This window comes from Canis lupus, chromosome 33, assembly GCF_003254725.2.
Source record: "Canis lupus dingo isolate Sandy chromosome 33, ASM325472v2, whole genome shotgun sequence".
NCBI lineage: Eukaryota > Metazoa > Chordata > Mammalia > Carnivora > Canidae > Canis > Canis lupus.
Window position 1 is genome coordinate 14,126,007 of NC_064275.1, and position 72,089 is coordinate 14,198,095.

The 72,089-nt window shown below is 39.8% G+C and overlaps 1 protein-coding gene, 1 long non-coding RNA gene and 1 pseudogene across 3 annotated transcripts; 1 reads left to right on the plus strand and 2 right to left on the minus strand.

The window, feature by feature from the left end:
• Positions 1-917, plus strand: part of LOC112641601 (proteasome subunit beta type-3-like) — a 3,791-nt pseudogene extending 2,874 nt beyond the window's left edge.
• A 34,573-nt stretch (positions 918-35,490) lies between these two features.
• Positions 35,491-39,581, minus strand: LOC118353209 (uncharacterized). Its single transcript, XR_004811694.2, has 3 exons — positions 39,021-39,581; positions 37,313-37,411; positions 35,491-35,693 (listed from the first exon to the last, which is right to left on the minus strand). It is a non-coding gene; the product is annotated as an uncharacterized LOC118353209 (long non-coding RNA).
• A 2,992-nt stretch (positions 39,582-42,573) lies between these two features.
• On the minus strand, positions 42,574-44,668 carry RETNLB (resistin like beta). 2 transcript variants are annotated; one of them, XM_049105499.1, is made up of 4 exons: positions 44,415-44,668; positions 44,006-44,151; positions 43,428-43,505; positions 42,574-42,826 (listed from the first exon to the last, which is right to left on the minus strand). In XM_049105499.1, exons 1-4 carry the CDS (start codon positions 44,651-44,653, stop codon positions 42,699-42,701), a joined length of 591 nt encoding a protein of 196 aa, XP_048961456.1. In that variant the 5' UTR covers positions 44,654-44,668; the 3' UTR covers positions 42,574-42,698. The 2 variants fall into 2 exon arrangements, with proteins under 2 accessions (XP_048961456.1, XP_025334007.3); XM_025478222.3 differs by having other exon boundaries at positions 44,339-44,474.
• Positions 44,669-72,089: the final 27,421 nt, after the last annotated feature.

Consider the following 72,089-nt stretch of genomic DNA (forward strand, 5'->3'; position numbering starts at 1 on the left):
GAAAACAAAGGCAGTAAGCTTCTTGACATTGATTTCAATGAATTTTTTTAATCTGACAGTAAAAGCAAAGGCAACAAAGTAAAAACAAGTGGGACCACATCAAAGTAAAACCTGTACAAAGCAAGGGAAACTATCAGTGAAATGAAAAGACAACAAATTAAATGAGAGAAGATATTTGCAAACCTCATATCTGAAAATAAACTACTATCCAAAACATATAAAGAACTTGTACATATAAAGAACTTCTACAACTCAACAACAAAATGCAAACAATTAAAAAATGGGCAGAGGATCTGAATAGACATTTTTCCAAAGAAAACATACAAATGGCCAAACAGGTACGTGAAGATATACAGTAAACATCACTAATCATCAGAGAAATGCCAATCAAAAATCACAGATATTTCACACATGTAGAAATGATTAGTATCAGAAAGACAAGAAATAAGTGCTGGCATTCTTGTAGAGAAAAGAGAAGTCTTGGGCACTGTTGGTAGGAATGTAAATTGGTGCAAACACTATGTAAAACAGTGTGGAAGTTCTTGAAAAAATTGAAAGTAGAAACTACTATATGATCCAGCAATTGCACTCTGGGCATTTATCCTAAGAAAATGAAAACACTGATCTGAAAAGATATATACATCCCATGTTCATTGAAGTGTTATTTACAATAGCCAAGACACAGAAACAACCTAAGTGTCCACCAACAGATGAATTAATAAAGAAGAGGTAATACACACATAAACAATGAAATATAACTCAGCTATTAAGAAGAATGAAATCTTGGCACTTGTGACAAAATAAATGGACCTTGAAGGCATTATGCTACATGAAATTAGAGAAAGATGAGTACTGTATGATCTCTCTTATGTGGAATCTTAAACAAGAAAACAATCTCATAGGTACAGAGAACAGACTGGTAGTCCCATGTGTGTATGGCATGGAAGCAGCGGGGGGGGGGGGGGGGGGGGGAAGGGGTGTCAGAATGCATAAAGGTGGTCAAAAGGTATAAATTTCATTACAAAATAAGTCATGAAGATATAATGTACAGCCTGATAGCTATAGTTAAACTACATTACATATTAGTAAGTTGCTAAGAGAGAACTTGAAAGTTCTCATGAGAAAAAATTGTAACTATTAATGGTGACAGATGTTAACTAGACTTACTGTGATGACCATTTCACAAAATATACAAATATCAAATCATCACATTGTATGCCTGAAAACTAATATGTCAATTATATTTCAATAGAAAAATGTTAAAATTTTCTTTTAAAAGAGGAAGGGAGAAGGGAATATAACCATTACTTATACTTCCAGTTTTGCATAACAGTAGAATGTTAAGAAGTAATTTTATTACATGAAATATTATAACCCATTCAATTAATCCATTTGAACTATATGAACTTTATTACTTTTTAATACTTCCTAGCAAGGTTGAAAAACTGACAATAAGCTAGGAAACTAAAAATTTTGAAGGCTGTAGGAAAGATGCTGTTTCCACTTAGGAGATCAGAATGCTGAGAAAGTGGTTTACTCAAGGTTGTACAACTATTCAACAGTAGGGCATGACTCTAATCTAGATTCCTGACATCAAAGTTTGCCCCCTCCTTTTCAAAGTGGGCTCCACACTCAGCATGGAGCCCAATTCAGAGCTTGAACTCAGGACACTAAGATCAGGACCTGAGCTGAAATCAAGAGTTGGATGCTTAACCGACTGATCCACCCAGCCAAATTCCTTTTTGAAAAACAAATAGCCAGAATAAATCACATATTAGGTCACAAAAACAACTCTCGATAAATTTAATATTAAAATCTTATTTTTTTTCTGACCACAACAGTATAAAACTAGGAATCAGCTATAAGAGGAAAGCTGAGAAAAAAGAAAAAACCACAAGCAGAAACTAGACAACATGCTACTAAACAATCGATTCTATAAAGAAATCAAAGAGAAAATAAAAACATACCATGAGACAAAAGTGAAAACAATACTCCAAAATCTTTTGGACATACCAAAAGCAATTATAAGAGGGAAATTTATAGCAATACGGGTCCACCATAAATAACAAAAATCTCAAACAATCTAATATTACATCTAAAGGAACTAGAGAAAGATCAAAGACCAAAGTTAGTAGAAGGAAGAGAATAATAAAGATCAAAATGGAAATGAATGAAATAAATATTTAAAAAGTAGAAAGATTAATGAAATGGAGAGTTGGTTTTTCAAAAAGATGAAATTGATAAACCTTCAGCTAGACGAGAGAGAGAGGAGAGAGAGAGAGATGGCCCAAATACAGTTAGAAATGGAAGGGAAGTTACAATTGATATCACAGAAATACAAAAGATAATTTAAAAACTAAACAATTACATGTTAACAAATTGGAAAACCTAGAAGAAATGGATAGATTCTTAAAAACATAAAATCTCCCAAGGCTAAATCAGGAGGAAATAGAAATTTTGAACAGACCGATTACTAGTAATGAAATTGAATCAGTAATCAAAAAACTCCCAAATTGGAGTCCAGGACCAGATAGCTACACAGGTGAATACTACCAAACATTTAAAGAAGAGTTAATACCTATCCTCTCAAACTATCTCAAAAAAGTTGAAGAGGAAGGAATGCTTCCAAGCTCATTTTACAAGGCTAAAATGATACCTAAACCAGAGAAAGACCATACAAAAACAACTAAACTAAACATTGTAGGTCATTATCCCTGATTAACAAAAATGCAAAAATTGGACACAAAATATTAGCAAATGGAATTCAACAATACATTAAATGGATCATACTCCATGACCAAGTGGTATTTATTCCAGGGATGCAAAGGTGGTTCAATATCTGCAAGTCAATGAATGTGGTACACCATTTTAACAAAATGAAGAACGACAGTCATATGATCATCTAAATAAAAGCAGAAAAAGTATTTGACAAAGTACAACATCCATTCATGATAAAAATCTCAACAAAGTGGATATAGAAGGAGTGTACCTCAACATAATAAAGACTATATATGACAAACCCACAGCTAACATAATCAATGAAGAGTTGAAAGCTTTTCCTGTAAGATCAGGAATAAGATAAAGATGTCCACTCTCACCTGTTTATTCACAGCTGTTAGCTAGAAAAAAATAAATAAATAAAAAGCATCCAAATTGGAAAGGAAAAAGTAGAACTCTCATTATTAGCAGATGAGAGGATACTATATATACATATATGTATATGTATATATATCCCTATATATATGGATTCTACCAAAAAACTGTTAGGACTATTAAATGAATTCATCAAAGGTACAGGATACAAAAATCAACATATTGGAAACTTGTTGCATTTCTACACACTAATAGTAAACTATCAGAAAATGAAATAAAGGAAACAGACCGTTAACAATCATATCAAAGGGAATACCTAGGAATAAATTTAACCAAGAAGGTAAAAGATCTGTATTCTGAAACTAAAAATACTGATAAAAGAAATTGAAGATAACATAAATGAATTGTAAGATATACTGTATTTGAGACACCTAGGTGGCTCAGTGGTTGGGTGTCTTGCCTTTGGGGTCCTGGGATTGAGTCTTGCATCAGACTCCCCATGAGGAACCTGCTTCTCCCTCTGCCTGCGTCTCTGCCTCTCTCTCCCTGTCTCTCATGAATAAACAAAATCTTAAAAGATACAGTGTGTTCATGGATTAAAAGAATATTGTTAAAATGTCCATACTACCTAAAGCAATCTACAGATTCAGCGTAATCTCTATCAAAATATCAATGGCGTTTTTCCCTAGAAGTAAGGCAAATAATCCTAAAATTTGTATGGAACAACAAAAGACCTCAAATACCCAAAAAATGTTGAGAAAAAACAAAGCTGGGACGCTTGGGTGGCTCAGCAGTTTAGCACCTGCCAGGGTGTGATCCTGGAGTCCCAGGATTGAGTCCCACATCAGGCTCCCTGCATGGAGCCTGCTTCTCCCTCTGCCTATATCTCTGCCTCTCTCTGTCTCTCTCATGAATAAATAAATAAAATCTAAAAAAAAAAAAAAGAAAAAAGAAAAAAGCCAAAGCCTAAAGTGTTTGCTCCTGGATTTAAAACTTATTAAAAAGCTATAGTAATGATACTGGCACAAAAACAGATACATAGATTAATGGAATAGATAGAAAGCCCAGAAATAAATTCATGCTTATATAGTCAATAAATCTATAATACTGGAGGCAAGAATATACAATAAGGTAAAGACAATCTCTTAATGGCACTGGGAAAACTGGACAGCTACATTCAAAAGAACAAAACTGGACCATTTTCTTATACCATATACAAAAAGAAATCAAAATGGATTAAAGACTAAAATATAAGATCTGAAAACACAAAACCCCTAGAAGAAAACTTAGGCAGGGGCATCTGGGTGGTCAGTTAAGTATCCAACCCTTGATTTTGGCTCAGGCCATTATCTCAGGGTCATGAGATTGAGCCTTGTTTCAGGCTCCATGCTGGCTCCATAGAGCTAGCTTGAGATTCTCTGTGTGCCCCCTCACTCTCTCTTTTTCTCTCTCAAATAAAACTCAAAAAAAGAAAAAGAAAAACCTACAGAGTAAGCTCTTTGACATTTGTCTTCGTGGTATTTTTAGATCGGCCTCTATAGGCAAGGACAATAAAAGCAAAAATAAACAACTACATTGACCTAAAAATAAAAATGCTTTGCACAGTGAGGGAAACCTTCTCCCAAAATGAATGCGAGAAAATATTTGCATAGGATATCTCTTATAAGGGGTTCACATCCCAAAAAATCTAAAAACTCATAAAGGGGTACGTTGGTAGCTAAGTTGGTTAAGCGTCAGACTCTTGGCTTCAGCTTCGGTCATGATCTCATGATCATGGAATCGAGCTCTCTCAGGCCCTATACTCAACATGGAATCTGCTTCAGATTCTTATTCCCTCCCCCTCTGGTCCTCCCTCTGTTCATCCATGCTCTCTCTCTAAATAAAATCTTTTTTAAAAACTGCATAAAACTCAATATAAAAATTTTAATTAAAAAATGGGCAGAGGACCTGAATAGACATTTTTGCAAAGACCTGTAGATGGCCAACTGGCACATGAAAAGCTCCTCAACATCACTAATCATCAGGAAAATGCATATCAAAAATCACAATGATGTGTGGCTGGGTGACTCAGTGGTTGAGCGTCTCTGGCTTGGGTTGTGATCCTGGGGTCCCAGGATTGAGTCCTGCAATGGGTTCTCTCTTTGTCTATGTCTCTGCCTCTCTCTCTGGGTCTCTCATGAAAAAAAATACATAATTTTTTTTTTTAATCAGAATGAGATATCACCTTATACCTGTCAAAATGGTCACTATCAAAAAGACAAGAAATAACAAATGTTGGTGAGGATGTGAAAATGAATGATAACTACACATATGTGGTGACCATTTCTTAATGTACATAAATATGTCATTATGTTGTACACCTGAAACAAATATAAAATTGTATATTAATATATACATACACATACATAAGTACTGACTACTCAAAAATCCCAGGTTGTTTCTTTGGGTAAGCACAGAAGTAAGACAACTTTAGAACATTATTATCAGAGGGAGTCATTATTCTAACTCAGAATAAAGCCACAATTACAGTATTCTTACTTCAAAGTTGGTGGTGTTTTATCAGCCCTTTTGAAAGGCAATGTACAAATGTTTCACCTTTTAATTTCAAACATCATGTTGCTATTTATTTACATGTCTCCATGGAGTTGTACTATTTTCTTAAACCATGAAATTTTACAACCACTATTAGGATTCCAATATTACAATAACACACTTCTGCAGTGTGAATAATCTCTCTGTCAATGTACTTTCTCAGCTTAGAGAAAATAGCAATGGTGTAAGAAACTAGCATCATAAGCCTTGATTTTGGTCTTGAAACACAAAAATATGACAAAGGGGAAGGCTGATTTTAAGCTGTAGTTATGAAGTTTACATTATTTCAGTCCCCCAAAAAAACCTTTGTTTTCATGCTAAAAACATATGACAAAGGCCATTTTTCTGCAACTAAAGGTGATTCACTTTAATTGTAGTTTCAATGGAGAGTATATTGTTTTAATAAATTATGAACACATTTACAAAATTATCAGATCATTACAAAATCAGATCATTACAAAATAAACCTAAACAGAAGTTCAAAACCAACATATATTTTTGGATATATTTTTTTAGATAGCCAGTGCCTCAGTCTGTTCTCAGTCTAGAGTTGACAAGGTCCTTTAGGGCATGACAACAGTGAAGGTCGTTACATTGGATCATGGTCAGCATTAGTGTTTACTGCATGTTAGATGAGAGTACTGTTTTTGGCTTTGAGTATATCAAGAGGCATAGGACAAGGTCTGGCTGGAAGTAATTGAGTCTTAAGTAGAGAGCAAGCGTCTCAACTTCTCAAAGGTGGCTAGTGTAATGCAACATATATTTGGTGCTAAATGAATGACACAGACAAGTGCTATTATAAGAGTCTGATCATTGTGAGCTGGGGGAATTAAGAGTTTCTCACTGAAAATGGAGAAATTAATTCTTTCTTGCTGATTTTCAATCCTATTAGGACCTTACCCTAAAGGAGTACCCTAGGTACTCTCTACATGGAACATTCTTTCCTTAGGCTACATGTTTCACCCTTGGGCTTTTTCAGTTCCCTGCTCAAATGTGACTCAGAGTAGCTTTTCTTGACTACCATGATGAAAACAGACCTCTACCACAGATACCTTTTCCCCCTTTTTATCTGAAATTCATTTGTTTAGTTGTCTTTTTCACAATGTAAGATTCATAAGAACAGAAATCTTGTTTATTATTATTTGTTCATTGCCTAAAACATTATCTACCATAATGTAGGTATTCAGTTAATATTCATTGAGTAAATGGGCCTTGTGAAATCAAATGGAATTTATATAAGAGGACAGAGTAGCCATTCTAGGCAAGGACAATGGCTTGAAAAATAAGTGCAACCCAGAGAGGTCTTTCAGTCATGGTCTATAGATCTGCCTGGAAATGTCAGTAAAACCTGAAATACTTAAAATATCACTGATAGTGCAAATGATTGGGCTTGTGACTATTGTAATAATCCCTAGTTTGTAGCCAGTGAGCCTTTTCCTGGGTCTTCCAGTTATCCTAGAGCATACAGAATAAAACACGTCAAAGAGGACTTGGTTAGATCCATAGAAATAAAATTTTACAAAGGATAAAACAGAAACGGCAGCCCGGGTGGCTCAGTGGTTTAGTGCCACCTTCAGCTCAGGGCATGATCCTAGAGTCCCAGGATTGAGTCCCACATTAGGCTTCCTGCAGGGAGCCTGCTTCTCCCTCTGCCTGTGTCTCTGCCTCTCTCTCTCTCTCTCTCTCTCTCTCTCTCTCTCCCTCTCTCTCTCTCATGAATAAATTTTTTTTAAAAAAGATAAGACAAAAATGTTGATGAGATGTTCAAAACGATCAGCTTATTTTTTAGAATTTCCATGAACAAAACATAAAGACTAAAAATTATGATGAAGATGAACATGAAACCAAGGTATAAATAATGTATTAAGGTTGATTAAAACCTTTTTTTCCAAAACCATATTTTGACAGTTTACTCAGATTTCTCCCCAACTACTGCTTGACAAGTAAGCATCTGCCAATATTCTCTTCCCCACCAGGCCTGAGTAGACAAAAATCCCACAAAATTCCTGAAAAGCCACTGAAGAAATTACAAACTCAACTGCTCTTCATTAATTGTCAGCATCAGTGCTGCATAATCAATGCCAGGAGACCATCCCTGGTCTAGTCTATTTGGGTTAACCAGAGTGCATTTTTTCCTTTGGGACAGGAAGCACACAGGATTTTCTTCATTTCCTGAATGGTTACAGATCATCAAAGTCTGATTTATGATAGTAAGGGGCAGCCACCACAGAGTGAAGCTACACACCAACTTATAACAGTTTTCACAGATTTTTTACTCAATACTAAACTATTTTAATATTATTTTTTATTAAGAAAGTAATGCATGCTGAATGCAGCAAATTTCAAACTATAGAAACATAGAAGAAAAAAAAATATCACTCATAGTTCCAGCCCCTGGAGTATTTTCTATTCCAACTTTTATGTATATATAATCTTGCTTTAAATCTATATTCAATGTAAAATATCAGTAAACAAAACAGCAATAAAAATTTTAATGACTACTCATTTCCTTGCTCCAGTAAATCTGTTATTGAACTAATTTTTTCTAGTTCTGATCTATATGCAAATGGCTACTGAGGTACAACTGCAGCATCAGTACAGCCTTTTAATGTTGTTTTCATAGTAAGAAAAATCTGATGCTGTATAAACACAGGGATGAAACCAATACATCCAGAATTATGATTCTTGTGCCCTGGAGAGTCATTCTCATACCTGCAATTTTTAGTTTTTGATTTGGGAAAAATGTTTTTTTAGTTTTTAAGTTTTCTTGTTGGTTACAGGAACTTGATTTCCCAGATCGAAATTTATTCAGTCTAAAGGTAAATCTAATAATTGGGTTTGGTCTTTGTCTTATGCAGTTTCTTACCTCATCTTCATTTCCTTAATATCTTTTGGACATAATCAAGATTTCTTTTTCCTTCTGGAATTGATTTTAAGTGAATTACATCGGATATGAGCAAGGTTTGGATTTTTCTTTATGTTTAATAAATTTTATTTATTCATCTTGCAAAATTCTTTTAGTTACTTATTTCAGAAAAAGAAATTGGCTCCTTAAACTGTTGCCTCATTTCTGAGGCATTACCATATTCCCATATTTTGACTGAATATAAATTCAAAGTATTTTCCCTTAGAAATAATTATTTTAAAATGTTATTACTGCATACTAGTTAATAATGGAGTTTAGAACTAAGAAACAACCACAACTTAAAGTACTCAATGTACCAAACAAAAGATCCTTAGAAAAGCAGGACTGATAATCTCTATACATTTAGAATTTAGGGTTTATAAAATTAAAGATTTCTTTAAAAGTAAATAAAAGTGTATTTTAAATCTTCTACATTTGGTTTTGCTGAAGTTGGTATCACAGTTTAGTTGAGAAAAACTATAAAAACTGGATAAAAAATGATTTAAAGACAGCTAATTGAAACCATTAGAGAATAGTGAGGCTAGCCAGGCATTGAGGAGCCATGATTCCAAAGAGAAAGCAAAGCTGTATTTTCTCCTGGAGGCATTTGTATATTCAAGGGCATAGGTACTGAGAAGTAACTACATATTACTCAAGAAAGTATCAGATTAGAGAGAAAAAATAAAGTGGAGCTCATGGCTAATGACAAGCAGAACCTGATACCAATGTCCTAGAGACAGAACCATAGAGAGGTGAGACTGACTTTCTCATTGCATTTCCACCCTTAAAGCACTTGCCAATTCCTCAGTTGCACATGCGCCAGACAAGAATCCAGAAATCAAGAAGAAATGGGTTGCTAAAAGGCTATAAAGCTAAGTTGAGATTTAGGCATTGTCAATGATTCTAGAGAGAAAAATGTATAAGGCAAAACACCTCTTGGATGTGAGGGCAATCTGGCTGTGATATTGTCACCCTATCAATTGTCAGGATTGATTCAGCTGATCTGGCTGGGTAGGTGGATGTTCCTTTCCTTCCTCACTGCTCCATGTGTGTCCCTCCAGAAGCTGTGTGCTCAAAGGAGGAACTGCTGTGACAGAGGAGGACCATATGTCAGTCAAACGTATTCAAGTAGCTACACTCCCCCTACTACAATCAGCAAACAAGCTCTTATGGTCCATTTATAGGAGAATATAGGCTAGTCAAGTTTCCAAGACTCCAGACACATCTAAATGAGGTGCTGCATATGGCAGTCTGCCTTTCTTTAAAAGGAGAAAAAAACCCACCTCTTGTCTACTCACAGAATACTCTGGCTGTGCAAATTTGTGGGACTTGTTCCTGTCCCATACACAAACACACCAAAAAGTGTTCCCATTTTCTGGTGGATACATATTTGGTGTCCTACAAATTTTATTCCCCCACGTGGTTGGTTTCCCTGGCAATCAGCCCCATTCCTATCCTTAGGGGCTTACCAAAGGTTATCTCATTAACATAAAGCAAGGTGTGGTTGAAAGAGGCTTGTTATGAATAAAAAGACACCTTTATCACTCTTATCCCTTAAGAAATTCCAAGGGTTTTAAGGGCTCTGTGCTAGGAATCGGATGAAGACCAAATATATACTTCTTATGCTATATCACAATATCTCAAAATTGAAGTTCAGGGCTCACAAACAATATAGGCATTCCCCCGAGAACCTTAAGAATCTCAGGAGCAAGGACAGACAAGAAATAGGTCAGACTTGATGAATCAAAGTGATCTGGTCATGCCCTATCTGCCTGTTAGAAGATAACAGGTCTCTAGAAGAAGATAACCATAATTTGGAGTCTCCTCAATTTTTCATACATAACTGGCATTCCATACGCACACAAAATTTACCAAGCATGCCAAGAAACAGGACTAAATGACTGAAAACTATGAGAAAACAGACAACAGGAACAGACCCACAGGTATTCCATATTCCTTCATTATAAGACAAAACTCCAAAACAATTATGACTAATATATTTGAGAAGAAAAATGAAAAAGTGGTAAATTAGAATTTTTTTATAATATTTTTTAAAATATTTATTTATGATAGTCTCACACACACACACACAGAGAGAGAGAGAGAGAGAGAGAGAGAGAGAGAGAGAGAGGCAGAGACACAGGCAGAGACACAGGCAGAGGGAGAAGCAGGCTCCATGCACCGGGAGCCCGACGTGGGACTCGATCCCGGGTCTCCAGGATCGCGCCCTGGGCCAAAGGCAGGCGCTAAACCGCTGCGCCACCCAGGGATCCCGGTAAATTAGAATTTAAGTAAAATTTCAAAACTGAAAAAAATTAGTTGTACTCTAGTAGTAATAGATAGGTTTAATAGAATATTAGACACAGCAGAGCAAAGGATTGGTGAAATAGGAAGATATAACAGTAGAAAATATCTAGGCTGATGCTTAGAGAGCAAAAATATAGAAAATACAAGAAAGTATAAAAGTAAAAGCATTTAGCATACATATAATTGGATTCCCAAGAGGAAAAGAGAATGGGTCATAAATCTTTAAGATTTTATTTATTTGAGAAAGAGGGAATATGAGCATGAGCAGGGGTGGGAGAGGAACAAGCAGATTCTGAGCTGAGTGTGGACCCCAAATCAGGGCTCGATCCCAGAATCCTGAGATCATGACCAGAGCCCAAACCAACAGTTGGACACTTAACTAACTGAGCTGGAACCAGCAAATCACTTACAGGGCAAATGGCTAATTGTTAAAGATTGAGTGTGAACTAGTTTGAGAAATGAACATTACTGGGGCCCCAGCATAAGGAACCCCCCCCTCCCGTGAATTTTGTGGGGTTTATTTCCAGGAGTCTCACCAGGTTTTCAGGGTAAAGAAAAGAGGAAAATCCTCTTGTACTTCCTAAGACACAACAAGGTTTAGCCATGAAGGAATGGATTAATAAACTATATGTCATTACAATTAAGATTTTATGTTTATTATAAAACCATTGACTCGTGGGACATTTGGCTACAATGATGAATCCTCTTTGTGGAATGAACCCTCCCTACAAAACCAAAGTGTAGAATATGGTAAATTTTACTCCTACAATTTTTGGTTCTGGATATTAAATAAATCTAAAACTAGGTTATAGTGGTGGTTATCTGAATAAATTCACTAAATATCTTCAAACCATACACTTAAAATGGATGATGAATTTAATGGCATGAAAATTATACTTTCAGAAAACTTTTTTTTTAAAGACATATTAAGAGAACAAAAAGGGAAGCCACAATCTGGGATAAATTATTTGTAATGTGTGAATAAGATAAGGGACTTCTGGGGTGTCTGGATGGTTCAGTGAGTGAAGTCTGACATCAGCTCAGGTCATGATCTCAGGGTCCTAGGATAGAACCCCACATAAGGCTCCCCACTCAGCAAAGAATCTGCTTGTCCCTCTCCCTTCCTTCCTCTCCTTGCTCATGCTCTGTTTCTCTGAAATAAGTAAATAAAATCTTAAAAAAAAAGAAAAGACAAGGGATACCTATTCATATTTTATAAACAGCTTTAATAAGAAAAAGTAAACAATATAAGCAAAAGAGAAAAACACACCCCTCATAAATGAAGATATTCAAATAACCAAAATCACATGAAAAATAATTATTAATTTTCATAATGTTAAAAAACAGAACCATCAAGAGATATCACTACACATAGAAAAGAATGGCTAAACTGAAAATTAACAAGCGAAAACCTAAATTACCAGATTTTGGCAAGAATGTGAAACAAATGAACCTCTCATTCAGTTTGCTTGTAAGAATGTAAATGGACATAACCCTTTTAGAAAACTGATTTGCAAGATCTACCAAAGCTAAGAATAGACCTGCTCTCCAATCCATCAAATCTGTTCTAATAATACATACAATATAAGTGTGTACATATGTACACCAAAATACATGTGCAGGAATGTTCAACAGTATTATTCATAAATAGTCTGAATGGAAATAACCTTATCAATAAAAGAATGGGCAAATCGTTGTATATTTTTTACAATAGAGTACTATAAAGCAGGGGAAAAAAGGACTCTTTTTCCTCACAACGATATGGATAAATCATGAAGAAATAACTTTTAAGGAATTAATTCAGATAAAAATGAGTACATACTGTAGGATTCCCTTTATAGAAAACTCAAAAAAGATAAGATAAACTAATATTTGATGGAAAGGGCAAATGCAGGGATTGACATGAGAAAGGAATCTAGAATGTATGCAATGTTCTATGTATCTTGAACTTATATTTAAGATGTATATACTCTCCCAGACTCATGTCATATTTTAATAACAACAGGCAGTGGTTGAGATGGCCACCCAGGAAGACCTTGAGCTCACCCTCTCCACAGACACACCAAATTTACACCTATTTATAGTGCAGTTCCCCCTGAGAAAGAGTGGGGGTTGACTGAACAGCTTCTGCACAGCGAAAGCTAGACCACAGAGAGAACTTCAAGAGAGATGGAGACACGGTAGCAAAGGGAACTCCCATTCCTGATGTTGCAAACTATAGTAGGGAGGAATGGTGAGAAGATTCTTCTGGGGCACGGAAAAAAAGCCACACTTTATAAGAGCAATGAGAATATAAAAGATTCAGCCCTAGAACTCTGTCAAACAGCAGGGGAGCTGCTGGAATTTTCTCTAGTCGAAGGAGGCTGGTGAGCACCATGGTTTATGCTCCTTCTCCACCTTGGTAGTGCAAACAAGGGCATGGTTTAGATGCCATAGCTGGTGGGGCACCTGGGTGGCTCAGCGGTTGACCGTCTGCCTTTGGCTCAGGTCATAATCCTGGGTCCTGGGACCAAGTCCCACACTGGGCTCCCCACAGGGAGTCTGCTTCTCCCTCTGCCTTGTCTCTGCCTCGCTTGGTGAATCTTTCCTGAATAAATAAATAAAATCTTTAAAAAAAAATTTTAAAAAATAGGTGCGATAGCTGACCTACCACCTCAGTAAGCTCCAGGTCCCTAGTCCACTCAAGCTCCAGATGTCCTGGGGCACAGGAAAGAGAAAGCTCCAATTTAAAAGAGCAACTAGAATATTGCCCTAGAATTCTACCAAATGGCGGGTGGAGCTCCCAGAATGTTCTGTGTTGGAGTGGCTGGTAAGGACCATGGTTTACATTTCCCTCTCCACCTTAAGAGTGTGGATGGAAGCACAGATCGAGTGCCTAGCTGGCCTACTGCCACAGTGATCCCTGTCCCCCTGCCCCCACATTAGCCCAAGCCGTCTTGCTGAGCAGCCCCAGTGTGGTACATAGTAGCATGCTCCCGGTCAGCATTTCCTACCGTTCCAGTCATCTTGCCAAGGTGACAAAGATGCAAAGCACTCCACAATTCTCCAAGCTCATACCACTTGAGCTCCAGACAAGATACTAGGACAGCCCTACTGCAGAGTGCTCAAGGGACATGCCCACTTCAGCTCTAGCTGCTCTTACAGGACACCCTGTACATGAAGCACACCAGGAATCCCCTGCCTAAGCCTGCCTCAGCTCCAGCTGCTCCATCAGGACCTCCAGCCTGTACCCTACCTGGGATCTATTAGCTGCACCAGTGTGCCCCATGCTTGAAGAGTCCCAGAACATCCTAGCTTGAACCCACTTTAGCTTTAACTGTCCTGCCAGGGCCTGTGCTGAGAGCACTGAAACTACATTGGCCTGTGTCCACTTGAGTTTTAGCTCTCCTGCCAAGGTGCTCTCTGTCAGCCCCAGGGCTGCCCTGGCTCACACCCACTTCAGCTTTGGTCATCCCACCAGAGCAGCCCCAGGACAGAGTTCCCCAAGATCCCCAGCCCATCCCAGTCACAGCTCCAGCCAGCCAAAGGTACCAGGCACACGCAGTCTACACAGGGGATGACCATATAGAAGATCATTCCTTTAAGCTTAAGGAAAGTAGCTGCTCTACCTGATTCATAGAAACAGTCACTGAAAATTAAGCAAAATGAGGAGATGGAAGTATGCTCCAGATGAAAGAACAAGACAAAACCTAGGAACAAGAACTAAATGAAATGGAGATAACCAGTCTGATAGAGAGTTCAAAGTAATGGTTATAAACATGCTCAGTGGACTGAAGAGTGGATGAACTTTGTGAGAACTTCAACAAAAGAGAAATTTTAGAAAGAACCAATTTGAGTTGAGAATACAATAAATGAAAAATAAAGTAGAGGAAATCAACAGTAGTTAGAGGATGCAGAAAAATGGATCGGCAATCTGGAAGACAGGGTAATGGAAAACATCAAAACTGAACAGCAAAATGAAAAAAGAATAAAATGAAATGAGGATAGGTTAAGGGTTCTCTTGGACAAAATCAAGCAAACAGACATTTTTCATCATAGGGGCTCCACAAGGAGAAGTAAAAGAAAGGAGCAAAAAATTTTGAAGAAATAATAGCTAAAAACTTTCCTAACCTGGGGAAGAAAATAAACATCCAGGTTCAAGAAACACACAGTTCCAAACAAGATGAACCCAAGGAGGTCCACACCAAGACATGTAATAATTAAAATTTCAAAGATTCAAGATAAAGAGAAAATTCTAAAAGCAGCAAGAGATAAGCAATTAGGTCATAAGAAGGAAACCCCCATTGGGCTTTCCACTGATTTTTCAGAAGAAACTTTGAAGGCTAGAAGAGAGTGGCATGATATGTTCAAAGTGCTTAAAGAAAAACACCCTATAATCAGGAATACTATACCTGACATTATCGGTGTCTGCTCAGTTTGCTGAAGACTCTCTTTCCCTCTCCCCTTGCCTCCCCCCCTACTCCCCATGCATACTTGCTCTCTAAAATAAGTAAATAAAATCTTCTTTTTTTTAAAAGGCAAGTCATAGATTGAAAGAAAACATTTTTAAAATCACATAACTTACATTTACCCAGTATGTATAGCAAGCCCTCAAAATGCAATAATAGGAAAAGAACCCTATGAAAAAGGGCAAAAAATTAGAATGGATCACACACGCATTCCAATAAATATATAAAAGATGCTCATTAGTCATCTGGAAAGTGCTAACTAAAACCACAAGGAGATGTTATTAGAATGTCTGAAGTTTAAAAGATTGAACATATCAAGTGTAGGTAAGTAGATAGAGCATATGAAACTTTCACATACTGCTTTTGGGGATATAAAATGCCGCTTTGGAAAATAGTTTGGAATTTTCTTACAAAAAACATACATCTTCTATATGACCTAACCATTCCACTCCTAGATATTTATCCAAGGGAAATGAAAACATAGGACCATGCAAAGCCTCATACATAATGTTCATAGAAACTTTGTTGGAGTTTTCCAGTTTAGGGGTTATACAACCATACCTGTCTTAGCTGTTTTTACTCACAATATTTCTGACACCAAATGCATGGGGTCTTTTCCACACCAACAATGAATTTTCCAACTCTCTGGACACCAAATGGATGTCCTACAACGCGGTTCAATTCTGAAGTTAACTACCCGGAGTTAGCACAGACCTCACAGGTTAGAGCTTAGAACCACGAGACGTCCCCAACTTCAGATTCCACTCACAAGTCCCTGGAGGTATTTCTGAGTGACTGGACTAAAGGGGTTCTCATGACCCTTGCCTCAGGATTGGTAATTAGCTAAAATTGCTCACAGAACTCAGAAAAGCACTCTACTATTATCAGTTTATCACAAACAATACAACCCGAAAACAGCTAGATGGAAGAGATGAATAGGGCAAGGTATGGGGGAAGGGACATGAAGCTTCCAGGCCTTCTCTAGATATATAACCCTTCCAGGACCTTGATGTGCTCTCCAGCTTGGAAGCTTTTCTGAACCTCGTTTATGAGGTTTTATGAAGGTTCCCTTACACAGGTGTGGCTGATTAAATCATTGGCGACTGGTAATTAATTCAATCTCTAGTTCCTCTCCCCTCACTGGAAATGTGGGGGTGGGGCTGAATGTTCCAAAATGACTTGGTCTCTCTGGTGACCAGCTTCCATCCTGAAGCTAAGGGCCTTTCAGCCAAGAGTCATCTCATTAGCATCCTAAAAATACGCCTTCCTCGGAGAATTCCAAGGGTTTCAGGATGAATGTGTAAGGAACTAGGGACAAAAACCAAAAATATATTTTTTTACTGTTTCACAAACCCTCACCAGGTAAATAGGTAAATGATAAAACAAACACTTGATACGTGCAACAACTTAGATGGATCTCACATTAAATAATTATTGAAAGAAGCCAGACTAATAAAGGAGTAAACATTGTATAATTCCATTTGTACAAAATTCTAGAAAAGGCAAACCTATTTCTGACAGCAGATCAGTGGTAGCCTGGGAGTGGGGAGGGACAGGAAAGAGTTATTGCAAAGAAGCACAAAGAAAAATGTAGTGGGGCACCTGGGTGGCTCAGTCTGTTAAGTGGCCAACTCTGGATTTCTGCTCAGGTCATGATCTCAGGGTTGTAGTATCGAGCCCACCTTGGGCTCCATGCTCCGTATGGAGTCTGCTTGTCTCTCTCCCTCTGCTTCTCTCCCTGTTCTCTCTCTCTCAAATAAATGAAATATTTTAATGAAAGAAAAATCTCAGGGAGTGGCAGATGTGTTTGTTACCTTGATTGTGGTGATAGTCTCACAAATGTGTGTATATATATATAAACACTTACCAAGTTGTAGGCTTTAAATATGCACAGCTTATGTCAATTATATCTCAAGTTGTGTTTTTTTTTTTTTTTAAGTGAGCACTAAATTTCACATAGTATGGTCATTACGTACTAAGGAGATTGCATTAGTTAACTGGAATAAAGACACAAAGATAAGGCCCCACCTGGCTCCACCACCCAGCGGGGCAAATCTGGGCTCCTCCAGGTTTCTACTGATCCTAACCCAGAAAGTTTTGAGTTTGGATATTTCTCTACATTCCATGCTGATGACACTTGCAGAATGGTTCTGGGAAAAACAATCATCCTATTTCTACCTATCACTTCTGGAATTGTGCTCTCACTAAAAAAAAAAAAAAAATCTAATATATCCTGGGAGGTACAGAGGGAGAAGAACCTTCTGAGGGTTCTAAGAGGGGAGGGTAGTATAGCAGAGAGCAAGACTTCTGGTGCGGGATACACAGTGTTCACTAGCTTTACAACTCTGGGCAAATCACTTTACCTCTTTGAGCCACAATTTTCTAATTTAAAAAATATTTAACAATTCCTACCTGGTAGCATTGTCTTGAAGCTATAGATAAAAGAGTGAAACAATACCTGAGTGAAGGAGGAACTCAGCAAAGAATACCTCTCCTCTTTTCTGCTGTTACTTCAAGCTGCCTCCTTAAACCACTGATTCTGCGTGTTCCCATCAGTGTTCTGTGTTCAGGACCAGCTGAAGCCTCGGGTATACACTGTAAACGAGGTTCTAAGCTAGTAGTTCTCAAGCGTGTCTACACATTAGAATCACCTGGGGAGATAAAACTCTGATGCCTGGGCTCCACTCCCAGAGATTTTTATTAGAGTCTGTGACACAGCTGGGCATTGGGATGTTAAAAGCTCCCCAAGGGATATTAATTAACATGAGGCCAAGGCTGTGAGATACTTCTCTAATGCTGCTCCAATTTTACTAGGCATTGAGTTGATGGCAATTTGTTAGAATTCAGATTCCAACTTTGTAGGTCTGAGATTCCGCATTTCTAACAAAGTGCCAGCAGATCCTGATGCTGCTAGTGCTGTAATGACACTGAGTAAAAAGGCTAAACCCGGGGGTGCCTGGGTGGCTCAGTCAATTAAGAGTCTCACTCTTGATTTCGGCTCAGGTAATGATCCCAGGGCCCTGGGGTGGAGCCCTGCATCCAGCTCCATGCTCATCAGGGAGCCTGCTTGAGGATCCCCCACCCCCTGCCCTTGTGGTCTCTCTCTCTCTCTCTAATAAATAAATAGATCTTAAAAAAAAAGAAAAAAGAAAAAAGAAAAAAGAAAAGCTAAACCCAGGGTGAGCATTGGAACCATCATGAGATCTTTTTAAAGCGGGATACCCAGGTCCTGCCCCCAGGATGGGGCCCTAGCCCCTGCGCCTTTATAGGCTAGCCAGATGAGCCCAATGCAATTCTCTTACCAAGAACCATGGATCTTGTCTCACCCTTTACCTGTGAAGACACTATCCCCAAGAAGCTGTGGGACCTCTGTCCTGTTACAACTTTCTCCCAGAAAAGTTCACTAGTGAACAAACCATATTTTCAGTGGGAACACTTTCTGGTGTGTAGGCCCCCAGTGCTGACCGGGGCCTGCAATCTGCAGCTTGAGCAGAGCGTGACGGTTTCATTAACACACAGCTCAGAACCTAGCCAACGAACAGCCTATGTGATGAATGGGGTCCCGGGTTCTACTTGAAGCATTATCACATAATATATCAGTTTTATGTCAAATGAACTGATGGTTTTATGGCCTTTCCATTCAATTTGATAGGTCCCTTGTCATGGGCTCTTTTTAATATGGCTAGAGGGCATTTTTTGGTGGTGATGACATAGTGATTTATAAAACGCACTTCATGCATCAGGCACATATATGTAAATTAGAAACATTTCTTTCTGCGAAAAATTGTCATTGCTATCCTGTGATAAATAGGCGCATATTCAATGAGAAGGCATTCATCAAGACAAAGATCTGAATTCACTTATATTCCATATGACCAACCAATTAGCACCCTACCTAGGAAATAGTCTTGTACAGCAGAATCCTTCCAACTGGAGGATATGCAGCAACTGAGCTCCATGTTAACTCGACCCTCCCTTTGCTCAAGCTAAACGGCTGGGGACTCAGCCGGAGATACCAGAGCATCAGTTTGGAGGTGGAAGAAGAAGAAAGGAGACATTTTTTTTTTTTAATCTCTAAATCCCAGGTGTGTTACTTAATACTCCTCACTTTAGTCCTCAAACACGCTGCAAGGTAGGACTTAGTATCTCAGCTTAAACAAAATAATTAAAATGAAAAAACTTAAAATTTTTATTTATTTATTTATTTTTTAAATTTTAAATGCAGAAGGAAAATAACTAAAGTGAAAAGACCCAGCTAAAACTTGAAGCCAGGTCAGTCTGACTCAAAAGCCATGCTGGTTCTGCTTCTCAGAAGGTAGTCACAGAGCAGGCGAGGAGGCACCTGTTGGTCAATGGAAGCAAATTATGTCACTGCAATACCAGCTTTCCTGAGACCAGACATCAACTCTCAGCAATTATATCTGCCATCTGCTTCCTGTGCCCAGCCTTAAATCAGAGGTGCTAATGCTATAGCATGAAAGGTTAAAAATGTGAAACACACAAAAAATCTTTTGATGATGAGATCAAGTCTGTTAAATATTCTTAGCTGTTTTGTGAAATATCATAACCAAATTTAAAACTACTAGTAATACTTAGCAACAGAAATACATGAAATGAATTTGAAAGTACTATATTTTATTTCTTAAATAATTGAAATTTGTTGAAGGGTAACTAACATCGCCTCCATGGACTTCTAAGAAATTATACCTAAGAAAGAGTCAGCTCGTTTATAATGACAATAATTACATTTTACAAAATTCAACATTTGAAAGTCACTTTCACAAATACGGTGTGAGCTTCATGACATTCTGTGATGTTGGCAGGTATTATTCACTCCATTTTAAGATGAGGATAGTAAGGCTCTGAGACCCATAAGGTAAGATGCTATCCTCAAAAGCAGTCACAAAGCAGTAAACTACTCCTCTGCTTTCCCAAGTCTCCTAATCAAAGCTGGACAACATTTACTCCAATGATGATAGTTATAAATATATTCTTTCCCTCTTAGAGAAGAAATATGTTGACCTAAATATTTGACTGAAGACTTCCTGCATAAGTTGATGGCCTGAATTGCATATTGCAAGTATGTTCCCCTCAGTCCATCTTTTCTCTCTAAATATAAAATTAAAGGTGGATATTTACTAGGCAGAAGAAAAGCAGGGGCACCTGACCTCCAAATTTAGTCAGAGAAAATATATAATGTAAAAGATGCCCCACAAAACACAGCAGAAATGGAGAAGAGAGATCATGGGTCTGAATTCTGCTGGGAAGCATCATCAAATAGGGCATATGACTGAGAGGACTGGTTTGGGGAAGGGATCCTGGGGCTTCCTTGATGTCAAGAATATTTGGTGATTTTTATCCCAGGAGGTCCTACTCAGAGTATTTCTTAAAGGGAGTAAGTTCCCCTTGTACAGAGAGTTGGGGCAATAATTTGAAGAAATGATGCAGAATAAACAAGAAAGAAGGAAAATCCTTCAGGCAATGAAGTTGTCTGGAGCATGGCAGGAAGGTGACTCTGTGGCCTCTCTAAGTGGTCTTGGTGAGGTACCTCATTCCAGAAGTGCTCGGAGCAATCTAGAGACCACTAGTCATTTGGGAATATGCGGTTGTATGAGACATCAGGCTTCCATCCCTCTTTCTTCCTATCATTGTCAGCCAAATGGATGAATGAATACTGCTACGACTACCAATATCAATAATAATAATCCTAACTTTACACCAGATAATCACAATTTTCTAACTTGATCCCCATGACATGTTTATGAAGTGGGATAATGGCTGGCATTTTACAGATGAGGAAAGAAGTCAAGACGGGGAGATAAACGTTCCCCTCTCTTGTCTCTTGTCTGGAATTTGAGCCCAGGCAATGTACCTGCAGTGCATTCAGCAGGCATCTCTGAGGTTGGGGCCAGACTGGAGATAAAGAGTTGCCGTTTCCCCTGTGTAAACATTATTAAATCACAGGCCTAGGAGACACCTGTTGGATAGCAAATACCCTCTTGATTGACAAAGGTAAAGAAACAAGCCTATTTACACACAGATGTCTAACAGGAGTTATGAAGCATAATATTAAAATATAAAGGAACACCTGGTAGACCCAACTAGGTGAGGAAGCCTCAGCTAGGAGCAGATAACGTCTCCAGGTGCATCTATACACCGGAATACCTGCATTCTCATTACACAGTACAGCCATTCCCTTAGGAACTCTTTTTTAGTTCTGGTCAAGATTTAATCTCCTGGGTATTTGCTTTCACAACACCTTGTCCACCCACTTTCTAACACCTGACTTGTATTTGTTTTGCATCTGCAAATAGAACTGTGTTTGTCTGGTCCTCTTCTGGTTTGTATAAGATAATAGAGTTGTATAACAGTTGTTCTAAAGAAATGTCTGTTACATTGAAATGGCAAAGAATGTTAGAGAATTTTGGATGACGTGGAAAAATTTGTATAATGTTTAAGTGGAAAGGTAATAGGTTAGAAAACCATATGAGATTATGATCTAGTTTTCGTTAAAAATGTTTTATATGCATAGCAACACACTGGAAATATACGTTCTAAATAGAACAGTGGTTTTCTGGATGGTAGATTACAGATGCTTTGATATTCCTTTTTTGGCTTGACTGTAGCTCTTTTTTTAGTGATTACCAGGTTTTACTTATGCAGAAAGAAAACATCAACTAGACTATTTTTAGACTCTACAGAGAAGGACCAAGACTTCTTCACGTGTGAAGAGTGACTGACACATAACTGATACAGCATTGCTGATTTGACCCCAGTTCACTGTGACTCTCAGAGAAGGAAGCAGGCTCAGGCACAGGGCAGGTGAGGAGGTTGGCAAGAAAGGGAAAGAAGTGAGGATGTAACAGAATGAAAGGAGGGAAAGAGAGTCAGTGAGGGAGGGAGGAACCCAACTCTTTGGGAACACAAAAAAATCAAGGCAGAGTCAAGCTTTCTTAGTAATTCTTAAGGACGACTAAGATGATATTCCTGTTTAATTTGTCTTTAGAATATTAAATACAGTCATCCCAAGGCAGGGAGATGGTGTCCTGTGACCTACTGGCCTTGTTAAGCATCAATGGAGTCAATTTTTTATCAAAAGATCTTCTACTTCTAGAATGTGACTCACACATCATATAGAAACTTGTGGTTTCTCAGTTTTCTTAATCAAAATTCTGAAACTGGGAGAAATAATTTTCAAATGCCATGCTTTTCCCCAGTGTTCAGGTGTTTGCTATTTAACCCTGTCATTGACTATAGAGAATGTTTTGATTCTGAGCAGAGATATGAGAAAAAACACAACGAAAAATGGTGAGTTCTGGGTCACTAAGGCAAATGGTGGTTCTTCTCATCTGCTTGCCTATCCCCACTGCAAGAAAAAAAAAAAAAGTCCAAGAGGCAAAGGCACTCATTTCCTTTGAAACAAGAGTCATACAGGCCATTTAGATTTTCATTAATAAATGGAAAATCTTTTACAAATGTTTTGAAAAATGTTTTTTAAAAGTAATAGAGGCACTGAAAATAGAAGCCTGAATCCCACCTTTACTCATCATGTGAGGCCTGGGCCCATGTGCCCATATGTCCACCTAACTGCTGAGAGAACAGTAAGAGCTCCTGCTAATTGAGAACTTACTGTGTGAGAGGCTTTACTAGTCACCTCACCTCAGTTTCTCATTCTTTCAGCATCTTTTGGGTGGAGGAGTCACTGTAGAAAATTTCAAAACTGCATAAAGGAAAAAATAAATCTAGAGTCACTGCAAATGTTATCACCCACAGACCCAGGTCGAAGTTGCAAAAAATGGCCACTCCACCTTCCCCTTGAAGCCCTCAAGCTTCTGCAGTCACCACGGATGCCCGTGATGCCTCACGAAGATCCCTCCTCAGCCACGGCTGCAGTATTCCAATGTGGCATGATTACAGAGGCTGACTATATCCAGAAACTTCTGTTGCTGAGCTGGAGAACCAGAAGAGCCAATGATGTAGTTCCAGTTGGAATTTCAGGTCTTGCCAATCCGCTAGAAGACTGAACGTGGAGCTGAAAACGACTCACCCAATGGGAGACTCACCCAGGATGGAAGGCAGGCACATCTATTTCTATCTTAAATAGTGTTACAGGAGCAAACAATCTTATATGTATTGTGGGACTCTTGGTTCCTCAAGAGAAAGTTCTAGAAATGAGAATGCTGGCTTTAAAATATGCTCTTTTTAATCTACGTCTTGAAAATGGTATTGTCCGGTTGTCATTCTGGAAAGAATAGAATCAGTTCCACTCCCAACAGCAGCATGTGAAAGTGTCCATTTCCTTACACATTCACACAAACACTGGGTAATACTATTCTTTTAATCTCTGCCAGTCTGATAAATGAAAATGTTATCTTACTTTAATTTGCATTTAATTACCAGGAAGGCTGAAAGCTATTGTCAAGGCAGGTATTTTTCCATTTTACAGGAAATAAATGCAACATCCTGTATGTCCCTCAATGATAAGGAATCGTGGTGAATGAACTAGCACGAATGACAACAAACTGTTCACGTCGACATTTATTATGTGCCTTTTATATGCATGAGTGTTAAAAGTTTTTCTTCTCCACAAGTCAGTGAAAACCTAGACAGGAGAGATTTTACTTTGTTCATCCCTTCCAGAAAGTCCAATTTTCTTTGGATTCTAAGACAGATATAGTCACCTAGGGATGTCTTGCAATGCATCAAAAGAGGGTTGCCTGGCACCCAGCCGGACAACTAAATTTGCTTTCCTATGGTGAGCTCATGCTTCATTCCCACCTTTTACCTCTCGACGACAGGGACCAGAAGTCCAGGGAGTTTCAGGAACTTGTTCAAAGTCAAAAACGAATTAGTGGCAGAGCCAGGACGAGCTCTTCCTCCTACCTGTCTTCTTTCTTCTTGTCACTGTATCATTATCTCCTGTGACTTTTGTCTCCCGAGAGCTGGACCAAAATGATGCCTTTTGTTTCTGAACTTGCTCTTGATTTTCTACTTTAATTACTGCCCTTGGGTTGATTACAGCTCTCCAAGTTGATTTTCAGCACTGCCAGAAAAGAAATCACGCTATACGCTGTCATCATTGTGCCTAACATGGTGCTGCCAGGACTAGTAACCATACTTGCGTGTGGTTCTGCTACAGCTCTTATCTTTTCCCAAATACGAAGCCCTTCCCAAATCTCCTAGCAGGTTGCTTTTTAGAATATCAAAAATCAAGGCACATTTCCAATTATCTCATCTCAGAAATGGTGTGCCTTTGTTGACTGTATAAAACACTTTTTAAGCAGAACATTAGGAAATTGTTATGTGCTGTTAGTTTTTCTTGAGTTCAAAAGAAATGGGTTTTTCTCCTTCTGCTGGGGCATTTCTTTAATAGTTACTAGGTGATTTGGAGTGTGCTCAATTTGATCTGAGCTTCATTTAGTGATTTAAAAAAATTTTTTTAAACATCATTAAAGTCTATAGTAATTGTCCTTAGAGAACAAGCAATTTTTAAAAATCTTTGTTCTTTTCCAGTCACTAACTAGACAGTTTAATCTAAAATGAAGGGAAAAAAACCAACACTAATGAGCAATTCCAATTTTCTTCTAAAACGTAAACCCTGCATTTAAACCACCATGGAATGTTAAATTCTTGAAGAAGGAGGAAAGAGAAGGCTAAAACCACCAGTGAGGAGTTGTTTTTTTTTTAAATCTTGCTAATTACAATTGCAGAATAAAAAGAAATACTACTCCTTTCAAAACTACCCAAAGCCAGCAAAACAAACTCTAGCCAGAGAATTTCCTGTTGATGGCCCTCTGGTTTCCTGAGAATTATACGACAATTAGAATTGTCTGAATCATACGACAGAGACTGTTGCCAGATGAAATACGTGGGCTGATTTAGAGTGGTCGGCCCTTCTTCAGCGGTCTTGATTATCAGTGTTAATTCCGGGACCTCTGCTCTCCACGAGGCCCCGGCAGATAAATAACACCATTATTCTTCAGCTCTCAGCTCAGGTATAAGTCCCATTCGGGGGGAGCTTAGATTTATAGGTGATGTAATTTAGAATTCTAGGCTCATAAGTTAATGCTTCAGAAGTGTCTTCTTTATCTTTTCTGGAATGATAAATGGATGGATCCCTGGCACAGTTCACCGTCTCCTTGCTTGATCTCCTTGCTGTTGATGAAGGCCTTATTCTGCTAGATTCACTGCTGTTTGCAGTAGAAAAAGCGATGATTTGGCGTAGACGAGAAAGAGTTTAATGTCAATGGCAGATAGTAATATTTTTGAAGCAGTACCATTGGCAAGATAAATAATACTCCAGAGCACTTACTATGTACTAGGCTCTGAATTGGTGCTTTGGAGAAGTCATATTAAAGATATTTTAATTGCATAAACAATTAAAGCTAATATTTATGTGATGTTTTATATATGTTACCTAGTCAGTCTTTCCACATCCTTATGAGGTGTGCATTATTGCTATCCCCATTTTATACATGAGGAGATAGAGGCACACAGCGATTATACAACTATCTCAAGTTCATGCTTTTTCTTAACATTTAGATGTTTGCTTTGTAACCCTCACACTGGCGATAGAGAACTTTTTGGTAGTGATTCTGAGCAGAGAAACATGAGAAAAAACATAAAGGAGAATGCTTAGTTCCAGATCACTAAGGCAAACAGTGGTTCTTCTCATCTGCTTGCCTGTATATAGCTCCATTGCAAAAACAAAACAAAACAAAACAAAACCCAAAATGTCCAAGAGGTGAAAGCATTCATTTCCTTTGAAATGGGAGATATACAGAGCATTTTGATTTTCATTAATAAATGGAAAACCTTTTACAAATATTTTGGAAAATTGTTTTAAAAGAGTAATAGAGCCACTGAAAGTAGAAGTCTGAATCCCACCTTTACTCACCATGTGAGACCTGGGCCCTGTGCCCAGTCTACTTAACTGATGACAAAACAGTAAGAGCTCCTGCTAATTCTGAGCCTACTATGTGGGAGGCTTTACTAGTCACCTCACCTCAGCTCTCTCTCATCCTCTCAGCATCTTTCAGGTGGTTAAATTGGTGCTGCTTTTGTATCTGAGGTACCCTTTCCACATAGCACTTACTTCATGATTTTGAAATTATATATTTTTTAAAGATTTTATTTATTTATTTGAAAGAGAGAGAGAGCAAGAGCACAAGCACGGTGAGGGGCAGAGGGAGAAGCAAGCTCCTTGCTCATGTGGGGCTCAGGGCTTGATCCCAGGACTCCTGAATCATGACCTCAACCTAAGGCAGAAGTTTAACCAACTGAGCCACCCAGGCATCCCTTGAAATTATATTTTTATTGCCCTGACTACTCAATGAGTACTCAAGAGCAGCGGCCATATATCCTCACCATTGCTGTATACGTAATACTTGCCAAAATTCATAGTACACCATAGACACTAAATACGTGTTAGTTAAAAAATATTTGGTGGGTTTTTTTTTAAAGAATTTATTTATTTATTTTTGAGAGAGAGAGAGAGAGAGAGAGAAAGAGAGAGAGAGAGAGAGGGAGAGAGTGCCAGCCGGGAGAGGAGCAGAGGGGGAGTGAGAAGGAGAGGAAAGAACGTGAAGCCAACTCTGCAGTGAGTACACAGCCTGGTGCAGGGCTTAATCTCACAACTCTGAGATCATGACCTGAGCTGAAACCAAGAGTCAGATGCTTAGTCACCCAGGCACCCCTAAAAAATATTTGTTTTTAATAAGGAAATATTTTAAAAATTCATGATAGCTTTTTGATTTGAACCTTCAATTATTCCCCACAAAGGAAAAAGCGAAGTTGAGGAAATAATCTCTATCTTGGCTCTCCCTTTTCCTTGCCTAGGATATAAAAATCATACCAACCCCCTTCCTGGTATCCCTTCATTGCTTTTGTTCCTCCTTCGGTTAGAATGGACTCCAATTCCAGGGGCTGAGAGCTGATTTCCTGCAGTTTGCTCAGCTGTGTGTTGTTTGCACTTTCAGATCCTCATAATGTGAGGTGGGCCTTGCAAAGGTGTGCCTGAATCTGGTGACAGATTAATAATTTACCAGAAAAATGTGAGCCAGGCTGTGTCCAGTCACTGTTTGAAAAGGAGAAATGCCCTATTTGCCTCAGGCGATAGTGAGGTTTCAGGTGTGATCAGTGACAAACAAAAAACAAGGATGTGAGCTAAGATAAAACCACCTTTGGTTACCTGAGCCTCACTGGCCTCATGGACACTGCTAGTTCATATTCCCCTTTGCACCCCTGGAGTGCTCAGAAGAAGCTCAATAAAGGCTTTTCTAACAATGAGGGCACTGGTCTTAATGGGATTTCTGTCTTGGTTCCCAGAGTGCAACACTCCTGAGATGAGTCGAAAACACTTAGGATCTAAGAGACGTGGTGGGGGCATCCTCCATGATCACACATGGGATTATGCGAGAAGTTCCATATTTCTTTTAAGTTCTCTAAGTCAGTTTTAGTTTACAGCCCTCATTCTTCCAGACTTGTAGGAAATTCAAACTCACTCTGTATCAGGGCTACCCACTTTATAGTGGAGTAGACATCTTATATAAAGCCAAGAAATGGGGAAATCTCTTTTGATCATCAGTCATTTACCAGAGACCAGAGTTGTTCCTACTCTATGGCCCCTGGGGACAATAATTCCACTGGGTCCTCACCATGTTCACGGTACAAAGCTCCCTGGATACTAGTCTCCTTGATAAATATGGGATCCTCCCCTTTTTTGAGGTGTTTTCACTTCACTCAGGTGGACTTAGGAAGGAGAAGTAAGAACATTCTTATAGTTAGGGAGATCTTAGGCTTCTTTCCAATCGCTAGCCCAGGGAAGTATATTCTCCTTGTCCTTAGTATGACAAAATGTTCCTCTCTTCCTGCCCACACAATAACACCTTGACTGGTTCTCACTGGAAGAGCCATGGGTTCTTTAGTGGGTACTGGAAGAGTCATGTACTTGGCACTACGTACTTCAGTCTAGCCAAAGGCCTTGAAGCAAGGATTAACAAAACCTGGCCACCAGCTTGAAATGAGGGAGAAGGAGAAAATAAACAGAAGTAATTATTTTAGTTCTTAATTCCTACTTTCTAGAGCGAGGGTAGACATAGAGGCAGAAAATGCAGAGACCACACGTATTACTGGGGCCCAGATGTTACAGGCAGAGGGAATTGGAGTTGAGAAGCCATAACTCAGGTTACTTAGTGAGGGTTTCCTGATGGGAGTTGAGATTTATTTAAAGATCACAAGAGCAATGGCTTAGCTGCTTTCTTCTAGAGTAGGTGGCAGCAACAAGCTGTGGTCCAGTCTAATGGCACACCGGTTTTCCATAGGACATTCAAGGAGAAATAGCCATAGTGACAAGTACAACCAATGATGGGATATCCTGCATGGAGTGTGGGGCAGACACAATGAAATCTTTAAAGTTGACAAGAGAAGAATTCTTAACTCAGCCTACCCTACTTCCATCCCGCTAACCCTTCTTCACCCCGTGGCTATCCTTTCTCTACCTTTGGGAGTTCAGTAAGTATCATGGAAGAAGGAGGCAAGAAGCCAGAGGACAGAGGACATAGACTTTCAGATAAACAAGTGGCAAAATGTCTTTGAAAGAAGGGACAACACAGACCTTAATAGACAGAAGGAGAGGAAAAGGACAGAAACCAGAGATCTATCAGCATCACCCTCCAAGGAAACAAGGATGGGAGAAGGGGATTCGGGGATAGTGAGTCAGACCCGCTGGCCTGGTGCAATGAGATGGCAGGGAGGCGAAACAGGTGCTTGGGGTTGGGGTAGTAGACAGAGCTGGGTGCAGGGGAGTCTTTCAAGCAATATATTCAGAGATCCTGACCTCGTTGAGTCCCTGCAAGAAGTCACTGTGTCTAGGCTGAGATTATTCTAGACAGGTGAGTCATCAGTTCTATGAAGAGTGAAAACAATCTGTGCTAAACCTGTTGATGTCTGGAATCTGGGTGTGGATATGTGGTGGAGTGTAGGGAGCTGAACATGGGTGAGGATCCCAGGTCACTTACTCTGGGAATCATTTGTTGTCTCTATTCTCTTACCCACAGTCAATTCTGAGATGTTCTGGGCCCCTTCTGGAGCCACCAGCTCAAGAAATATAAAAATGAGTACCAGAAGAAAGAGCTTTATCTTTTATTCCTGGGACAGGACAAGAAAAGAAGAGAAAACTACAAAGATGCCTGGGGATTGGGGACATGGATAGTTCTGGAAAAATAGGGACTGAAGAGCCCTGCAGCTAGGTTATAGAAGGTTGAGGTCTCAGGAGACAGCTGGAAGAATAAAATATAATGGGAAGAAAGTACAATGTCACTGACCAGGTCTTGATAAAGCAATTCTAGATAGGGGTCCCTGGGTGACTCAGTTGGTTAAATGTGACTTCAGCTCAGGTCATGATCCCAGGGTTCTGGGACTGAGCTCCCCATTGGGCTCCCTGCTCAGTAGGGAGTCTGCTTCTCCCTCTGTCCTTCCTCCCACTTGTGCTCTCTTTTCTCAAATAAATAAATAAAATCTTAAAAAAAAAAGATGCAGGATTTGGGTTGGCATAAACTTTTTTTTTTTAAGATTTTATTTATTTATTCATGAGAGAGAGAGACAGACAGACAGAGAGAGAGAGAGGCAGAGACACAGGCAGAGGGAGAAGCAGGCTCCATGCAGGGAGCCCCATGTGGGACTCGATCCCGGGACTCCAGGCTCACGCCCTGGGCTGAAGGTGGCGCTAAACCGCTGAGCCCCCTGGGCTGCCCAGGCATAGACTTTATATATGGCCTCAGCCCACATCATGAAGACTTTTCCCCTTTTTAAAACTTCCTGCCAGTGCAATAATCTCCGCAATCTCCAATCTCCAGAGGGGGCTGCCACAGAAAATGCAGGAAGCTTTGCAAACTGGCCTTTTGGAGGAAGCCTCATTCTCCTCCAAAATGTGATAGTGTGAAGCCCCCTCTTCTGAATACCCAAAAGATGACCATTGTCTCTAAAGCTACCCTTCAGAGAAGAAATGGGTAGGAAATATCAGAAGGGGAGACAGAACATGGAAGACTCCTAACTCTGGGAAACGAACTAGGGGTGGTGGAAGGGGAGGAGGGCGGGGGGTGGAGGTGACTGGGTGGCGGGCACTGAGGGGGGCACTTGACGGGATGAGCACTGGGTGTTATTCTGTCTGTTGGCAAATTGAACACCAATAAAAAAATAAATTTATTATTAAAAAAAAAAAACGACAAAAAAAAAAAATAAAGCTACCCTTCAGGTAGAGTAGTTCCCTTTTCTTCTGAGCTCATTCCTAATGTTTGCAGAAATTCCTACCCAAGCCAGGTCCATCTTGCCACACGGCTTGCACAAACCCTTCAAGACTCTTCTATAATTCAAGGCAAAAATAACTTGTCCTTTAATGTCCTTGTGGTCTAGGACATCAAGCTAACACTCCACGTTGAGTAAGGTCATCTTTTAGGATCACTACTTCGGATATCATTTGACTTGCATGTATACCATGGGCAGCTCACTATCCTCTGCCTTGACTTGGTCCTCTTGCCTGACATAAATGTGAAGCTACGTGGGGCCTAAATTGCTAAATTGCTAGGCAGATTCTATCATTTAGCCTCTTCAAATTGTACTTACAGAAACTGTGAAGCACAGAGCATCCCCTGTCTCGAGCATTAAGTATATGATTACAGTTTATTTTGGTGTCTTTCATATCTTTTCTTCAAGTCTGTAAAACTCCAAGTATCTCTGGCTTATAATTTTGCTTATATTTTATTTCAGAGTAGTCAATGGAAAATGATCCCTTGGTCATTCTGAAGCAAAATATGATATAGCAGTAGAATTATTTCAGCAAGGCTTGAAGCCAAAGACCTGTAGCACCACAAATAATTAAATCGTATGATAAAGCATTTACAACAAAACATGAAGCAAAACACATCAATCTAGGCCAGTGCACTGGAGGACCCTTTATTAAGGCTTCCCTCAAGCTCAGTGTTTTTTGTTCATTGACATTCTTTGTAATTGCCAGATGGTTCTAATTATATCCTATGGTCATTCTGGTTGCTCTGATCTAAAACATGGTCTGGTCACTGAACTGAGAAACTGAGAATTACCCAAGGGATGGAGGTTTAATGTTCATTTTCACAGTGGTAATGTTTTTATTGGTCACAGCCCTTTTTAGGTATGAATTGTATCCCAAACTGAGAAATTTTTGCACCGGAGCCCATTTTCATCTGAAGAGCTAGACATGGTTATGATTTACAACCAGGTGCTATTTCAGCTGCCCAAGTACTAGGAATATTGCAGAACTTATCACTGCTCAATTACCTCGTATCCAACCATTATTCTGAAGTAATTAGGCTGGAATCCAGCCAAAAATTTACCTGTCACAAACAAGTTCATAACAGTGATCAGAGAGATCTAAACACTGTTATTTTACCTAAATACCCTTATTGTTGGGGTTGGTACTGTTTTATGCTGTGTGGCACTTATTACTCCCAGGCACAAAGGAACATCCTATTGATATTTTGTACTCTTAAAGGTAAGCATTCAGGCAATTATATAGGAGGTACTTTCTTAAGTTTTAATTTTTTATCATGGCAATCCAGAGAGTCAAACTCCTAATTGGTCAGGGCACTTAAGACATTAGGTCAAGACCCAATACGTATAAACATTTCCAAACTCAAGAATATGGTTTAAACATATTTGAGCCCAGGTGGCCTTTCAAGCTCACTTGTTCAGGGGCACTTTCCTTTGCTGTGTCCTGAAGATGGTACCATCCCAGCTCTTTACGTCAATCAGCCCTCCTCTGAGCTGGAAGGGCTGTGGATATGGTGAACGGTGGTGTAGGTCGTGAAGAAGTCTGTCAGTGGATATGCTAGGTGCAATATACACTGGGCCCTGGTAAATCTATCACTTTTAGGTCTGGGTAATGGTTCATGCTTATTCCAATCAGGTTCAAGCCACTGTACATTCTGACAGTCTGCATTTCTCTCAGCCAAGATTACTTGGCATTTGTTGGGACCCAAATCATAAATTTATTTAGAAGGCCCTCATAAGCCTAGCTCAGCCCTTGATGTTCCTCAGTCTACTTTGGGGGGTTTGGTGAAGATCGCTGTAATGAGGGAGGATGAGATTTTCCAACTCTGCTGTTCCAGACAGTGATGTCATCACAGGGCTATCTTACAGTTGTACCCTTTAAACATAAGTTGATGAGGTTTAAAATGATCACAAAGATCTACTCTACCAAAGAACCAGCCTCATTTGAGAGCAAGGTACAGGAGGTCCCTCCAAGTTCCTGTGAAGGTAAGGGCAACATCCTTCCAAAGAGATCTCATCCACCTTAGATGTGCTCTCATGCCTTTGGTGTTTTAGGTTATAAAGAGAGAAAGGTTTCTAGTCAGATATTTGCTCCACCTCCACATATTACCTAGTTCATGGCCGAAAAGCTCTGCTATATGACAGCAGGCTTCCCCACCCCATCCCTACCCCCTGCCCCATGAAGTCCCTATTCAATTCATTATCTTTTAAAATTCAGCTTATTTCTTCCTCCATCCTGAGAATCAGAGTGAGTATCTGTCTTGCCTTCATCAGGAACAACTCTACAGGAGATACTTGGCAGAAATATCCAGGAATGGCCTGAGTCACAGTTCATGCATTATTCCTAACGATGGGGAAAGCTAAAGCCTTCACTCACTGAGATTCTTTAAGATGATTATTTTGAATTCTTTGTCAGGCTATTCCTGGATCTCCATTTATTTAGGATTATTTACTGCAGATTTATTTGTAGTTCCTTTGATGTCCTGTTTCACAGTCTTCATTTTCTTTGTAGCTTTGTGTTGGTGCCTATGCTTTGGAAGAAATAGCCACCTCTCCCAATCTTTATGGACTGGCTTTCACACTTCAGAAGACTTTCACCAATCTGCCTTGATAGAGATGCTGAGAGCCTCTCAAACCTTTTCTATGGATATGTCCTCTCTGGACTTATGCATGTAAATTCCTAATTTCAGGGATTTCTTGGTTTCTTTTCAGGAACCCCAGATCTCTTGCTTCTGGTGTCTGACTGCTGTATCAAGAGTTGGGACATTGGAGCCACTCTACTCCACTCCTTCTTTTTTTTCCCTATGGAGAAAACTCAAGTTCTTGTGGAATTTTTTCCTCCCCAAACTTGTAGAGCTGTGCTGGGTACAGCAAGCCGTCCCCCTCTTTTCCTTTGTGCTTAGCTGCTGGTTTCATCAGTGCTCTGGGTGAGTTGAGACAGAAACCAGCCCTTTCGGCAGTGTGCTGAAAATTGGATGCACACTTCCCTCCCTGCCCTGCGGGGAGAAACTGCAGGCTGAGGCCATCTCTCTTGGTGCTGAGGCTGTCCTGACTTGGGAGTGAGGCTGATGCGAGTAAATTGAAATTGTTCTTCTTACACATTTCAGTGCAGCTCTTAAAGGTCCTGTGCTCATCTGGAGTGTTGCAACTTCTTAACTGGATTTTTAGACTTCTCATAAAGGCATTGGGGTATGTACATCATTGTCAAATTGGTTTCTGTGGAGAAATGAGGACTAAGACTTCCTATTCCACCATCCTCCTGACAACTAGTTACATTTTAAATCTTACAGGGCCTATAGTCCTACCTTACAAAGTCTCTCTCTCTCTCTCTCTCTTTTTCTCTTTCTTCCTCTCACTGGGGATGAAAAAGCAAGACAATCAACACTTTATATAGTTTTCTTTAACTACATAGATAAGCTTTGATGGAATGTCCAGGGCCAAGACCAATGTTTGTATAAACATCTTGAAAATTTGGCATTTTATTCTTTAGTTTATCTAACTAGGACATTAACAGATTTGAATATGTTGGCACTCTGTCCAAAATAGAATAGCCCATTTATAAGTGATGTGGTTTCCTTCCCAGCAAGAGAAAGAAAGAAAGAAAGAAAGAAAGAAAGAAAGAAAGAAAGAAAGATGGCCCCCTGACTTCAGGGTCCATTCTGGGCTTCTCACTTTTATCCACCTAAAATGAAATTCTGAAGCCTGATATTTCACAGACACTTTGCTTCTGCTTGAAGCAGACAGACTGAATTCAGACTGCTTATAGATGCTAAGGAGATGTAGATGCCCAAATCAGAAATATGTAAGTTTAGGTGGAAAGTAAAATAAATGACACTGAACTATTGCTTTCAGTTTTGAGAATCTATGACTGTCATGACTTACATGTTTAAGAAACTTTTTATTTTGAAAAAGCTTGGACTTACAGAAAAGCTGAAAAAAATAATAAAGTTCTCCTATACTCTTCACTTGGGTTCCTCAAAGGTTAAAATCTTGTATAATAATAATTATGAAAACTAAGAAATAGATATTGATGTAATACTATTAAACTGCAAACTACTTTTTTTCAGATTTCTCCACTTTTTGTCATCGTCGTTGTTGTTGCTAAAATCCAGGATCTAGTCTTGAATCTCATAATACATTCATCTGCAATGTCATCTTAGTATCCTTCAATTTGTGTTAATTCCTCAGCCTTTTTTTTTTCTTTTTTTCTTTTTTCTTTTTTTTTTTTTACTTTGATGCTACTAAGACTATTGGCCAATTCTTTAGAAGACTGTCCTTTAGTTTGGGCTTGACTGATGCTTTCTCATGATTAGGTTGAGGTTATGCATTTTTCACAAGAATACCACAGAAGAGATATACACCCTCAGTGTATCAGATCAGGGTATACTTGTGATGTTCACTTTGATAATGGAGTTAAGGTGATATCTTCCGTGTTTATCACTATTTTCCCTCTGTAATTAATAAGTATTTGAGGGAAATACCTTAACACTATGGAAATGGCACAACTTCTTCTCACTGGTTGTACCTGCCCCAGGTGAAAAACAGTTTATTATCCCATTTCTCCCTCAGAAGCTGTTGCTCCTCAGATTTGGGTTAATTTTTTTTTCTCTGCCCTCCAGTGGGTTCCAAAAAAGTCATGAACTCACCATTTATCCACTCTTTTACTTATTATAGGTATAAGAGTGATGTTCATTCCACCTTCCTATATCCTAAGTCAAAACCACAATGCTAAAAAACAAAAAACAAAAAAACAAAAAACCCCACAATGCTATATTCCTTCTTGTTTTAAAGATTAGCCTCTAGGGTATATTTTCCAACTAATACAAAAGCTTAGAAATAAAATTTTCAGGAGAACCAATGTTTATTTAGAAAAAATTAAATGAGATTTAAATGCTTATTAAATACTACATGCTTTTGTCATGAGAAACAGGGTATAAAATAGAAAGAGCCCAGAACTGGGAAATCAAACCTCTGACTTCCAATGTTGGCTGTCCCACTAGTGATTTCTTTGACCTTGATCAAGCTCCTCACCCTCCAATTATCACCTGGAAAAGAGTAGAGGACAGATTGGACAGTGGCTGGGATGCATCCTGGGTACACAGTTTTCTGATCCCATGATAATAGCTCACCTGCTTCTGATGGCTCCAGAGTAATATAGTATTAATAATATAATATAGGAATAATAGTATTGAGTGTTTTCTATGTGCCAGTCACTGTGCTAGGCATTTAGCACAGGAACCTCATTTAATCATTAAGACAACTCCATGAGTTGGAAATAAATAAAATGGTCATATCCCCATTTTACAGAAAGGGGAACTGAGATTCCTAGAGATTGAGAGAATCAATGAAATTTATGCAGGTTGTGAAAGAAATGAAAGGTGAAGATCCATCTGTCTAACTAAAGCCAATGTTCTGTACACAGCATGTACTTCCTATCTCTGAAATGGAACACTAGAGTAATCAGTCTAGGATCCAGTTTGTACTTCATTTAATTCCAGAGCATGCTATGATATACAAGAAACAGATCTTAAGCTCCTACACTATGTAAGATTCTGTCCTAAGCACTCTGGAGGATGGATATGACATAGTCCTTGCTGCACAGAAAACTTAGTATAGTAGGAGAAATGAGACATAACACATAAAGAGATCATCAACAACACAGGAAGCAATCCGTGAATGTAAAATGAAGATGTAGACAGTGGAAGCAAGAGGAAGTCGTGGTCACTGTGGGCTGGGGTTGGTCAGAGCCAGCTTCAGTGGGAATGAGGTCTGCTCCTGGCCTCAGGACAGGCAGGCTTTCTCTAGAGTGGGGTTGGGGATGGGGGAATGGGGAAGTGGGCTGTGGCACCGGGGTGGCAGTTAGGGTAGAAGAAATGGATTGTCCAAAGGCATGGAGGAAAAAGAAGTGTGGGGGAGTGGATTAGGGCTACCAGGAGTAGACACATTTGAATAGAGTGAACATCTTCTGGGGAGGAGCAGCAAATAAAGCTGGAAGAGTGGACTGGAAGTGCTTGTGGAGGACACTGGAGCAAAGCTGAGGACAGCAAGCTTGGCACACCAGGCAATGGCAGAGGTAGGGGGACAGTGAACTTTTTTGAGTGATTTGAAAAGAGATGATTCCAGGAGAGAAACTTATACAGATGGGCACAGTGGGTGGCAGCAGGTGGGACAGGCTCAGGAAGGGCCTCCGGAGGCTAATGTGGAGGTCCACACTGGGGCGCCGCCTGGTCTAGGGGAAAGGTGGCTTCAGAATCACACAGGCCAGGATTAGTATCTCCCAGCTCTGACTTCTCGGCTGTGTCACTTCAGGCAAGTTTCTCAGTGGCCTTGGGCCTCAGTTGCCACCGCAAAATGTAGATAACACCTTTGCCACAGAGGTGTTTATGGACTCCTTCAAAACATTGGTTGAGTCCCCCCATGCATCAGGTTGGGAAAGGAGAGGCTTCAGGGAGGACTCCAACATATTAGGCCTGAGCAATGAGTAGAGTGGATTTGCCACCCTTGTGACACCGAAATGATATACTGGTAAATAGTAGCTTGTCCATGCGTGCTGGCGCTCCTCCAAGGACCATGGGCTTCCTGTGCGGCAATGCAATATGGCTGAAGCCGGTAGTGTGAGCTTTCATCAACAGAGAGAGTAGTCAGGGCAAAAATATGTGCTTACCTAGAATATAAAGTTCTATGAAGGTTCTAAAGCCCTTGTACTGGTGATTATGTCTGTCAGAATTGCAGCAGGAAATAGATGTGCATCCAACCCTGGTACCTAAGGGGAATCCAACAAAAGGTCAGAAGGAGGAGCAGATCCTGAAGCCAAGAGAGAGAACGACCCAGAAATGAACCCCTGATGGGAGCACTGGCTTCCGTGGAATGCAGTGACCCGACGTGGAAGGAGCCTGGCTGTATAGTCTCCTCCTCCCTGAAAACGAAAACCCAGAACATTAGCTACCACCCAGTGCTCCCCATAAAAGTTAATGGGGAGAAAAAAGGAAGATAAGAAACAATTAACTAATGTAAAACAGAGCTTCTAATGTCTCTGCCTCTGTCGCTGGTCACAGGCTGTGGTTGGTAGCTACAGCGTCTGTCTCCCACCACCCATTTCATGCTCTCTGCCCTCTCCCAGCACCTAGGTGTGGTCTAGTAACACCAAAGACACAAACAGAGAAGTGCAAGGACTATCTTTGCTATTTGTGAGGCAAGGATGTCACAGGCGGGGGGGACTTGAGAACTCATGGTTTGAAGGAGAGGGGGTGGAGGTTTCCTGGTTGGCGATTTGGTTTTATTGACTTCATGGTCCCGACTGAGAGCCTGCGTCCTTCACTTAGATGAGGAAGCAGCAGCTGGCCACGTACACCCTACAGGATTGCACCGCAGGTGCACATGGTGCCCCCTGGACCTCTCAGGGGCCACAAGCACAGGCACACGAGCAAGCCCTCCCCCATCATCCTTTGTCTCCTCCTTTTCAATGGGGCAGAGACAGCATGGGATTAGATTGGGAGGGGGAGATGGAGGACACAGAAGAGGAAGGAGGTGGTATGGCAATGCCGTGGAGGAGAGGAAAGATTGGAGTGGAATGAAACCTCAGTTCCCTAAATGGCCTCTTGGGAGGAAAGGATGGAAAGTATGGGTTTTGGACTTTTGGCCCAACCTGTAATGTAAGACATTACAATCCTGAGTTTGGAGAAAACGTGTTGGTACAACCATGGGTTGGCAGCCTGAGCCCAGGGGCATGAGGAAGGGCAGGGGTGAGTAAACACCTCCATCTTCATATAATTACTTATGTGAGAGGAAGGAGGACAGCTTACTTTCATTAGTGATGCTACTACAGAAGAGCTGTTTCATGCAGTCCGAGGGCTTGCATTCACTGGGAGACACGAAGAGCTGAGCTAAGAGCTAAGACAGCTAAGACTGGGTAGCCCCTCCCCTACACTCTACATCACCCTCCTGCAAAGGAGTCAGCGTATCCAGGATTGAGCCACTTAATGGTGGTCCGCTGCTGGATAAATTCTATCTAAGCCTCAGTTTTCCCTTCTGCACGATGGAAAGAACAGTGCTTACCTCATAGAGTTGTAGTGAGAAGTTCATAAAATAATAATAGAATGCCTACCAGGGCCAACGCGTGGCAAGGGCTCGAGAATATTAGGTGTAGACTTTGACAGCGAGCCGCCAGCAGCTAGAAGAGCCCATAAAGGCACAGAGAAGGCAGGGAGTTTGGGATGAATCTTAAAGTTAGGGGTTGCCATCCAGAGATCGGTTAGGAGATGGGGTGGAGTCTAATAGCAGGATTGAGAATCTGCAATATGATTGGCCCTGTTCCCATTCCCCCCCCCCGCCCCCCAATAAAAGTCAGCCAGTTCACCGAAGGCCGCTCTTACCTTTTCATCTATAACGAAGTGCAAGCGGCACTGAGAATCCTCTGGGCTCATGAGTTGGAAGGTGGGATGAGGAGGAGGTGAGAAGAGGGCTTCATCCTGTTGGAACACCGCATCCTGCCATGAGGAAAGAGTGGAGAGAAGGTGAAGACAATTCAGGGGTCTGGAGGTGAAGACAGTTTCGGGGTCTGGAGGGGAGAGGAGGGAAAGGTCACTAGGAAAGAACTGGACTGGGCAGCCCGGATCCCTTGGCAGCACTCCTGACAGGCAGAGATGTCAGGGAAGAAAGCTCTGCGTCAGACTCCCACAGCCAGGATTAAGAAAGGGCTGCCAAGGTTGGGAGGGCAGAGACGTTTTCACCCTGGCAGCATGTGGCGAGGGCATTCCCTCGTTTCCACCGACCAACACAGTATTTGGGATCTAAGGCAGCCGGGGAGGGTCCAGCCTTCAGAAAGAGGCTGAAACACTCTCCAGTGTGTCCACAGAGGGACAAGCTGCCTTTGCTCTCATTTTCTGCTGGGGAAGCCTTTCCACCTTTGTCTTTCCCCTCCCTTCCCCTCTCTTGGCAGCCCCACAAACCTGGCAACTACCTTGCCAGGAATTGCCAAGTTTGCTAACATCTCACTTTATAGACCTTTTGTTGACTCCTTCAACAGGAAGAGGCAGAAAGGTGTGGTCTTAGAACTCTGGTTGTCATCTGCTGAGTTATATTACATTGTCCTTGACCAATTCTGTTCATGGGACAGTAACAAAAATTCCAGCTGGTAGAAGCCTGGAATTAGAATGGAAGCTCCACTGGGGGACCTGGGTATCTCAGTCAGTTAAGTGTCAGACTCTTGATTTCAGCTCAGGTCATGATCTCAGGGTTGGGAGATCCAGCTCTAAGTAAATAAATAGTTAAAATCTTAAAAAACATAGAATGGAAGCTCCATGAATGGCAGTAATTTTTGCCTTTTTCAGCCACCACCGTATCCCACTGCCTGTCCCACAGCAGAACTCAATAAATATTGGTAAAAATGAATGAGTAATAAACACTGATTTGTTTACTTATGAAGAAATGAGGTTTTAACTATACTAGGCTTTTTTCAAATTCTTTGTTCCAGCAGCTTCAGATTCTTTCCCTTCTTCTTTACCATCCTTAGAGTTTTTCCTCAAAGATCACAAGATGGTTGACTAACTCCGTGGTCACAGCTCCAGACTTCACATCCTCACGCCCAAATCCAAAGCAACAAAATTATCATGGACAGTTTTGAGTCTTTGCTTTTCATCCAGGAAGCAAACTCTTTCTCAGAAGACTCAAACAGAGTGTCTGTGTTGTTGGCCTATTTTGGGTCACATACCCCAACTCCACCCCACGCAAAGGTGTCTAGGAAAGAGAATATTTGGCCAAGAGGAGCAGAAGCTCCCTTATTGACTTAAACAATAATTTATCCCTGAGGACTGGGCACAGTACTATTCTGAGTGAAACCAGGATGCTGTCCACACAGAGAAAGGGGAAATTGGCCTCTCAGTGGGCAACCATATCAGCCAGAGCTACAAAATCCAACTTCTGCTTCTGCTGTTGCTAACGTCTCTGGTTTCCATCTTCACTCTGACTCTTCTTTGAAAGATGTGCCCTCTGAGGTATAGTTATTTCTTCCACAGGCACGTTGAGTGTGGGATCCTGGGACCAGTAAAACAGTGTCTGTCCCTCAGTGACCAGGGGAAGTGGAAGAGAAGGCAAGAGAGGGAGCTGACTCAGACTTAATAGACTAATTCATTTGTTCATTGAAGCCCCTCCATGGGCCAGCTGCCATTCTAAGCACTGAGGATTCAATGATGCGCAGATTAGACAAAGTTTCGTCTTTCATGGATTACATGTTCCAAGGGGAGAGATAATACATTAACAGATAAATACGCATTTTGAAGTCAAGACTAAAAAGGATCAAAAAAGGAAAAAAGGGTAGCCTGGGTGGCTCAGCAGTTTGATGCCTGCCTTCAGCCCAGGGTGATCCTGGAATCCTGGGATTGAGTCCCACGTCGGGCTCCCTGCATGGATCCTGCTTCTCCCTCTGTCTGTGTCTCTGCTTCTCTCTCTCTCTCTCTCTCTGTCTCTCATGAATAAATAGATAAAATCTTAAAAAAAAAAGAGTTAAAAAAAAGAAAGAAAAAGAAAAGAAAAATGATAAAAAAGATAAGAGATAGAACATGCCAGAAAGGCTTCTCTGAAATAATGGTGATTGACCTTGTGTGTGGAGAACCATGTAACTATCTGGGGGATGTGAAGTAGAAAGGCCCTGAGGTAGTAGTGTGGCTATTGCTTCTAGGAATACCAAGGACTCAGATGTGGTCAGGGTGAAGGATCAGAAATGAGGTTGGAGATAGACCCAGAGGCTAGATGCAGATCATGTTGGCCATGATAAGTACTCAGGATTTTATTTTCTGTGTAATGAGAAGTCACTAGAATGTGTAATTTGGTCAGAAATGTGACATGACTTTGGTTTATATTTTAAGAAACTCACTCTACTTGCCATAAGTAGGGGTATTGAGTTATTATTACACTGATTTATAGTACACAACTGAACAAAAACATTTATAACAGATTTTGATAAGTAATAAACACAAACAGTATATTTTGGAAATATGCTTCTTAGAGAGATGGAGCTGCTTTTTTTTCTTTGAGTAGTTTATATACCCATGAACAAATAATCCTAGAGAGAGATAAAGTTTGGAGCCAAGTATATTTCTCTTTTTTCTTTTCATAGTTACAAGCTTTGAGATGACAATTTCATAAATAAGTATGTAGGGAGGGAAAATTTTATTGTAGTAATATCATTCATTTTGTTTGAATTTCTTTTGAGTTTTTTGTTACAAATCTTACTGCAATTTACTATTAAATATTATTTTGGGGGGTCTACCGATTGATAACTGGATGACACCCTCCTTCGATATTGCGTTAAACACTGGAAGTCTCACAAATTGTAAAAGGACTGGATACCCTAGTCACCAGATCACTCAACCTTGATGCCAATATTTTGAATCATTCCTTTCTATTTTGCAGATATTTATACCCCAAGCTGATGAATTCATAGTAAGGTTCTATGGCAGGTAAAGGCTGTGTTTTTCTTTTGTTATGGAGGAGAAAGACAATGGCATATTCATCATTTTGATCAAAATAGATCTCTGACACATAAGTTTAGGAAACAGTACATACCCAAACCAGGAATCTAGAAATTCATTCTTTTTAAACTGTCTTTACCTGTCTCCACCTTGGAAAGCCTACCTGCACTCAATTTGGAACCCACTGTTCTACTCAGTGAGCTCCATAACGGTATGCATGTTATTTTTTTTTTTTTCCTCTGTACTTCTAGTACAAAGCAAAACGCCTGACACAGTCATTGTCCTTTTGTTAAACAATGAGGGAACCGGGAGTCTGGAATATCAATCTCAGTTTTTCCCATTCTCCCCATTTTTTTTCTTAATCTTTGCTGAGATGGGAGTAATTAGGATGCTGGAGAAATTTTCAGCTAGAAGAATTCTAAGCCAGGGTCAGTAATATAAAAAATACAAACACAGAGAGATATAAAAATTGTCTTTATTACCCAAGAGGCAGGTTGTGACGAATGAAAGGGACAGTTTGAGGCAGGTGTATGGTTTCATTACAGTCATGGTCACACCATTGGGTTCTCCTCCTCCTCCCCCTCAGGTCAGGTGGCAGCAGCGAGCGGTGGTCCAGTCGATAGTGCTGCACTGGCAGTGGCATGTAGTTTCGCCCTGGATATCCCAGGAACCACAGCCATAGCCACAGGCACAGCCAGTGACAATCATCCCTGCATGGGCACATGAGACATAGACCCTTGGATTTTAAGAGGAGGGAGGTGTCCTCCTATCATTTTTCATTTCTGCGTAGCCTAGTGGTAGATCTAAGTTTTGTGGGGGCTGAGAGCTCATTCAATTTTGAGAGCCCCCTTTAAGAGAAAAAAAAATACAAAAATGACTAAAACAAATTTAGGTGTAGGGCCATGGAAGAGACCCGTGAAAGTGAGGGGACTGAGCAATTCTTTGCTCAGATTCATGATATATTTACCTCAATGCTGGCCCTCCCCACCCAAACAAGGGAATAGATCAGGAAAGGGAGGTGAATGATGGGGGGAATGGGAGGTGACAGATCGTAACAGGACAACTGAGGGAAGGAGGGCTGGTGTGTGAGGTCATGAAAGGAAGGTGGGAGGGGGAAGAGGCCGAAACTCAAGAGCCCTCAGTAGCACTGTTAAGGGAATGAGAATGGGCAAGAGATCTCTGAGAATCAGGATTACGACTCTGCCCCATGGTAATACAAACATGAGACAGGGGGAAGTATAGATGCTGGGGGATGGTCAGGGGAGGATACAGGGCACCTTTCCCACCATTCCTCCTCATGGAGTTACTCACCTGCAGGGCAGGAGGACAGTCTGCCTGAATTCTTGACACTGACACATGACAACCTTCGTGTTGGGGAAGGATGTAACTCTAAATAGAAGAGAAGAAAGGGTATTGCCCATGATATCTGTCTCCCATCATCCCCTTCCACAACTCCTTTTACCTCAGAAGTGTCACTGTGTCCTTAATCATGCGTTTGTCCTTACCTCAGAAGTGTCACTGTGTCCTTACTAGCTTTTATCATTGAGTTTCCTCATTTGTAAAATAGAAGTAATAGTTGTACTTACTTCATAAAGTGAAAGTCAAGTGAAGTAATCTATGTAAAGCTTTGCATAATTTGTTTACAATAAGTGTTCATAAGTTATAACTATTCTCCTCATCACCAAAGTCATCAGGTACTATTACCAGGGAAATCTGAAGTTTTAGTCAGGAATCCAAAAACGATATGGGAGTAGATCCCTGGGCAGGAAAATTAAGCTTGACTGGACTTCATAGAGGTTGGGTATTTGGTGAAGGAATAGAGAAATTAGGTTTAGGAGTAAGAGGCATGATTAGGGGTTCTCTTCCACTCTCCACCCCCAGTCAATTACCTAAGCCACTGAGGGTTTCCTTTATCTTTGTATCCAGAATGAAGTCCAAGGAACACGGAGCAGTCCCTGGGATCATCAGCTGGAGGAGGATGAGGAGAAGGAAGCAACAAGTGGTCTTCATCCTGTAGAATGGCAGTGTCCTGGGCCTGGAAGGAAAGATAGAAAGCTGACATCTTTGACCTCCACTATTGTCCAAAAGGAAGGAAAAAGAGCTCGGGGAGAGTTTCAAGAGAGAACATATGGAGTAACTTGGGTGTCAGTGTAGAAGAGCCTGGATCTCTCCCAAGTGGTTTGAAGAATCAGGAAGGCTGGCTGCAGAGCAAATTCACTCACCGAGAAGATCAGAAAAGGCCTGCAAAGACTGGTAGGAAAGGATATTTTATACCCTGTGGCATTGACCTGCACCAACCTCTCAACACACAAGCAAACACAACATTCAAATACACTCCCAAGTATATTTTCCAAGAAATGCTTGCTCGGGGTGTGACACACAACTATGATAAACTTCAGTGGGTCCATGACAAGCAGCAGCTGCCTTTCCCCTGGTTCTCTGCCAAGGGGAGTCCTCCTGCCTTTCTGTTCCTCCCTCTCCTTTCTTCTCAGTAACTGGATAAGGCCAGCACCTAAGCCTTCTGTTAACTGCCGCATATTAATAGGCCTTGTGTTTGAACTTTCATCAGGAAAAGGTGACTTTAGATGACCCTATATCATCTGTTTAGACATCATTCTATTGCCTCTGGCTAGTCCCATCTGTGGGAAAGTAACAGAAAACCAGATTATCACTGGTTTACAAACAGGGAAGTTTAATATTTACTTAACCAGAAGCATTAGTGTTTGATTGCAAGGTTCTTGTTGGAGCTTTAAGACGGTCATTATTAGCTTGATCTCTTCCCTTTTTTTCCCTACCATCCTCAGTTCACTGGATTTTTATTCTTGATCTTCTTTCTTCATAGTCCCAAGGTGGCAGGCATCATGACATCCCCCGCCAAGATCCTGAGCAGGAAGAAAGGACTAGAGTAAGGCCATTTTCTTTGAAGGCTTTGCCTTTTCATTTTGGAAGCAAGATTCTTCCCTAGAAACTCAAGCAGATTTCCCCTTGTATTTCATTGTTCAGTTCTGGGTCGCATGACCTCCCTTTCTAGTGGGGCTGACAAATTGAGTAGATCTCTATAGTCCCTTATAGAAGACCATTGGGCTCATTTGTGATTTATTCCCTAGGAGGGGCACATGGTCACCAGGGTTGAATCCCATGATTCAAAAGCAAGATGAAGAAGCAGAAAATGGCTGTTGGATGACCAGTGTTGGAGGCAGACAGGTGGGGAAGCTTGGCTCTGCTGCTGCTGTGGCCAGCCTCACTGCCCCTTTCCCTAAAGATGCCCTCTGAGAACTAGCTATTCCTTTGACATATCTCTCTCAGGAATCTTTGCAAATGGGGCTCAGCTATACCAGCAAAAAGACAGGGATGCCTCCTTAATGCCCTGATAAGAACTGAGGAAACAAAAGAGTGATAAAGATCAGGAAAGAGCGTAGACTTGGGTTTGGTATAAAAGTTGGATCCATTTTCCTATTTATTAATTCAATGCCTATTGAGTTTTCTATATAAATTACACCTCAGGTGACTCAGCAGTGGGCAGTATAGGCAATGCTTTTGCCCTCTTGAGGTTACACTCAAAGGCAGAAGATAAATATATAATACATCAGGCATTGAAAAATGCCCTGAAGGAAAAGAAATGAAGGCAAGGCAATTGAATGTACTTCCATGTTTGTTGTATATCATGCAGTGTGTTCAGGGAAGACATCTCAGGAAAAAAATTTATAAATAATGACCTGTAGATGTGTAGGGTAACCCATAGAAAAATCTGGCACAAATGTTTCAGGCTAAGGGGCAAGGCAAGTATAAAGAGCCACACAAAGGCAGTGTGGCTGAGGAGAGAGAAATGAGTAAAGGAAAGAGAAGTAAGGAAAGTGGTCAAAAACATAACTGGGGCCAAGTTGGTTACACAGCACTTGTAAACCAACATAAGTGCTCGGGATTGTATCGTAAATTTGATCAGAAATTACTGGAGCAGTTTGCTCAGGGGAGTGATATGACTTATATATTTATATAAGATCATTTATGTTTTATAAAGCTTACTAAGACCACTGCTATGGAAGAGACTGGAGGAAAACAGGTAAGCAAGGAAACCAAGCAGCAAGCTTTTGTACAGTTCTGGTTCTCAGATGGTAGTAAGGGACGGAGTGAGCACTGGGTAGATTTGGGTTATATATAGAAGATTGAGCCTCTTAGGGATTACTGATGCAGTGGGTATGAGGTATAGAAGAAACAGTAATGAAAGATCAAGGTTATATTCTAAATGACATGTTGAAGCATGATGCCATTTGCTGAAAGGGGAACCTCTGGGGCAGCACAGATATGGCAAAAACATAAATTCTATTTGATCATGGTCAATTTATTTTATTTTTAAAAAGATTTTATTTATTCATGAGAGACACACAGAGAGAGGCAGAGACATAGGCAGAGGGAGAAACAGGTTCCCTGTGGGGAGCCTGATGTAGGATTTGATCCCCAGATGTGGGATCATGCCCTGAGCTGAAGGCAGATGTTCAACCACTGAGCCACCCAGGCGTCCTGATCATGGTCAATTTAATATGCCTATCAGACATCCAGGTGGAGCCATGGCATAGGAGTCAGGTACAAGTCTGGGGTTCACAGGAAAGGTGAGAGTCAGAGATATAAATTTGAGAGTAACCAATATACAGATGAATATAATAGAATAGATAATTTAATAAAAGAAGTGAACACTTTTTTAAGGGAGTCAAGAAAGTCAAGGAAGTGTATGACCAAAGGAATGTTGAATTAAGATATGATTTCCGCTGCATTGACCAGTGGGTTTGTTGAGAATGGCAGGGACAGAGAAGAGAACAGGATCACAAGAGAGTATGCTCGGTTATGATGAGCCTGGACGACAGGACGAGTGACCATAGCCTCTGGGCAACACTTGTGGTCAGCAGCATGCCTGGTGTACGTGACACCCAGAGGGGATCACCCTAAGACTCCTCTCCTTCGCATAATAAAATTAGTTCCGGCGATAGTTATGTAATGGTCAGTAATAATCATTTCTTGATTCATTCTCTAGTTTTAAAACAAACAAAACTTTAAAAGAACAAATGTCAATTTGAAAGCTATTGATTAAATTCAGCATAATATTTTTGTGTGAATTAAAATTTGCACTTAACCAAACAAAAAAATATAGCTTGTGCACTCTTTGAGTTTAAAATTTTAAGCACAATTAAACCCTACATAATCATATAGAGTGACCAAATTGGTGTAATTTAAATACTGTTAATTATCCTTTTACTCACTGGGCTATCATTTCTTACTTAGATTAAACTGTTTAACTGCAGGAATACATAGCAGGATAGGAGTTGTAGACACAAAAACAAACTTGAATGTTTCTGAAGTGTTATGAACTTACTTTAAAAATTGAAATGAGAGACACCTGAGTGGCTCAGCAGTTGAGTGTCTGCCTTCAGCTCAGGGTGTGATCCTGGTTGAGGCATTGAGTCCCACATCGGGCTCCCTACACGGAGCCTGCTTCTCCCTCTGCCTGTGTCTCTGCCTCTCTCTGTGCGTCCCTCATGAATAAATAAATAAAATCTTTTAAAAAATTGAAATGAAGTCATATCACAAACCCCAAGGTTAGTAAATGGAAGACAATAATAAAGATAGAATAGAAATAAATGAAATAGAGATTAAAAAATAGAAGAGGTTAATGACATTAAAACCCTTTGAAGGGCACTTGGGTGGCTCAGTTGGTTAAGCCTCTGACTCTTAGTTTTGGCTCAGGTTGTGATCTCATGGGTCATGAGACTAAGCCCTGTGCTGGGTTCCCCACTCAGCAGAGTGTCTGCTTCTCCCTTTCCCTCTGCCCCTCACCCTCATGTTCTCTCTCTCAAATAAATACATAAATATTTTTTTAAGGAGCTGGTTCTTTGAAAAAATACATGACATGGCTTAGCCTTTAGCCATACTCATTAAAAAAAAAAGGAGAGAGGGGACCTAAATAAATAAAATCAGAAATGAAAGAGGAGAAGTAACAACTGATATCACAGAAATACAAAGGATAATGAGAGAGTACTAAGAAAAATTATATGCCCATAAATTGAACTGCCTAGGAAAAAAATGGATAAATTCCTAGAAACATGCAATCTTTTAAAACTGAATTAGGAAGAAATAGAAAATTTGATTACATTGATAACTGCTAATGAAATTGAATTGAATCATTAATCACAACAAACAAAAGTGCAGGGCCAGATGGCTTCACAGGCAAATTCCTATTTTCCTCAAACCATTCCAAAAGATAGAAGAGGAAGGAAGGCTTCCAAACACATTCTATGAGGTCAGCATGACTCTTATACCAAAACCAGATAAAGACATTACAGAAAAAAGGAAACCACAGGCCAATATCCTGATAAACATAGATGCAAAAAAAAATCCTCAATAAAATCTTAGCAAACCACATTCAGCAATACATTAAAAAATAATTCATCATAATCAAGTGGGACTTACTCCAAGGATACACAGTTGGTTCAGTATTCACAAACCAACATGATACACCACATTAACAAGAGAAAGGATAAAAACCATATGATCATTTATGCAGAAAAAGCATCTGACAAAGTACAATATCCATTCATGATAAGAATTCTCAACAAGGTGAATTTAGAGTGAAGATAACTCAATATAACAAAGGCCATATTTGACAAACCCACACCTAACACACTTAATGTTGAAAGACTGAGGACTTCCCCTCTAAGACCAGAAACAAGACAAGGATGTCCATCCTCACCACTTTTATTCAACATAATACTGGAAGTCCTAGCCATAGCAGTCGTACACACACACACTCGTACACACACACACTCAAAGTAAAAAGCATCCAAATTGGTAAGGAAGAAGCTAAACTGTTACTATTAGCAGTTGACATGATACTATACACAGAAAACTCTGAAGACTCCACCAGAAAACTTAGAAGCAATAAATAAATTCAGTTAAGTTGCGAGACACAAAATTAACACACAGAAATCAGTTGCATTTCTATATACTAGTAACAAGTAGCAGAAAGAGAAATCAGGAAAACAATTCTATTTATAACTGCAACAAAAAGAATAAAATACCTAGCAATACATTTAACCAAGGAGGTGAAAGACCTACAACCTGAAAAGCATAAAACATTGATGAAGTTAATTGAGAACAACACAAATGGAAAGATATTCCAGGATCATGAATTAATATTGTCAAAACGTCCATACTACCCAAAGCAACCTACAGATTCAATGCAGTCCCCGTTAAAATACCAACAGTTTTTTTTTTGTAGAACTAGAATAATACTAAAATTTGTATAGAACCACAAAAGACCCTGAATAGCCAAAGCAATATTGAGGAAGAAGAACTGGAAGTAGCACAATTCTAGATTTCAAATATATTACAAAGCTATAATAATCAAAACACTATGGTACTGACATAAAAATAGATGCATAGGTCAATAGGTCACAATAGAGAGCCCAGAAATAAACCTATGCTTATCTGCTCAATTTATTTATGACATAGGAGGCAAGAATATAAAATGAAAAAGTCTCTTTAATAAATGGTGTTGGGAAAACTGGACAGCTACATGTAAAAGAATGAAACTGAACCACTTTCTAACACCATACATGAAAACAAACTCAAATGGGCTAGAGTGAGACCTGAAATCATGAAACTTCTAGAAGAAAACATAGGCAGTAATCTTTTTGACATTGGCTTTAGCAACATTTTTCTAGACATGTCTCTTTAGGCAAGAGAAACAAAGGCAAAAATAAATTATTGGGACTACATCAAAATAAAAAGCTTTTACACAGTGAAGGAGAACAAAACAAAAAGGCAACCTACTTAATAGGAGAAGATCTTTGCAAATGATACATCTGATATATCCAAAAAAAACAAGTAATTCAAAAAAACATAGGCAGAGGATCTGAAAAGACATTTTCCACAGGAACGCTGATGGCCAATAGACCCATGAAAAGATGCTCAACATCAGTAATCTCCAGGTAAATGTAAGTCAAAACCACAATGAAAAATCATCTCACACCTGTCAGAATGGTTAGACTCAAAAAAACAAGAAATAATAAGTGTTGGCAAGGAGGTAAAGAAAAGGGAATCCTTGTGTACTGCTGGTGGAAATGTTAAATTGGGACAGCCACTGTGGAGGTGCCTCAAAAAATTAAAAATAGAAATACTGTAAAATCCAGTAATTCCACTATTGTATATTTACCCAAAGGCAATAAAAATACTAATTTGAAAAGATATATGCATCCCTATGCTTATTGAAGGATTATTTACAGTAGACAAAATATGGACGCAGGCCAAGCATCCCTCAATAAATGAATGGATAAGGAAGATGTGGGGTGTATGTGTGTGTAATATGTGTGTATATATATATGTATAAATAAATATGTATGTATATATTATATATATATTATGGAATATTACTTGGCCATAAAAAAGGATGATATCTTGCCATTTGTGACAACATGGATGGATCTAGAGGGTATAATGCTAATTGAAACAAGTCAAGTCAGAAAAAGACAAATATCATATGATTTTGCTTACATGTAGAATCTAAAAAAAAAGCTAAAAAAAATGAATCAACCAATGAACAAACAAAAGGCAGAAATAGACCCAGAAATACAGAAAACAGATGGTTGCTAGAGGAGAGGGGAAGGCAAGGATGAGAAAAATGGTGAAGAAGAGAAGGAGATGCAGGTTTCCAACAATGGGATGAATAAGTCACAGGAACAAAAATACAGCACGGGGAATATAGTCAACAGCAAGAGAAACAAAACGTTGTATGGTGACAGAGGGTAGCTACACCTGCGAATATAGTATAACATACAGACTTGTAAAATCACCTGAAACTAATGTAACATTGTGCATCAACTATATTTTGATTTAAAAAAAAATGAAGGTTAATAGCTGAGGCTGAATATGTAAGGCTACTCATATAACTGGAAATTCTCTGAATTAACTTCCATGAGGAATACACTGCTTATTAAAGAATAAGAAAATAAAATGCACTAATTTTAAGCTTGCATAAATATTATTAAAACTCAACAGTAATCACAGCAATTTTTTAGACTAACACACAATGTTTTGTGGGAGTATATCACCATTGACATTATTTAGAATTTCCTGTGTATGGTGTTAATAAAAATTGAATAGACTTTTACTCAGATTTATTTTTTTAAGATTTTATTTATTTATTCATGAGACACGCACACACATACACACACACACACACAGAGAGAGAGAGAGAGAGGCAGAGGGAGAAGCAGGCTCCATGGAGGGAGCCTGATGCAGGACTTGATCCCTGGACCCCCGGATCACACCTTGGGTCAAAGGCAGACACTAAACTGCTGAGCCACCCAGGGATCCCCTACTCAGATTTATTCTTGCCTTTATATTCTCTGTAGACAATGCTCCCTGCTTCTTGCCTTCCTCTCTGCCCTTGGCAGTCACTGCTTATGCTATTAAGATGTTGCCAGGGATGAACTACTGCTTGTTAGAGCTTCCACTTCAGCTTCCTTGAAAATATTCAGTAGCTCCTACACAAAGAAGAAAGGTTTTTGTCCCTCCAAAATTTGTAGATAAACTAAGTGGAATCTTAACATTCTTCTCTCCTTGGAGCTATCCTCTTCTTAAGAGAACACTCTTTTCCTGATGACTCAAATGTGGAGGCAAGGTTTTTTTTTGTTTTTTTTTTTTTTTTTTTACAATTTTTATCTCCTCTGCCATCCAATTCTCCACTGATTACTTTTCATTTTATATTATTTTATTTTTTAGTATGTAAATAGAGTTTGAAAATTTGATAGCATAGAGCAGAGGCTGAAAAAGTGGAACTTAAAATCTCAGTAAACGTAACTGGGCAATTAAGAAAAGTAAAGGCAGGAAAGATGGTGCAAGGGTTGACAGGGTCATCTAGGAGGCTGAGCTAAGGCACAGCACTCTTTCCCTATGACTTCCCTTGGACATGGGAGCAGAGGTTTTCCATGTGGAGTGTAGACATGCACAAAATAATCCATGTATTAAAAGAAGGAAACAATAGAGTTTCTCTTTTTATTAATTTTTTCTCATTCTTTAACATTTCTAGGTTTATCTGTTTTATAGTAAATCTATCTGTGCGTGTTTACAGTTTATAAATTGCACTTGAGTGTGTTTAATTTTTAAAAACTCATGGTTTTCTACTAAAAAATAGTAGAAAACCAGAAAAACCAATAGCCACAGGAAGTTTGCAGGTCTCTCAAACACAAGTCTCTAGCTGGTTTTGGCTAGAGGTGGAGAGCTCTCTTATGAGGCATGGAAATGGTGTTATTTCACCTTGTGGATTCATATACTTTAGATAGTACATGAAAAACCAGTCAGGTTGATATTGGATGTAAAAACTGAAATGCAGGGGTGTTTGGGTGGCTCAGTTGGTTGAGTGTCCAATGTTTGATCTCAGGTCTTGATCTCAGGGTCGTGAGTTCAAGCCCAGCGTTAGGCTCCATGGTGGGCGTGGAACCTACTAAACAAACAAACAAAACTGAAATGCAGATGAAAATTGAGAGGCTGGCTCTGTAAAATAGTATGGAGGTTCCTCAAAAAGTTCAAAAGAGAACAACCCTACAATCCAGCAATTGTACTGTTAGGTATTTACCCAAAGAATGCCAAAACACTAATTCAAAGGGATCCATGCATCCCAAGGGTTGAATAATTATCTACAACAGCCAAATTATGGAAGCAGCCTAAGTGTCCATCGACAGATAAATGAATTCAGATATGGTATGTGTACACATACACACACACACACACACACACACACACAGAGGAATATTATTCAGCCATAAAAAGGAATGAAACCTCGCCATTTGCAGTAACAAGGATGGAGCTGGAGAGTGTAACACTAAGTGAAATAAGTCAGAGAAAGACAAATACCATATGATTTCACTTACATGTGGAATTTGAAAAAACATGAGCACAGGGGAAAAAAGAGAGGGAGAGGCAAACCAAGAAACAGACTCCTAACTATAGAGAACAAACTGATGGTTACCAGAGGGGAGGCGGAGCGGGAGATGGGTTAAATAGGTGATAGAGATTAAGGAGTGAACTTGTGATGAGCACTGGGTTTGTATGTAAGTGTTGAATCACTAAATTGTACACACTTGAAACTAATATTTCACTGTGTTACTAACTGGAATTTAAGTAAAAACTTAAAAAAAATATTGAGAGACTGACCCACTCCGAATAAAGATTAGTCACAGATTTGTTTGGAGATAGGGCAATACATCCCTCAAAAATGATCTTGGAATTGGTCAAGGGTTACAGAGGCACCTGATTAAGACTGCACAGTTCTGTATGATCAAGCTGAGAAAAAAAATGGTTCTATAAAACTTGATGAGTTGATGCTTTCAATTAGCCTGTGAAACCATAAAACCTCTTCACTCATCAAGCTTCCAATCAGGAGCAAGTCGGTTATAAGAAGAAAATTTGCATTCCAATGTATCCAAAAAGTGTATCCCTGAGTGGCTCAGTGAATTTATTTGTCCGAAGGATCAGTATTTGGACTGTCCAGGTCCTTTCGTTGCTGGAAATGTCTAATAGACAATAGTATGTTCTTGGTGTTTGTTGTAAAGTCAGTTGTGGTAAAGTTAGGCTAACAGACTCAACTGTTGGGCGTGGATAAAAGTGGAGGTGAGAGATAGAGATCCTGGGTGGAGATGATTGCAGAAAGGGACACTGGGGAGGGAATAATGAAAGAAGAGGGTCCAGAGAAGAGAATAGTGGATACACCAGAGGTTCAGAGTTTGAATAATTAGACATCAGTAATTATGATGAACATCATAATGGTGGACATCAGACCCCGCCTACATGTTTCTCTTCCCTAAAATCTGATGCTTTACTAGATTTTAAGTTGCTTGGGAGCAGGAATCATTTCTCAATGCTGCTCTATGGCTCCAGCACCCCCACAGTATTTGGCACACGGCACATGTTAGTGGTGGTTGGTTGGCTGGTTGAATGAATGAGTGGATGAATGTTGGCCTAAGAATTTATCCTACCTTTCTATCTGCTTCTATCTTGCTTCAACTTGAGAGCCAAGCTAGAGTTTCTCATGCTGTTGAAATATACCATGCTATTCATGGTATATGCCATGAGGATATTTCTGTTAATTTTTTAAGGACAATCGCTGAGTTTTGGTGTGAAAGGGTCAACCCTGGCATACCCCAAATGCAGTAGCGCACTATTTCAAGTAATGGATTGCCCAATCTCCCTGGCTCTTATACCGCATGTTCTCCTCATTCGGCTCTACACCAAAATCCAGCCAATAGTCATTTTCTAAACCTCCCTGATCTATCTCTGCTCATAAAATCAATTCTAGCTTTCTTTCTCCACCTCTCCTCTACCTGCTCTTGAGCATATAACTTTTTTCCCCTTTCTTCTGTTTCCCCCCGCCTCTCTCCTCTTCCTTCCTTCCTTCTCTCCCTTTCTTTCCCTCACCCACAGGACTTGGACTCTTTGACTCGTGAGACATAGTTATTTTTTTTCACATTTAAGCACTCACATTTACAGTAAACTACTTGTCTGTAGGAGAAAGAGACCAATATAATGATAATTAAAGAAAGGTCTTTCCTTAAAACTCCTTCTCCTCCATTTTTTCTTCTTGATATTTCCAGAGGGAGAGACAGGCAGTCCACTGAGTTGGTGAGAGAAAACAAGTGGCTGATAAAAATGGGAAAAATGTTCAACATCATTGACAATGATCTACAAATCGATATAGCTACGAATATCAGTTTTATCTCTCAGATTCACCAGGGTTAAAGAAAAAGGGAAAATGGGGATTCCTTATATTCCTCTGCTGAGAACATAAAATAATCTTAAATTTTTTATGGGAGGTCATTCAGCAAAATATCTCAAAGTTTTAAAATACATATCTTTTGACTCAACAACTCTACGAACTTAACCTTACGGAAAAAATCAGAGATATGCACAAAGATTTATATGAAAAAGTTCACTACATGATTACTTATGTCAGTAAAAATATACAAAATATGTAAATAAATTATGCCACATTGATTAAGAGATATTAGGTACAGTATGAGAAAATGTTTAGGACATACTGTTGGATTATAAAAATCAGGGAACAAAACAAGTCTGTATTTTTTTTACCTGATATAAAAAAATGCTGGGCATACATGAAGTGATGGTATTAGCAATCGTTCTCTAGGAGTGGTGGGATTAAGGGTGATTTTTATTTCCTTATTTATAATTATTGATGCATTCCACTTTCCCATAGTTAGTTATAATGTTATAACTAACATTATAGTTATAATGTTTTACTTTTATTGTTTTAAGATTTTATTTATTTATTCATGAGAGACATACAGAGAGAGAGGCAAAGACACAGGCAGAGGGAGAAGCAGGCTCCTTGCAGGGAGCCCAATGAGGGACTCAATCCCCAGACCCCTGAGCCAAAGGCAGATGCTCAACTACTGAGCCATCCAGGTGTCTCATGTTTTAGTTTTAAAAATCACTTTAAAAGTTATCTGTGGTAGGTGGAGGTGAAGAGAACAGCAGCCAGCCCTCCAATTCCTGCACACACCTCGTTGACTTTGCTGTGCCTCCCATCAAGAGATAGTCTATTTCCCCACCACCTAACTCTGATCTGGACATCTTACTTTGACCAATGGATGTGACAGAAATAGTGTCACATTATTCTGAGGTTAAGCTATAAGAAGCCTGTGGCTTCTACTTTGTTCCCTTGAAGTGCTGCCCTGAAACCACCAGGTAAGGAAACCAGTCTAGACTACTAGAAGATAAGAGGCCTCTCAGAAGAGAACCAAGGCCCCCAGTCAACAGCCAGGGCCAACTGCCAGACATTAGGGAAGGAGTCAGGGACTCCTTCCAGAGAATGCAGCAAAAATGAGTGAGCCCAGATGGCCCGAACAGAAAAACCTTCCCATCAACCCACAGAACCATGAGAAATAATACGTCATTGTTTCAAGCACTAAGTTTCGGGGTGAATTGCTACTCAGAAATAGATATGAAACAGCAACATAACCATTAATTTTATTAAAAGAAGTCATAGGCTGACTGTGGTTGTCAATTTAGCTTCCAAGGATCTTGAAAATACTGCCTCAGAAGTTTAAATGGAAGCACTATTGCTGTCATGGTATACTTCACATTTTTGAAGAATGACTGGTGAGAAGGGACTGTGGTGTCTGCAATGGGTCAGGAAATGTATGTTTTTGTAAATGTGCAGCTTTTCCTCATTGTAAAAGCACAATTTCTCTAGAGTATCTGCAGATGCTTCAAAATGGACCCCCAGCTGGCTGTCAGCAAACTCTTGGATCCTCCTTCTGGTGAGTGCTGCCCAAGGGAGTGCTTGACCAGATTCCCACATCTCTTCAGAACTTTCTTACTCAGTGGAACCTCCAGGGGTAGAGGAGAAGGAGAACGCCACACTATTTTGGAAGATATTCTCAAAAACTGTATTTCTTATCCTGAGAAATAAGGAATAGTAGGCAGAAATGGGGCAAAAAGACTCTGGATTCTTTCCTTTGATGTCTCTATGGGGAAATTTCCAAGGTATCTTCCCCACACTTCAGCCCCTTGTCATCCACATATCATTAGAAGAATGAAAACTTGAAGGTAAGTCCCATGAGTCTGTCTCAGAGGTCAGCTTGAGTTCAGCAGTAGTGTCAGGGCTGCCAGGGCCATTGGAGAGGACCTGATTCTACTCCAGCATTCAAAAGACAACTCTGGGGACATCTGGGTGGCTCAGCAGTGGACCATCTGCCTTCGGCTCAGGGTGTGATCTCCAGGGTCCTGGGATTGAGTCCCACATCAGGCTCCCCATAGGGAGCCTGCTTCTCCCTCTGCCTATGTCTCTGCTTCTCTCAATGTATCTCATGAATAAATAAATAAAATCTTAAAAAAAAAAAAGACAACTCTGTCTAAGACTGCGACAACTGTTGTGGCTGCACTTCAGGTCACAAATGAGCGACGTTGCAGGCATAGAGCTGGGAGCAAACTCAGGTCTCTCTGCTCCTCTCCTTTGTCCTCTGTATGATGTCACCCCCCTTCTTCAAGCCTAAATGAAATCAGAGAGGTGGGATGAGATATTACCTTTGTTAATTTTAGGTATATTTCACATTTCAGTGGGACTGTTGGTCGTAAAAGAGGGATATCTAGAAAGTCGTAGTCAAAATGTTTTCTGCAACAATATAAATAAACCATACAGTAAAACAGTGAATTGATTTCTGTCTTTGGGTGCAAGGATGCTCAAGGCCACCAAGAATGAAGGCTGCTCAGATTCAGTTGCACAGGTTGTGTTCTCTTTGGCAAAGGTGCTTCCAAAGCCAGATGTCTGGTGATGGCTCTGGACTCTCTCCTCTCCTACTGGGTAATTGACATTTATTATAAAACTTTGCAGGAGTACGTGGGGATTAGGGAAAAGAATTCTGACAACTGCTACTTTTGATATTCCATTTTTTGCAGTTCAACCCCCCCCAAAACAGTGAGTGTGAATGTCACACTCACTGACATATTCCTCCACAATCAGTCCCCATTATTATTACTTTGTCTCTTCCATACTGAGCCCTGGCTAAGAGCCTGGAGGTGGGGATGAGGCTTCAAAGCTGCGTCAGCAAATACAAGAACAGTGATCTATTGTCACATGCCCAAGTCTAGCAGTCGTGCCCATAAATCAGAGTCCAGGAGTTGGTTCTGCTCTGAGGTCCCCTCCTCCTTTCTGCTGTACTTCCTCCTTGGAATGGAGAACTTCTGGCCCAGAGTGAAGGGAAGAATCTAAACCACTGGCTCTTTTGGGAGCTTTGTGATGCCAACCAAGATATCTAGGGTGTGACCTCAGCACTCCCTTTTTGGCGTCAAGTTTGGGCCAAGGCTCCATGATGTCTGAGCTTGCTTTAGTCTTGACAGCCTTCAGTTTTTGTTGGTCCTCTAAGTTCTTATTTACCTCACTTTTCTGCCAGCAAGATAATAAGTTATGCTTGTACAAAGGCCCCGGGGTATTCTGGAAGCTGTCACTTCCTGCTGGCACAAAGCCCTGTCTACTTGTCCTTGGGGCCTGGGCTAGAGGTCCAGTGGTAGCATTGGAGGTCTGGGCATAGGAGGATCAAGAGCTGGAAAACTTTTTTTTTTTTTTTTTTTTTTTTTTTTTTTTTAAGAGCTGGAAAACTTGATAACCTATTTCACCTCTTATTTTTGGAGAAAATTTTCATTAAGGTCAAAGGCACACGTAGCATTTAGAGCAGGAGCCAGAACCCAAGAAGTCAGGAGTTGAGCAGGCCCTGAGACAAAGTGAGTGGTAAAAGCATAATTGGGAGCAAAGGGAGAAGAGCTAATAACACAAAGGATGCAAATTTTGGCTGAAGAGTTTGGCCTGAACAATATTGTGTAAAAATTAAATTGTTAAACTGTAGGATATTTAATATTCAAATCCAAATTTCCATCTCCTCTTGAGGCACCATGTAGGCCATCAGTTCAGGTAAGGAAGCCTGTCCCATCTAGAGCTTTCTCTCCAAACAATTTATCCCAGAGGAAACTGCTCATTTCAGGTTTGCATTTCTGGGTCCATTTCCATTTTCTTCCCCAAACCTTGGCTAGAGTACAAAAGATACAGACAATCCTTTTCTCTGAATTTTCCTCTTGAGGAACGCTTATTGCTTAAATCAAGAACCGGTATTTGAAGAAACAGAATTCGGAAACAGAATATGTTTCCATTTCATATTGTGATTTTCTCATTGCCCAAATCTTTCATTCAAATCACACACTTGAGCACGTTCTTTGGGGAGAAATAATGTGGAAAAGCCCGAGTTTGGCCTTCATGTCATGATTTTAAGGAGTTCAAAACAGGTTTTTCCAAGCAATTTCTTTTTTCTTTCTTTCTTTTTTTTTTAAGGACCCCTTTTGTGTTCTGGTCCAAGATGGAGACGTAGGAAGATCCTCAACTCACCTCTTCCACAGAATGCAAAAATCTGTATCTGTTTATAGAGAAATTGCTCCTAAAGAACCGAGGGCTGGCTGAATGTCTTCTGCACAGCAAGAGAGAGAGACCACATAGAGAACAGAAAGACAGTTGGAGAAGTGGTCAGGAAGGGAACCCCCACCCTTCACACTACCAGCTGCAATTGGGAGGGATGGCCCTGAGAGCTCAGGAACAGATATTTCTGCCCTGAGGCACAGAAAAAAAAGCTGCAACTTAAAAGGGCAACTGCTATTTGAGGAATGAGCCCTAGAACCCTGCTAAATGGTGGGGAAGCTACTGGAACTCTCTCCTCCCCTCCCACCCCCCCAGGGCCATACTTGCACTGCAGATCACAGCTCCCCCAGGCACCTGGCCCTCCTCAGGCCTTCCCCCTAATAAAACTCCAGGGGTGCCTCCCCCTAATAAAAATCCCATCTTGGCAGCTGCAGCTCAGAGGACTCAAAATACCACAAAGCATTTGACTATTTTTTCCAATGTGCAAGGATGCAGGCATAATAAACACAAACACTTAAAAGTATCACTCAATTCATAAGCAGTTTGGGGGTTTTATGTATTTATGTTTACACCTCACACGTTTGCACTTGTTTCTTTTCAACCCTCTTGCTGCCAAACCTCCTCCAGACTTCTGTTATCCTTCCCCAGGCTTATGAGCCCCCCACCCCCAAGGGTCTCCTTGAAAGTGTCCTTGCTCCCTCTGACCCTTTCCCCACATGGTATGCAGGGAGTGCTTCCTAAATGCAAATCTGTAACAAGCAAAACCTTCCTTAGTTCTTTTAGTGAAGGAGCGGGACCTGGTAGGATAAAATTATTATGCCATTATTATGTCTGTTTAGGTTCTCTGCCCATTTTCAATAGGATTGTTTGTTGTGGTGTTGAGTTCTATAAGTTCTTTATATATTTTGGATAATAATTCCTGATTGGATATATTACTATATTTGATCTACTTCTACTTTTATTTGTCTGTTAAGATTTGCTTTATATATTTAGGTGCTGTTATATTGGATGCATAGATATTGACAATTGTTATACCCTCTTTTTGGATTTATCCCTTTATTATTATATGATGCCCTTCTTTGTCTCTTGTTACAGTCTTTGTTTTAAAGTCTGTTTCATCTGATATAAGCATACCTACTGTGGTTTTTGTTGTTGTTGGCTTGCATTTGCATGGAATATTTTTTTCTTTACATTTTACTTTTATTTAGTCTGTATGTATCTCTCAGTCTGAAGGAAGTCTTTTCTAAGCAGTATATAGATAGGTCTTCATTTTATCCATTCAGTCATCCTGCATCTTTTGATTGGAGCATTTAATCCATTTACATTGAAAATAATCATTGATGCATATGTACTTATTGGCATTTTGTGTATTGTTTTCTGGTTGTTTTTGTCAGGCTTCTCTCTTCCTTTGTTCTTCACTTACTCTCTTCCCCTGTGGTTTGATGGCTTTCGTTAGTGTTATATTTGGATTTCTTTCTCTAGTTTTGTGTATCTATTATACGTGTCTGATTTGTGGTTACCACTGGGTTCATATTTAACATTCTATGTAAACTGATGGTCACTTAAGTTTGAACACTTTTTTTTTTTTAAAGATTTTATTTATTTATTCATGAGAGACAGAGAGAGATAGAGAGAGAGAGAGGCACAGGCACAGGCAGAGGGAGAAGCAGGCTCTATGCAGGGAGCCTGATGTGGGACTAGATCCTGGGTCTCCAGGATCAGGCCCTGGGCTAAAGGCAGCACTAAACTGCTGAGCCACATGGGCTGCCCTTAAACACTTTCTAAAGGCACTAAATTTTTACTCTTTCCTCCATGTTTTATGTATATGATGCAATAGTTTACATGTTTTTATTTTTTGTATCCCTTGACTAATTTTGTAGATACAATTGATTTGATTACTTTTGTATTCTAACCTCTCTAGTGGCTTTATCCATAATAATCTACTACCTTTACAATATGTTTGTTTTTACCTGTGAAATTTTTTCCTTTTATAATTTTTGTACTTTTAGTATGGCCTTTTCTTTCCACTTAAATGACCCACTTTAACATTCCTTGTAAGGCGGGTTTAGTGGTAATATATTCCTTTAAGTTTTGTTTGTCTGGAAAACTCTTTATCTTTCCTTCAATTTTAAATGACAACCTTGCTGGATAGAGTATCCTTGTAGGTTTTTTCTTTTCAGCACTTTGAATATTCCCTGACGCTCTCTTGTAATCTGCAAAGTTTTTCCTGAAAAATCAGTTGACAACCTTATGGGGTTTCCCTTGTATGTAATTGTTTCCTTTCAATAATTTTAAAACTCTCTTTATCATTACTCTTTGCCATTTTGATTATTATGTGTTTTGGTATGGACCTCCTTAGGTTAATCTTGTTAGGGTTCTCTGTGATTCCTGAATCTGCATGTCTGTTTCCTTCTTCAGATTAGGAAATGTTCGGTATTATTTCTTTAAATAAGCTTTCTGTCCCCTTCTCTTTCTTCTCCTTCTGGGATCCTATAAAGTGAATGTTATTATGCTTAATTATGTTACAGAGTTCCCTTAACCTATTCTCATTTATCATTATTCTTTTTTTTCCTTTTACTGTTCAGCTTGGTTGCTTTCCATTACCTTGTATTCTAGATTGCTGATCCATTCTTCTGTATTCTTTAATCTGCTATTGTTTCCCTCTATGTGTATTTTTTTCATTTCAGTTATTGAATTCTTCACCATTGCTGGTATTTTTTATATTTCTGTGTCTTTGCTGAGTTACTCATAGAGCCCATCTACTCTTTCCTCAAGTCCAGTGTCTTTATGATCATTACTTTGAACTCTTTATCAGGCATATTGTTTATCTCTATTTCATTTAGATTTTTTTACTCTGATTTTGTTTTGTTCTTTATTTGGAACATATTCCTCTGTCTCCTCATTTTTCTCAACTCTCTCTGTTTGTTTTTATGTATTAGGTAGTCAACTATGTCTCCTGATCTTGAAAGTAATGATCTTAGGGATATCCACTCTCACAACTCTTGTTCAATATAGTACTAGAAGTCCTAGCCTCAGCAATCAGACAACAAAAAGAAATAAAAGGCATTCAAATTGTCAAAGAAGTCAAACGCTCCCTCTTTGCAGATGACATGATACTGTATATAGAAAACCCAAAAGACTCCACCCCAAAATTGCTAGAACTCATATAGCAATTTAGCAACATGGCAGGATACAAAATCAATGCACATAAATCAGTTTTGTTTTTCTACACTAAGAATGAGACTGAAGAAACAGAAATTAAGGAGTCAATCCCATTTACAATTGCACCGCAAACCATGAGATACCTAGGAATAAACCTAACCAAAAAGGTAAAAGATCTATACTCTAAAAACTACAGAACACTTCTGAAAGAAATTGAGGAAGACACAAAGAGATAGAAAAGCATTCCATGCTCATGGATTGGAAGAATTAATTTTGTGAAAGCCTATGCCCCCCAGAGCAATTTACAGATTCAATGCAATCCCTATCAAAATACCATGAACTTTCTTCACAGAGTTGGAACAAATAATCTTAAGATTTGTATGGAACCAGAAAAGATCCTGAATAGCCAGAGGAATGTTGAAAAAGAAAACCAAAGCTAGAGGCATCACCTCTGGCTTCAAGCTTTATTACAAAGCTATGATCATCAAGATAATATGATACTGGCACAAAAAAAGACACATAGATCATTGGAACAGAATGGAAAATCCAGAAATGGACCCTCAACTCTATGGTCAACTAATCTTTGACAAAGTAAGAAAGAATATCCAATGGAAAAAAGAGAGTCTCTTCAATAAATGGTTCTTGGAGAATTGGACAGCTACGTGCAGAAGAATGAAACTAGACCATTCTCTTACACCATACACAAGGATAAACTCAAAATGAAAGATCTAAATGTGAGACAAGAATCCATCAAAATCCTAGAGGAGAACACAGGTAACAACATTTTTAAACCTGGCCACAGCAATGACTTCGTAAGATACATCTGTGAAGTAAGGGAAACAAAAGCAAAAATGAAATATTGGGACTTCATCAAGATAAAGAGCTTTTGCACAGCAAAGGAAACAGTCAACAAAACTAAAAGGCAATCTGTGGAATGGGAGATGGGAGGAGATATTTAAAAATGACATATCAAAAAAAAATAAAAATAAAAATAAAAATGACATATCAGATAACAGGCTAGTATCCCGGGTCTATAAAGAACTTATCAAATTCAACACCCAAGAAACAATCTAGTCATGAAATGGGCTGAAGACATGAATAGGCACTTCTCTAAAGAAGATCTACACATGGTCAACAAGCACATGAAAAAGTGCTCCACATCACTTGCCATCAGGGAAATACAAATCAAAACCACAATGAGATACTACTTTACACTGGTGAGAATGGCTACAATTAACAAGACAGGAAACAACAAACGTTGGTGAGGATGTGGAGAAAGGGGAACCGTCTTAACTGTTGGTGGGAATGCAAAGTGGTACAGCCACTCTGGAAAACTGTGTGCGGGTTCCTTAAGAAGTTAAAAATAGAGCTACCCTATGACCCAGCAATTGTACTACTATTTACTCCAAAGATACAGATGTAGTGATATGATGGGATGCCTGCACCCCAGTATTCATAGCAGCAGTATCCACAATAGCCCGACTGTGGAAGAAGCCACGATGTCCTTCAACAGATGAATGGATAAAGAAGATGTGGTATATAGGGATCCCTGGGTGGCGCAGCAGTTTGGCGCCTGCCTTTGGCCCAGGGCGCGATCCTGGAGACCCGGGATCGAATCCCACGTCGGGCTCCCGGTGCATGGAGCCTGCTTCTCCCTCTGCCTGTGTCTCTGCCTCTCTCTCTCTCTGTGTGACTATCATAAATAAATAAAAATTAAAAAAAAAAGATGTGGTATATACATATGTGTATATACACACACACACACACACACACACACACACAATTGAATATTACTCAGCCACCAGAAAGGATGAATACCTACCATTTACTTTGACATGGATGGAACTGGAGGGTATTACACTGAGTGAAATAAGTCAGTCAGAGAAAAACAGTTATCATATGGTTTCACTTATATGTGGAATATAAGAAATAGTGAAAGGGACCATAAGGGAAATGAAGGAAACTGAGTGAGGAAAAATTAGAGAGAAGACAAACGATGAGAGACTCCTAACTCCAGAAAACAAAGGGTTGCAGAACGGTTGGGGGTGGGTGGGTAACTGGGTGACGGGCATTAAGGAGGGCACAGATGAGATGGGGACTGGGTGTTATACTATATGTGGGCAAATTGAATTTAAAAATGTTTTAAAAAGTGAATAAACATGAAAAAAAGGAAAGTAATGATCTTATGTAGAAGTTTTGTGGTGCCCTATAGTACGATCCCCCTGGTCACCAGGACCACGCAGTATAGGGGTGTTCCCTGTGTGAACTGTGTGTGTCTTCCTGTTGTGGCCGAGCTATGACTGCTTTGCCTGCTGTGGACACACTGGGCAGGGTTTGCACTCTGTGCTAGTGAGAGGGCTGGCTGTAGTTGCCAAGGCTGGTTGGTGGGCAGAGCTGGCAGTCAGCCCAGCCATCTGAAATTAGCTTGTGTGCCACAGTTTTAGGTGCACTAAAGTGCAGGCTTTGCTCCCTGCACAGCTAGCTAAGAGGCCCAGCTGCAGGAACTGCAGATGTGCTGGTGTGTTAACTCCCTTCCACTTAGGGGGCAGGAGTTACTTTGGAAGTGGCGCTGGTCCTAGTAAGGGCTGCTTGCCAGTTGTGGTAGAGTGGGAACTTGTTCCGTGGGATGCCAGAAGAGGTGGGTGGGTCAGGGGGTATGTGGGGGCAGGCACAGGATGCCAGCAAGATAGGTGAAGATTGTTAGCTGGCTCCTGTAAGTGTCTGGCTCTCTGGGGTAGGGGAGGGGAAAAAACGGCACCTGCCAGCACTTTTGTTTCTGGAAAAATCTCCTGCAGATCCCTATCCCTCCAGCACTCATTCTAATATTGGTCAGTAGATCTCCTTCACATATACCCCAGGTGCTTTTCAAACTGCTGCTTCTGTGCTGTGTTGTGGGTTATTTAGTGTGCTGGCTCTTTAAGGGTAGGGACTCAGTTCCTTTCATTCTCCCACTCTCCCAGGGTTAAGCCCCACTGGTTTTCAGAGCCAGACCTGTGGGGACTTTTCTTCCCAGTGCAGGTCCCTAGGGTGGGTGGTACCCAGTATAGGGTATGATCCCCTCTCTCCTCCATGTTTGTGAGGTCCCTTCTGTTTGTGGTTCCTTCAACCAGGGGTTTGGTTCCCAACCACATCCTCACCCCTCCTGCCCTCTGCGATGTGGAATTCTCTCTAGGACTACGTTCGAAGGTTCTGTTCTGTTCTGTCCGTCTTCGGGTCATTTTCAGAGTAAGCTGTATAGGTGTAGCTGATGCCTCAGCGTATCAGTGGGATGAGGTGAGCTCAGGATCCTTGCACTCCACCTGGTTCTCTCCTTTAATAAAATTATATAAAAGTTTGTTTTGAATGCAGAAGCAAACAGCGAAAATAGCAGATGAGTTGAGTGTCAAACAGAAACAGTATAGCTCGGGATGGGAAAACCAATTAGAAGAATGTTTTACTCTTATTAATATACACATTCCTGCTTTGCGAGTTCAAGTCTTAGAAAATCAAATAATGAGCTATCGAACTATTTATTTTGAATTAGTATTGTCTTCTAAATGTCAACCAGGGCAGGACTGTGAGGAGATACAGGTACTGAAAAAGAGTTTGGGGGGCGGGGTGGGGAGCAGTGGGGAGAGAGCTCGGAAGCAATATCCTCAGAAACTGCAAGAGATTCCAGATTAGTTTTGAGTGATCTCACATTCTTTCATTTGTGCGAGAATCTTTCTGACTGCTGCAAAGAAATGAACATTAGCATGACACTTGACCATCAAGTTCAGTGTCTGACTCTTCTAGAAAAATACTTTGGCATCTCCTTCCATAACTGGGATATCACCAGTTTTGTATCTCTCACTTAGCTAAATAAGTCCCCCTGAGGATCATTATTAAAATATTTGACAATTTATAAAACCCCAGAATCTTGAGGGAAAAAAAAGGACACCAAAGCTTTAGGCCACCTTTCTTCTTGATTTAAAATTACTCACAAATAGATCAGCTGGAAGCTTCCTCAGCACTCAGTCACGTTTGTACTACCAGTCAACTTGTTCTAGATCTTGGTTGGGTCACATTACCCTTTACAGACATAAAAAGCTTCTCAAACACTCACTCTGAAGATGATTTATTGCTACTTATGATCAACAGGTAAGATTTGCATCCTGTGAAGTATTTAAGGAAGTCACATTCAGATGGATGTGCAGCGTTCTCAGAGGGTTATTAAATCATATTTAGACAAGCAGAATGTGTAATTCTTGCACGATTCCTGTAAAAAAAAAAAGTCCTCTCTCCATCCAGAACTAGGTCTGGTTAACTGTTCATTATTGCATCTAGAAATAAAACGTTCTGTGATGATGGAAACATTCTGTATTAACTGTACTGTTCAATATAAAATACATACATTCAGATGAAAGTGAGTTACCTTGAATGTCTTTCTGATTCATTTATTCACTCACTCAATCACTGAAAGCCTAGTCTAGCTCAGGTAATGTGGAGAAGAACCAGGCACACAATGTCGGGGAGACACTTCCCCTTCCCATAAAGAACAGAGGAGTTGGAAGCTCATCAGACAGATGGACTACTGTACAAGGAGTTGGTTACAGGGCGCTGAAAAAGGACACAGAGAGACACCTAACCCAGATGGGTGAAAGAGGTTGGGGATTTACAACTTGGAGCATGTTATGTACTTTGATAATTTTACACAGTAGATAAGATCTCTTTTCATTTTTAAATGAGGGAACTTTGTCTCAGAAAGCTGTGATTTATCCTCACTCACATGAATGAGGGTCCCAGCTCGATAGCTTTTGTTGCAAAATTCATGTTTTCTATTGTCAAAAAATGTCAATCATTTCTTCAAAGAAGTTTTTCAAAACCACCCAACTTCTTCTACATTTTGCTATAAAAATAAAGAAGGGAGTTTTGAGTAAGATAAGGGTGAGGCAACTACTACAGTATTCTATATTAAATTAAATCCATGAATGATTAGTTAATGGCATATACATAAGTATATTATTTATAATTGATTAAATTTTATGTTTGTGATTATTCTATAAAAAAACAGTGGACATTATGAACTTGGTTAGCAGGCAGCACTTCAACTTAACATATTCCTACTCATAGTACTTTCAGGGAAGTCAAAAGTACCAAGCTTTTTCGCATGTCCTCGTGAAAATACTTAATACAGTTTTTCTTTATTTCTTCATGAAAGCACCTAATCTGACATTACATCTTAGTCCCTGGTGGCATTCCCTAAATCAGTTGTTCTTTTTTTTTTCTTTTTTTCAATTTTTCCAACTGTTGTTTAAACCTCATCCTACATTTGGGAAACCGTACATAACTTGTTCATCATGTAACTCATTAAATGAGACTGAACACTTTGTCAAGATGATTTTTGTAAGACATGAGGGAAATGTTCAATTTATCAATACATTTCAGTTTTTCCAGGAAAGCATCCTTTCTCATCAAACTAGGCTGTTGTGTTATTCATTATAAAATGTCACCAAAAATTGTGAGAATGGACTGAATCCTTACCAAACAGCGATGATTGATTGTGGGTTGAACAGAAATCTAATGCAGAACGGAAAATACCCTTATAAATATTTGCTGAAGTGAATAATTTTAATCTCCATCCTGCTTTTCTCAGTTGCTTCTTTTTAGTAAAACCCATGCTGATATCCAACAATTGCTTATATAAAGAACTTTGAATTTTTTTCTCAGTTGTAGTGCTTGTCTATGTTCTTGATATTCAAGACATAAAATATAAGGACAAAATCACTTGATTTTCACCTAAGAGCTCTCCCTTCACACTTGTACTACTGGGAAGTGAGTTTGTGGGGTTCACTTCTTGAGTGCTGCAAAGCTATATGATGGGGAAGTTTATTAAAACAGATATCTTTCTTCAATGAATTCTTAGAAACAGGGGACTTAAGGAGGAACCTAAAGGTAAATACAAACCACAGATAGTGAAAACAATCTTTGAATGACAGAAATCAGGTCTTTAAGAAAGGAAGGTGGGAGGAAAAGGGATAGAAAAAGAACAAACATTTTTATTTTTAGCATCTGTAATGTTCATAAAAGGAAGAGAAAAATCTGATTAAGGTTGTGACGATGTCATCATCTTTGGGGCTACAGAGTCAATACTATGTCTATCTAAGAATACCAGCCATCTCTATTATTATCTCTCACTGTTTACCATGCTGTGTGGGTTCAGCTAGATGGTTTTCACTTGTGGTTGCCCATACAATTGCAGCCAGATGGGGATCCCTGGGTGGTGCAGAAGTTTAGCGCCTGCCTTTGGCCCAGGGTGCGATCCTGGAGACCCGGGATCGAATCCCACGTCGGGCTCCCAGTGCATGGAGCCTGCTTCTCCCTCTGCCTGTGTCTCTGCCCCTCTCTCTCTCTCTCTCTCTCTGTGTGACTATCATAAATAAATAAAAATTTTAAAAAAAAGTCGGTTTCTTATCTTTCATTAAAAAAAAAAAAATTGCAGCCAGATGTTGACATCAAAGGCTGAACTAGGCTAGGTTCTCAGGGGGGCCCCCTTGCATTGCTGGCCATTGGCTGGGAGCTCAGATGGAACTGTTAACCGCAACACTCATGTTCTTCATGAGCTTGTACTTTTCTCAGCATGGTGGCTGGGTTTAGAAATAAAGTTTCATGGGGTACCTTGGTAGCTCAGTCAGTTAAGTGTCTGAATCTTGATTTTAGCTCAGGTCATGGACTCAGGGTTGTGAGATTGAACCCCGTGTCAGGCTCTGTCCTCAGTGAGGAGTCCACTTGAGATTCCCCCTCCCTCACTTCTTCTTAGTTCACGTGATTCAACCAAAAACAATAAGGAGGCATATTTATTTATGAACAAAGATAAAGTACAACCAACTACCTTCCCATTTTCCTACCTCTGTTCCCATGGCAGAATGGATTCACTGAAGGAACATTGTTTCCTTTGGGAGAATGTGTAGCTTATGGGGTGTTCAGGAAGTGTTAATGGTTTATGCTGGTCCACAGCTCAACTCTATAGCACCTGGCATCTTCTAACTTTAGAAGAGATAGAGAAGTGAGCTTAGGTTTCAAAGAAGTATGAAAGAGAAGGGAATGTCATTAATGGTATTGGCTCCAGTGTATGTCCTGGATTCAGGACTTTTATAGATTTCCCCTCTTCTACTATTTCCCTAGTTCCTATGCACTAAAACCATGTTTTCATGGATCACTACTCTCAAAGCTGAGACCGGAGATTGGGTTAATCTCTCATTGCATTATTCCTTCTCAGAGTCCAGGCTTAAGACTTTGATCCAATTATTATAGATTCAGCTACTTCATCTAACGAAAGTAATTTAATAAACTAGATAAAGTGGAATTTTAAGCCAAAGATGGTAAATCAAAGATGGGTAATTTAATTTATATTCACAAAATGCAATCCATCAACAAAATAAAATAGTGATGAAAGTATATATACTGATTAACATAAAATTACATAATTAAAAAATGAACAGAAATAAAAGAAAAAATGGGAAAAAACATCATATTTCAAGCAGGAGACCCTCCTCCATCAGAGGCTGATATTTAAAATGATAGATAATAATGATGATGATGATAAGGATATAAAGGATTTAAAAAATAATTAATCTAGTTGATTTAATAGCCACACAGGCAGTATTTAGATGCCATGATCTTTGATGCCTCTATGCTTCAAGTCAAATTGTTCCGTTAGTTTAGAAGTCTTTTCCTGCCTTCTCCATCTACTCATTTTTAAGTTTTTCCTCAAATACTAGTTTCTCAGTGGTATCTTCTTTTCATGAGGATTAAGCATAGCATCTTATATATGCTTTTGTCCTAGATTTATTTCACTGTGCTTTCTGGTACAATTATTTTCATGAGTTGTTTCTGACGGATTATAATGGCAGCAGCAATCTCATCTTTGTTTCCCCAGCATTTAGCCTAATACATGGCCTCTGTAGGTACTCAGAGAATAATTGTTGAAGGAAAGGATAGTAATCCAGTGAAGGTACAACCCTCTTTATCATCATAGAGCATGGACAGCAACAAGAACATTCTCTCATCTGTGAAGGTTCATTAACACAACTCTCATTATCAGCATAGAACAGGGACCATGATAAGAACATGCTTTCATCTGTGAAGATTCATTAACACAGGTGAGGCATACCTGGGGGGAAGACAATCTGCTCAGTGGCTAGCCCTTTGAGCCCATGGCAGACCTATTATATGAAGATAAGTTAATTCCTCTTAAAATAGTATACTTGGGATGCCTGCTGGCTCAGTCAGTAAAGCATGCAATTCTCGATCTCAGGGTTATAAGTTGGAGCCCCAAGTCCAGTGTAGAGATTACCTAAAAATAAAATCTTTTTAAAAAATAAAACAGTACATTTAGTTGAAGTGCTCTATCATTTCCCATTTATGAAGGAAATGGCATCAGAGAGCAAAGTTAAAAGCAACTGAGTGGCGAATAAAAGGGGGTCTAAGATATTTCAAGATTGGGGTTGACAAGGAGTGGCTAAATACAGGCCCAGCCACAAAACATAATGTTATTCCCCTACTGACTAAAATATAGCATCCAGACAAGCTACTCAGGTGCATAAGCACAAACCAGCCTCTGCCTCACACACCAGTGTGGTTTGAGGTGCTGTCACCTACACTCGCCTTCTGGGAGCTGTCCTGTGCAACTGAGATTCAACTGGCCCAGTAGCAATGCTGTTTCTGAGAAAATGGAGCAGAGAGTGGTCTGTCTATGCATGTGCTAGGCTCAGATCCTGCCCTTTCACCAGGGCACTGTGAAACTGGAATAGGGTTGAGCGAATGTCTCCTGAAGCCTTACTAGCCACAGTTAGTGCAATGGTTTTAGAAAGGCTTCTGAGAAGCAATTTCTCACTGGGGGCAGGAAAGGAAACATTTATTTGCTTAAGCAGTTTCGTGTCTAATTCATCCCCCAAGTGTGAGCACCCCACTTACCTATAGACTTCTACTTGATCATGGTGGTGACAGATGGGAATTCTCAGGAAGAACTCTACCAAGAGACTCCTATAAAACAAAAGGTAAAAAAATAGGGTCGCATGAGAGCAAAAGACAGATGCATATCAATTTAAATTAGTTGATTCATTAAGAAGTATGTAGAGGGACTACTTGTGATGAAGTCTCCCTAAGTTTCTCTGGGAAGGCTTTTCAGGGAGAAAAAAGCCTAATGGAACCACCTAATGCAAAGGTAAGGAGGTATTAGTTTGATGTAGTCAAAGGGAAACAAGCTGATAAAGAACCAGCCATAGCCAAATCATGTCCTTGGGAAGAGTTTATCCCTTGTCATTTTCCATTCTTGTGAGACTTACATGGAAAAAGGCCTGAGAAAGAATAGCATGAAGCAGTCCCTTAGGAGGTGACATTTAAAAATCAATCCAGTATAAATCGATTCAATCCTGAAGCCCACATTGTCTGGTTTTGACAGCTAAAAGGTAATTTAAAAGATTTAATAATTTCATCAGTCCCTCAGTGGACCATGTCAGAGGAAAGTCAATTTTAAAGCAAAGCAAGCTTCTTTTAAAATCTTTCATCATTACCCTCTCCTCTCCATTTTCTATCCCAAAAGTATCTTCTCCCTTTAATTCTCTCTTTTCCACTTTCAACTCTCCCAAACTCATCTCTTCCCCAAATCTTGATGCTTCCCCTAAATAAACACAACCTTAGTTCCACTTAATGGAACTATATTTTTTAATACTATTATTATCAACCATTTCTTTAGAATCAAGGAGTACAAAAAAATAAAAAGAAAAGAAAATAGAACCAAGGAGTACTCAAGAAGTAACTCAAAACACAAAATCCTTGGAATCCTTGAAAAAGGACTAAAATTGTGAATGCTCAGCAATTAATCA

Bases quoted from the DNA above. Each gene is read 5' to 3' on its own strand.
- RETNLB (XM_049105499.1), bottom strand. From the start codon at position 44,653: ATGCGGCAGTTAACAGAAGGCTTAGGTGCTGGCCTTATCCAGTTACTG. The intron at 44,152-44,414 runs GTTGGTGCAGGT...CTTTCCTTCCAG, and splicing joins GTTTGCTTGTGTGTTGAGAG to GCCCAGGACACTGCCATTCT. The intron at 43,506-44,005 runs GTAATTGACTGG...TCTTCTATTTAG, and splicing joins GGAAACCCTCAGTGGCTTAG to AGTTACATCCTTCCCCAACA.